At 45.6% G+C, this 60,948-nt stretch overlaps 3 protein-coding genes across 4 annotated transcripts in view; 1 reads left to right on the forward strand and 2 right to left on the reverse strand.

Moving 5' to 3' along the window:
- The window catches only part of C20H6orf47 (chromosome 20 C6orf47 homolog), a 3,545-nt gene extending 1,534 nt beyond the window's left edge, over positions 1-2,011 (reverse strand). Inside the window, exon 1 of the mRNA XM_078603461.1 lies at positions 1,349-2,011. Within this exon, the coding sequence (XP_078459587.1) occupies positions 1,349-1,478 (130 nt within the window). The 5' untranslated portion in view covers positions 1,479-2,011. The remainder of the gene's footprint in view (positions 1-1,348) is intronic.
- A 6,531-nt stretch (positions 2,012-8,542) lies between these two features.
- TMCO1 (transmembrane and coiled-coil domains 1) lies at positions 8,543-29,060 on the reverse strand. The gene is made up of 7 exons (XM_078603463.1): positions 28,508-29,060; positions 16,689-16,766; positions 15,703-15,762; positions 14,828-14,874; positions 13,924-13,991; positions 11,644-11,788; positions 8,543-9,379 (listed from the first exon to the last, which is right to left on the reverse strand). Exons 1-7 carry the CDS (start codon positions 28,575-28,577, stop codon positions 9,281-9,283), a joined length of 567 nt encoding a protein of 188 aa, XP_078459589.1. The 5' UTR covers positions 28,578-29,060; the 3' UTR covers positions 8,543-9,280.
- Positions 29,061-29,950: 890 nt separating this feature from the next.
- UCK2 (uridine-cytidine kinase 2) lies at positions 29,951-59,312 on the forward strand. 2 transcript variants are annotated; one of them, XM_078603464.1, is made up of 8 exons: positions 29,951-30,103; positions 36,636-36,795; positions 43,211-43,307; positions 44,790-44,813; positions 46,707-46,846; positions 47,703-47,800; positions 49,726-49,774; positions 56,408-59,312. In XM_078603464.1, exons 1-8 carry the CDS (start codon positions 29,966-29,968, stop codon positions 56,542-56,544), a joined length of 843 nt encoding a protein of 280 aa, XP_078459590.1. In that variant the 5' UTR covers positions 29,951-29,965; the 3' UTR covers positions 56,545-59,312. The 2 variants fall into 2 exon arrangements, with proteins under 2 accessions (XP_078459590.1, XP_078459591.1); XM_078603465.1 differs by lacking the exon at positions 44,790-44,813.
- Positions 59,313-60,948: the final 1,636 nt, after the last annotated feature.

A 60,948-nucleotide genomic window follows, 5' to 3' on the forward strand; every position in this document is an offset into this window, starting at 1 on the left:
CCTCCACCAGCAGCGGAAATAGCACCAGCAAGAGCTGGGTGACCTCCTCCACCACCACCACCACTTGTAACACCTCGTCCACCACCAGCTGCAAGACTACTAGCAAAAGCTGGATGACCTCCTCCAACACCACCACCACCACTTGTAACACCACCACCAGCTGCAACAGCACTAGCAAGAGTGGGGCGACCACCACCACTTGTAACACCTCCTCCACCCCCAGCAGAAACAACACGTGCGTTAGGGAGAATAAGGCGACCTCCACCACCAAGTGCTCCACCACCACCAGGAGAAACAGCACGAGCGAGAGAAAGAGTTGGTCGACCTCCACCACCAGGTGCTCCACCAACAGGAGAAACAGCACCAGCAAGAGAAAGAGTTGATCGACCTCCACCACCAAGTGCTCCACCAACAGGAGAAACAGCACCAGCAAGAGAAAGAGTTGGTCGACCTCCACCACCAAGTGCTCCACCAACAGGAGAAACAGCACCAGCAAGAGAAAGAGTTGGTCGACTTCCACCACCAAGTGCTCCACCAACAGGAGAAACAGCACCAGCAAGAGAAAGAGTTGATCGACCTCCACCACCAAGTGCTCCACCAACAGGAGAAACAGCACCAGCAAGAGAAAGAGTTGATCGACCTCCACCACCAAGTGCTCCACCAACAGGAGAAACAGCACCAGCAAGAGAAAGAATTGATCGACCTCCACCACCAAGTGCTCCACCACCAGGAGAAACAGCACCAGCAAGAGAAAGAGTTGATCGACCTCCACCACCAAGGGCTCCACCAACAGGAGAAACAGCACCAGCAAGAGAAAGAGTTGATCGACCTCCACCACCAGGTGCTCCACCACCAGGAGAAACAGCACCAGCAAGAGAAAGAGTTGGTCGACTTCCACCACCAAGTGCTCCACCACCAGGAGAAACAGCACGAGCAAGAGAAAGAGTTGATCGACCTCCACCACCAAGTGCTCCACCACCAGGAGAAACAGCACGAGCAAGAGAAAGAGTTGGTCGACTTCCACCACCAAGGGCTCCACCAGGAGAAACAGCACCAGCAAGAGAAAGAGTTGGTCGACTTCCACCACCAAGTGCTCCACCACCAGGAGAAACAGCACCAGCAAGAGAAAGAGTTGGTCGACTTCCACCACCAAGGGCTCCACCAGGAGATCCAGCAGCAAGAGGAACAACACCAACACGAACAAGGGCTGGGAGACCTCCACCACCACCACCACCACTTGTTACAGCTCCTCCACTTCCACCGACAACACCAACAGCAGCACTGGCACGAGAAGGGCGACCTCCACCACCAAGTTCTCTGCTCGCAGCACTCGCTCCAGGACCATTACCGGCATCAGTAGCAGATAGACGATGACTGCCATCGCCACTTGCTCCTCCAGCACCAGCAGTAGTAGCAGCAGCAGCAGAAGAAGCAGCAGCAGCACCGCCTTGAGCCGCAGCTGCCGTCTTGATGTCCATCCTCGGGTGTTAGGGCGCAAGGCGTGCAGCAGGTAGGCTGGGCAGGTGACTTCGGGCACCGGATTAAAGTCCAAACCTCTCCGGCTCAGCCGATCCGCATAAAAACAACGCGGTCACGGAGAGAAATCACGAACGACCACATCGACCGAGCAATCCGTGAGAAACGTCGCCGTTGTCTTTCACAGCAACCTTGCCCGCCTCTCGTCACGCGTCCACGTCCGTGCCACGCTGGGTTCCCAGGACAGCCTGGGGCTGGCGAGCGCCTGATTTTCTCTCGCCCCTTTTGTTGTGACGCTGCCTTAGACAGAGGAGAAAAGAGCCCGGCCACCACCACCACCACCACTCCCACCTTCCTCCCGGCGTGCGAGGCTACCGAAAGCTCGTAAAAATGGGCTCGATTTTACAAGCAACGACAAACAAAAAGTCTCCTCTGCGGGTGATGCTGCTGCTGATGCTGCTGATGCTGCCACGCACATGGGTCGCCCCGAACACGGCTGTGCATCCGAGCCCTTCTCAGACAAGCGACCTCTCTCTATATAGCCTGACGTCAACCACACGGGCTCAAGAATAACACGCCCAACGCGTTTGATCTTCATCTTCCAGGCCACACAAACTGGGTTTTTTTTTTACACGCCAGCCAATGCGTTAATTGTTTTCTTGGATCATACTGCCACCACGCGGTGAAGGAGAGAAACTCTGGATTCATTCTTCTTCTTTGGTTCTTTCGGTTAAGTCACGTCTAAAGATAAAATAATAAATTAAATAATTGCATATTACGACGTTTCGATTGCAACACAAGCAATCATCATCAGGTATAAAAGAAAGAGCAACAAAAATCTAACTAGAAAACTATAGACAGACATACAAGCAGACAGACATCACAAGGACACACAGAGAGAGGACACATATCGGCGTGTGTGTGTGCACCTGGACAGATCGACAGATTCCGTGGCTCGATCTCCATCCATCCCAAGCAGTCTCGTGTCTGAACCTCATCATCGCGACACTGCAACTCGGTGCTGGGTGGCCCATTGCCATGAAAAGTTGTCGGTCGGATTTGCGCAAATCGCATCGTGGTAGGATTTGCGGTGTCTCATTCCGACTGTGTTACCGTAACATCTGAATTATTGACTGCACTCATATTTAATTTGTAGAGGCGTATAGACGATATAGCATGTGATACTACACTGTAAATACACGTGGAGGGTTTGCACTGTATATTAAAGCTTTGGCAGAGTGAGCAACTCTGGTGACTAATGGCACACAGGCTCTTCTTGAGTGTCCCTTCACAGCAGATGGCCTCACATGAGTGAGAAGATTCAGTAGCGTGTTGTTGTCGTAGGGCAGGGGTCGGCAACCAAAATAACAAGAAGAGCCATTTCTTTACAATTCGGTACAAAATTCAGTATTTCAAGAGCCGCAATGCATCTATGTGCATACGCACATATCGTCAAGAAGCAGCCCGTAAAGAGCCGCATGCGGCTCCGGAGCCGTAGGTTGCCGACCCCTGTCGTAGGGCATGTACATGCAGGACTCGTGTGGCTATCTGCTGCTGGCTGAGGGTCTCCCCACGCCTTGCAGGACCGTGAGGGATAGCTGAAGATGAGATTTAAATTATTTCGCCTGGTGTACAGGAGGCCGTGGTTCGATCCCGTCCCTGACGCCTGCTGTATATTTGGAGTTTGCGTGTCTTTCTCCGTGGTCGCGTGGATTTTTCTCCGGGTCCTCCGGTTTTTCTCTCCACATTTAGAGTATTTGGTTGCTTTATATTTCCACGTGATAAGCCACTTCGTTGGGCTTTCATTTGTGGCCAGGTCGCTTCTGAAAACGCGCTGGTTAGCTCAGTGGGCCTTACCTGATAAAAAAAAAAGTTTATAATTGTAATAATATCGTAAAATACATGAAAAAAAGGTATACAGTATTCCAATTAGCTTTGTGCCTGTCTGGCCCTCATTTTGCCACCCACTTCATTGTTCAACATTTTTCATTTTTAAAACCTTTATATTAAGTTCGCTTGCTTGCTTACGACCGTGCAAATCTTTCGGTCGTTTTTTAACCCCCTTCCCGTGATCCAATCGAGCTGACATTTTGCACACAGACTCGTTGTGCGTGACAATTAATGTTCGTGAAACAATTTTTCCAAAATGTTACACTTTTTAGGACAAAAATATTATATTTAATTACCAATTGCTTAATGGTGCAATGCAATTATCTGATCCATAGGTGGCAGCCATCTCAAGCCAGCGGACGAGAGGACTCTAGCCGCCACGCATATAAAGGATTTATAGTGAAAAACTTTGTTTTTACGGGTTATACTTGTTTATGCATGGCCTACTACGTGCACATTATTATTAGTTGAACGCAAAAGGTATACGCAAAACATAACACAACATAATCGTGTGCATCCTTGTGGAGAGTGAGATCTGAGAGTCATCACTGCGGAATGAAGGCCTCCTCATGGTGCCCCATCCCTTGTCAAAATATCTATACTGGAGGATTCCGATGAGCTATAAATCTCTTTTTAACAGATGTCCAGTAGGGGCAGGTCAGAACGTTACAACAACAATAGAGTTACACGACAGGAGTGCAAAGTATAGTAAAGGTAAAAAAATCACGTACAAATATATACTAATAAAACTAAACTTTTTATCTTAATAATAGGGGTTTTCCCCTTTTTTCTGGCAACAAAACTGAAACCTTTTTACAAGGATCCATGTCTGCATTAACCACAATGCTTGCAGTCAAAATGCAAACAAAAAACACACTATCTATATATATAAAATCGCAAATCTGTCTGTCTGTCTGTGTGTGTGTCTGTGTGTCGCCGGACCATACGCAGTTTCATTGGACGGCGGTTGCCCCTGGCAACGGGTAGCGACGCATTCGCTGCCGGGTGGACGCCATTTTTAATTCCCGTTAAAAATATGCGCACGCATTAACACGCGACTCTGAGGTAAATTCATCAAAGTTTCACGTCCTCTTCACTCCCCTCCCACCCCAATGTGTGCAATTACTATTATAGGGTCGGTAGATAATAAAATTATAGCGATTACACAGTATTATTGTAGCGCGGGGGGGGGGGGGAACGGCACCCGTACCCAGCCTCAGCCGGTTGGGCAATTTAGGCGAGGCCGGAGGCTCTGCACGGCACTAGGCCTCGACACCCACCACGCGACTCTGAGGTAAATTCATCAAAGTTTCACGTCCTCTTCACTCCCCCCCCCACCACAATGTGTGCAATTACTATTATAGGGTCGGTAGATAATAAAATTATAGCGATTACACAGTATTATTGTAGCACGGGGGGGGGGGGGGGGGGTAACGGCCCCGGTACCCAGCCTCAGCTGGGTGGGCAATCTAGGCGAGGCCGGAGGCTCTGCACGGTACTCGGCCTCGACACCCCACCCGTGTCAAGCGACGACTTTGTGGTATAAACTCGATATACCCAGCGTTGCCCGGGGGGAAAATACATTTAAAATCTTATGAAAACTTTCAAACATTACATACCAATGAAAAAACAACTGTCTAATTACTTTTAAACCCGACGCGCCAAGAATCGATTCTTTAAATGTTGACTGTACAAATAGTCATTATGCTGGGTGAGCGTACTGCCAGTCTATAATGTAAACTGTAGCCTGCTTATTAAATTGGGTGAGTGTACTGCCAGTCTATAATGTAGACTGTAGCCTGGTTATTAAGCTGGGTGAGCGTACTGCCAGTATATAATGTAGACTGTAGCCTGGTTATTAAGCTGGGTGGGTGTACTGGCAGTCTATAATGTAGACTGTAGCCTGGTTATTAAGTAAAGTTAGTCAATTTGTAACACGTAGGCTTTCGCGACCATTATTCATAAGCAACGTTATTGGGTTTAGATCGCCTTATTTATTAATGTGTTGTAACCCTCCACCACCCATCACGGCCAATCAGTAAAAAAGTGTCCCGTTGATAAAAGACTAATAGTTGGTAGTGAGGGGAACATTTTATTTTGCGTTAAAAATGCTTTAAAAATACACTAAACGCTCAGGTAAATTCTTCACTGCGTGATGTACCCCCCACCCCGATGCGTGCAGTGATTACTACTATACATTTGCTAGATGCTACCACTATAGGCCGTAGATATTACTGCACAGCGGCCGAGGAGATCGTGGCTGGAGGGGGGGGGCAGGGGTAGCAGGCCATCTGTGTATATATGTTAGGTTATTAAGAAATATATTTTTCACCCGGGCAACGCCGGGTACTTCTGCTAGTCTATATATATAAAATCGCAAATCTGTCTGTCTGTCTGTGTGTGTGTCTGTGTGTCGCCGGACCATACGCAGTTTCATTGGACGGCGGTTGCCCCTGGCAACGGGTAGCGACGCATTCGCTGCCGGGTGGACGCCATTTTTAATTCCCGTTAAAAATATGCGCACGCATTAACACGCGACTCTGAGGTAAATTCATCAAAGTTTCACGTCCTCTTCACTCCCCCCCCACCACAATGTGTGCAATTACTATTATAGGGTCGGTAGATAATACAATTATAGCGATTAGACAGTATTATTGTAGCGCGGGGGGGGGGGGGTAACGGCCCCGGTACCCAGCCTCAGCCGGGTGGGCAATCTAGGCGAGGCCGGAGGCTCTGCACGGTACTAGGCCTCGACACCCCACCCGTGTCAAGCGACGACTTTGTGGTATAAACTCGATATACCCAGCGTTGCCCGGGGGGGAAAATACATTTAAAATCTTATGAAAACTTTCAAACATTACATACCAATGAAAAAACAACTGTGTAATTACTTTTAAACCCGACGCGCCAAGAATCGATTCTCTGAATCGCGCAAAGGAATCAAAGGTTCTAGATTCCTTTAGATTCGGACGATTCCCGTTTACTATAAGTTGGTTAAAGTCGATATAAACTGCTACGAACGGGAAATATCCGGCGTTTACCGGGGCAAAAATGTAATTAAAAACTCCTGAAAAAATTACAAAAAAAAAGAACAATGAAAATGAAACTCTATCATTCAAAATGTAAACCCACAACATGCCAGGAATCGATTCTTTGAATCGCACAAAGGACTAATCGAAGGTTGTAAATTACTTTAGGATCGCGCTTCCTGTTTAATATAAGTTGCTTATAGAGTTGATATAAACTGCTACGAATGGGAAATATCCGGCGTTGACTGGGGCAAAAATATAATGGTGAGGGCGGTTGTGAGTGGCGATTGTGAGTAGTGATTAGTGAGTGGTGAGGGGAGGTTGAGTGGTGAGGGTGAGTGGTGAGGGTGAGTGTTGAGGGTGAGTGGTGAGTGGTGATTGGTGAGGGTGTGATTGGTGAGGATGAGTGGTGAGGGAGAGTGGTTAGGGAGAGTGGTGAGGGAGAGTGGTGAGGGTGAATGGTGAGGGTGAGGGTGTGTATATATGTAAGGTTATTAAGAAATATATTTTTCACCCGGGCAACGCCGGGTACTACTGCTAGTGATAAAATATTGGCATTGTCCTTTAAACTGATTGGTCCACACCAGGGACGGCTTTCTTTTGAGCCTCGACCCAATTGGTGCTCGGCCAGAGGACGCCAAAAGGCGCGTCTTTTTATCTTACCAGCTAAGGCTCACTGAGCTATGAGCGTCTTACGGTCCTGTGATTCCATCGTTCTGTGCCTACAGTGGTCATTCTGCGACTGGTGACCCCTATTGACGTGTCCTGCCCAAGCCTCTTTGCTTCACGGTCGATGTCTCCGATGAGCGGTTGTCGCAGGAGTTGACGGGGTGGCTGTGGTGGCTTTGATATGGCGCCGCGGTGGGCCGGCTGCTAAATTGGTCGTGGGTTCGATCCCGACCCTTACACGCCTGCTGTATATTTGGAGTTTGCATGTTCTGCCAGTGGGCGTGTGGCTTTTTCTCCGGGGTTTCCCTCCACATTTGTTGAGAGTATTTGGCTGCTATCAATTTCCACATAAGCCACTTCATTTGGACTATCATTTTGGCCAGGGTGCTTCTGGAAAAGAGCTACATAGCTGTGGGCCTTACTTGGTAAAATGCTTTCTTAGATGTCTCGGTTGGACTGGGATCAAACAGGCTCCATGCTGTGCGTGCTGCCTGCAGAACGTTAACATTTTCTTGGTTCTTTCGGTAAAGTCACGTAGAAGGGAAGTAATAAAATAATAAAATAATTCTCACGACGTTTCGGCCACAACGCAAGCAGCTTGTTTTATTTTTATTATTTTATTACTTCCCTTCTACGTGACTTTACCGAAAGAACCAAGAAAAATAATTCTCACGACGTTTTGGCCACAACGCAAGCAGCTTGCGTTGTGGCCGAAACGTCGTGATAATTATTTTATTATTATTATATTACTTCCCTTCTACGTGACTTTACCGAAAGAACCAAGAAGATGAATCCCTGCAGTCACGAAAGCTTTAAATCGGAACGTTTACATTATTGCATAAATGTCCTAGAGCTCTAACACCTCCTGTTAAAAACAAGATACCTGTGAGTCCACTACTGAAAGCCTCATGATTCCATGTCAGGAATGGGGTTGTTTGACCATACCGATTCATACTGGATGAAGGGAAGGGGAGGATCGGTACAGATATTACCGATGTTAGCCATGACCGGGAATCAAACTCCGAAGTTCTTTCCGCAGTGCGTTAACCACTACGGCACTGATCCACCCCTGTCCACAGCAAAGACAAAAATCCCACCTCTAAGTTTGGCACGGCGCATGACGGGTGGGTGTGGCCAGTTGCACGCTCTCGGTCGGCCGCCTTTGTCTTCCTCGTGGCGATTTTTACACATGGCACCAGGTAATGGTTCAGATAATCGTCAGTTTTTGGTGGCCATGAGAGGAAATGGAATTCGGGTCGTCGAACAGTGCATCGCGGTAACGACTACATTACCACTTCCCACACTACACTGTCTCGACTCTTCACAAAAAAAGACAAGCAACAACCACGTTTTTTTTTTACGTCAAATCACATTTTTAAAGGTTTAGTGTTTCGAGAAGCTCGTTTTTAACCTCTAGACAACCGTTGTGTTTATAAAAAAGCACGCTTGTATTAAACATTGCAAAATTCACTATAGAGTAAAAATGTAAGATGTTTATTTTGCGGTCTGCCATACATAACAATTATTCGGATGTGACGAACGTTACGAACTTTATAAAGTACAAAATTACATAATGCAGCATTTAAGGGAAACCCCCATTGTTTCAGAGGTTTGGGAAAACAAATCAGAAATGTTAATGAACTAATTTCACATTTAAATAGAATTCAATGTACTTATCTATTTTTTCAGAAAGGGGAAACATTTTAAGTTTGGTTTGAGTACATCCACTTTTTTGCTCGAAATATCTAAATCTGGTCATGTTCGTGAATTATTCAATCGTGTATATAAATCGTGTAATTGGGGATCAGTCTAAGAGAGCATTATGTATAGTTGTGTAAGTTAGAGATACCTGGGCATATGATGTTGATTTCAAGGTGCTCAAGATTTTATTTAAACTTCACAATGCAGCATACAAACCCAGCAATTAAGTGACTTCCAAAGAGCCAGCATCTGGTGTATCGAACAGCAATATTGTTTATACAATTACGACCTATCAATACATTTATTATTTTACACAACTGTCTAGATCCTTCTGATACATCTCTGTAGTGGCTAACTTTCACCCTACAATTTAGGATGGACGTCACGTGCAGGTGACTTTCCCAGTTGCGTGATGTCAAGTTTCCACTGCTGTACACGTGTCTTGAAGAGTTTGTATTTTCCTTCACAACACCATTAGGAAGCTCTTGCAGTCCTCGTAAATGCAGGCATGACTTTCACGAAAATTTCCCAGCCTGAGGAGGTGGTCCCAGGAATCCTCCAGCTTGCTTGGTGGCAGCACGCGAAGGAGCCAGTCCCAACAGCTTCTGGATGTTCTGGCGGTGAGAAGTGCAAGCATTACCCCCCCCCCCCCATCATCATCATCATTATTAGCCAAAACTCTTTCAAATTAACAATACAGTAAAACCTTGGATTGCGAGTAACTTGGTCTGCGAGTGTTTTGCAAGACGAGCAAATTTTTAAAATAAATATTAATTTGAATAACGAGCGAGGTATTGCAGTACGAGGAGTACGTATACGCTTTGTCTGCCGAGCGTCACGTGATCACAACTGATATACGAGTGCTTTGATATACGAGTGCTTTGGATTACAAACACGTTTCTGGTACGAATTATGCTCTCAATCCAAGGTTTTACTGTACTGGCAAATGAAATAGAAAGGCGCATATTCATTATCTGAATATCCATGCAATACTGCCACCTTGTGTATACAAGTAGAGTGCACACAAACACAGTGGATGAACCAAACAGAAACAGGCAATGTCTTTGCATGATAAATAATTGAGCCCTTAGTCAATCCACTACTGAATGAAGACCTTCCAATGCTTTTTAACCATTTCGGGCGTTTCACTAAACTTCACCCGGCTGGTCAATGTGAACAGTTGAGCACTACTTCACTGGTCAACCACTGTCCACCAACACCAACGAACGGGCTGTCAAGGAGAACCGGTCCGTTTCGGGAAACAGGAAGGGACTCGAATTACATGGCAAGTGTGGCAACTTTTATTTTAATACACCAAAAAAACTTCCCCGTACGAATGTTTCATTCTGATGCCATTTGCATGGGGGACTGCGTTCAACAAATGTTTAGAGCCACGAGTGTCATGCTGCGATACCATTCCCTAATCGTGCATGGGGCCGTCTATAAATGACGTCACGCACCGGGGGAGGGGTCAGACATTTGTGTCTGGGGGGGGGGGTTGAGAAATGTGACGTCACGTAAAAATGCGCAGCTTTAAATAAAAATAGAATTGTTATAACAACACTAATTGTTATAACAACACTCCTACAACATCAGAGTGCAGCGCCACATTAGATATGCACTACAATGACAATAGTTTAAAGCGATTTGAAGCATGTTTTATTTTCAAAATGGAAATATGGTTTTGGGGGTGGGGGGCAGAGCTTTGTGACATCATATTTGAGGGGGGGTCTGACTTTGTGATGCCGTGTGATGAGGGGGGGGGGGTCAAAAATCGTCCAAAATTGCGTGACGTCATTTATGGACGGCCCCCAATGGCAAAACGAATGTCTTTTATATTGTTGCAAACGGAGCTACAGGTGACCAATTCCACCTGCAGCTGTTGTGGAGACGCCGAGGTGAAAGCAGCGCATGAGTCAAGGTCCACGAATTGCTTCTCATCAAAATTAATTGCTTCTTATAAAAACGAGAAACAATTAAATTTGGAAAAGTATAAGTTACTCAACTTACACGAAGAAAAAAGTACCCCGAGCTGAGGAACGTCTCAAACATCATCATGTAAACACAGCGTAGGTGTAATATGATGCAACGTTATTTTAAATGGAAGGCCTCCCCTCCAGTAATAAGCCAGAATGAAGTGAATATGACGTAGCGCATTACCAGATTCTAATAACGGCAAAGAGGATAATGTGGGGTCTGTCCCAGTGACTCGTTAGGAGAGTGGTGCTGCTCTCTCCTTCCCACACGACCGCAGTCCACATTGAAAAAAATGAGAGCGCTTTGAGGGCTGAAGCTCTGGTTGGGGGGGTCACTACACAATTTAATTCAACCAAGAGGCACATTTGGGCTAAGGAATACAATGTACAGGTAACAGGTACGAGTAACTGGTAAACTTTGTCCGCTTTCTCGTGTCTCCATTTGATTTTGGTGACTCCCTTCCGAAAATATCTGAAAAATATAATTCTTGAAAATGTGATGTGTTTGAATTGTGCGCCAACTTCTATACACACTTAAGTTTCAAAATAATAATAATGGGTGGGGGGGGCTTGTAAAAAATTGCGGGTTAATATCGTTTTTTAAAATCTGACGCCACACGTGGATTCAGCACCCTTGAAAGCCTCAAAGTGCAAACTTTCACGGGGTATCAGTTAAAGTCCAAAATATTTACTCCTATAATTTTGGAGGACTCAAAAAGATGCAATTTTAGTTTTCAGATCTTGTAATCTCATCCTTCAAAACCTCCAAATATACAACTTACATCAGCCTGATTTAAAAAAATAATAGTTTTAAAACCTTCAAAGGTGTGAACAGATACACGAAAAGTGGAGAGGCATTCACACCAACACGTGCAGGGTGAGGGTGGGTACATTATATGAACCTGGCGGATGGACATGGTGCAGAGGATGTAGAGGAAGATGAAAGAGCAGTCCGTGTAGTCCTCTCCCAAGAGGTTTCGGTGGGAGAGTCCCTGTAGCCACGAGAATGGCACGAACGGGAGCTTGGCCACGACGCGGCCCTCAAAGCTGCGCTCAAACAAAGACAAAGATCCCCCCTTTAGACTGTAACAGACTGCTGGGGCAAGCGCTGTTAAAGCGAGTACCTATGGGGGCCAGCACGGCACATGAGGGGGTGGTTGGCCAGCACCACACCCGGCCGGCCACCTTTGTCCCCCAAGTAGCAATGTTTACACATTGCACCAGGTACTCATTTGAGGCTGAGTCGATCTAGGGGAGGCCCAGGACCGGTTCAGAAAATCGTCACTGGTGTTGGCCGTGAGCAGGAATCGAATTTGTGTTGCTGGGCTCGTAACGCTGCACGCTAACCAGTACACTACCGCTCTCCACAAAGCTGCGGTCACACACACGCACATGTGAAAGACACAAAGGGCCTCCAACCACCATAGCTGCAATTGAAATACATGTCAATTTTCTACGAAACTAAAAACGAGCTCTCATACTCTGATGGTGCATTGTCTTTGAGTTGTGTGCCTTTTGGCGTCATCTGGTCCAACCCATGTGAGACTAGGCTCTAAGGAAAGCTGTCTCGGGTGTGGACCAATCAACTTCAAGGACAGTGCACATTATCAGTTATGTTTTTTGTTTGCATTATGACTGCAGGTATTGTGGTCTATGCAAAAATGACTCCTCGTAAAAAAGGTGTCAGTTTTGTTGCCAGATAAAAGGGTAAAAAACCAATTATCATAAAAACGACAGGGCAAAACTGCTAAGGCCTGTAGGTGAGAATAGCATGGTTGGCTACGTACGGTGCGAAAGAAGTTCAACACACATACAGATTCACACTTTGGTGAGGAGCCCTATAAGCCTGGCAGACCGCTCCTTCTCAGTATAGCCAACAAGTGAAACACACCCTTACCTTTTTTAGTATACAGACCTTCATATCTCAGTGCCCTGATATGTATTTACAACTTTTGAATAGGAAAGCCTCGCCTCTCTACCCCATACTCCTTGATGTCAGCAAGTGTTAATTTAATGAAGAGTTCCACTCAGCCATTTCTTTGAGCATGGAAACTTATGATGCAATCTTTGGGATTATCCCATGTTCAATTACAAATAAAAGTAAGTTAAAAGATGAAATAATAAATAATACAAGGGTATCCGATGCCATAAAATACAAAAAAATAGTTCCATCTGCGTTTTTGGCATCTGGACCAAAGTTTTTTAGCAGCATTTTGTTTTAAATGCCTGTGGCCAAATCAGCCAAAATGCACATAATCTTGAAAATTATAATAAGCTAAGCAGAGTTGAGCCTGCATTGTGCGTGGATGAGAGACCACCTGAAACAAAAAGGTTTTGGTTATAGGGCGGCAGAGCTACGTAGTGGGCAGCAGTGCAGCAAAAATTCGTTAATGCTCCGACGTCTTTGTTATTTTCCTCCCCCAACCTTCACTGACCGGAGTGGTGAAGTGTGGTCAAACAGCCCTCACGACCCGCACGGCACGCAGTGGATTGATGAAAGTGCCGTGCATGTGCATTTGTTTAAACTGGTGTAGGGGTGTGACGGGAGGGAAACTGACAAACACAGGGGTGTCCACATCCACGTCCGCAAACGGTTAACATCCTGGGGGGCTGTGGGGGGATGCTGGGATCCCACACAGCCCCACCCCTCGGTGGCAAATTGGTATAAAAGGCAGGGAAGCGAGAGGGCTCGTGGTTCAGTGTTGGGAAGCTAACCAATGAAGACTGAAGACCGGCATATAGGCCCTGGAACTCCTCTGACTCGCCGTCCTTCTCAGGACCGAGCAGGGCAAGCCAGTGGCGCGGCCCCAGAGCCTCAGAGTCGATGTTCTTCTGAGAGCCGGCTCTGTCTGTCTGGCTGGGTGTCGTGACCTGTGCCGGGTCAGATAGCCTCCCCTAGCACCCTTCGCGGAGGACCTGGGAGCAGACCAGTTGGGCAGATAGCTCTAGGGGTGTATCCCAGTCCAGTACGGCTGAAGGGGCCGTTACCCCTTCACGTGTTGTATACGTTGCCCTGTGCCGAGTGTAAAGTTATAATAAATAGTGTGCCTCGACTACACCGTCTCTGTCGCCTGTGAACCCACGACACTGGCAAGCTTTGGGACCGATTTCAACTTTGAGTCTCATTGGCAGGGTGGGCCTGCTGATATTTATAGAAGCTTGAGTAACTCAAAACCACTTACATGGAGTTGAACATGCCCATGAGCGCTGTGAAGCAGAATCCAATGGCGAGCATGGACTTCATGCGAACCTGCAGGGGGGGGCAAACGCCTTCACGTTACGCCAGCTTTGAGCCGCTTTGCAGTGTTCATCACAGCCGCTAAAAATATTCTCACCGCTTGAATTTAAAATCGTCGATTTCTAGAACCTTTTTGCGCTCACAGTTGCGACGTTTAATCGATTAAAAAATGTGTCTTTGCGAACTTTTAAAATGTTTATGCGAGTATCAAGACATTAAGCTTAAAATGTACTGAAGCCACCGCAGCGGCATTTCCCTTAAGTAAGCACCTTAGGCCTGTTTGATAGTCTGCAGTGTGGCAGCTAGTAATGATGCGCTAAAAATAGAGTCTGTTCTCCTATAACGCGTGTTTTCATAACACGAATTGGACATAACGTGATGAATGTATTCGAAAGCACTTTTATGAGGATGCAAATTGGATATAATACGATCGAGTGAACAGAACTATGCCGCGCAAGTAGGAATAAGCGGTTCTACGGATGCCTCGGCGTAGCGTCACACAAGGCGGGATTGCTGTTGGATGCTGCACACGCACCTCAGTCTTTGTTCAGCCTGCGTATGCACCTCAAGTGTTATTGCGGATTGTGCTTTACCCTATGTTATATATGATTTATTATTCCGCGGTGTTCTTCAGAAACGCGTTATAGGAGAACAGACTGCACTATGTTTTGTATTTACAATATACCAAACAAGGCCCGAGCCAGCTTTCACACGAGTTGCATTCTGTGTGGACACTTGCACGCTTACGTTTTCCCTTGGACGCCCTAAAAAATGTCAACTTCACGGTTTCAAAAAGAGAAATGAACATCGTGCAATGCGGCCGGAGATTAATCGGGCCAATGGATTACCATGGAAAGATCCCGATTGTTGTTCTTGAGTTTCTCTTCTTCTCTTTCTGTACAACGCACCCAGGGTGAATGAACAGCTGTTTATAGAGCAGCATTCAGATGTTCTTGGAAGTACTGACCAGTGTCGCGTTTATATGGGTCACATGTTAGCACACACAGAGAGACAACTACGTGTGCATGGATGTGAAAAAGGAACCCACAGACAAAAAGCACTGGACCGACATTTTAAAATACAGATTAGGCTTGGCATGTACAGAGGGAAATGTTTATTGTAGCTCATTTGGTTTGTCTATTGTTTTCAAAGCCAAATGTTAGGCACTTTGTGTAAGAAAAGTGCCCGCCCCGTTTTTAGCCACCTCCAATTTAAGTAAAATTAAAATTGACTTCACTTAAGGCAAACATTAGTGAATAAATACATGGCTATGCTAACATGAGATGGTACTCCTCCAGAGATTAGATAAATTACATTTGGTGTACTGCATCTCCATGCCGCTTTTATAACAAATATCCAGGAACCTAGTAGGTCAAAAAAACCCAACTCAGCCACATTGTTCAAGTGTAGAAAAATCTAATTAAATTTTAACAAAAGCTACTTTTCCTTACTCAATCAGTAAATTTTATGTCGACATGGATCTTTGTTAAAATAAAAAAATGACAATTTTGGAAAATAAATGTTAGGTCAAACAACCGCCATGACCTCCAAGAATGGCGTGAAAAGGTCTTCCAACCAGCAGTGGCCTGACAAAGGGCCTAAGTACTTCGCACTGTGCGAGTGGTTTATAATAATTATCTAATCAGTAACCCTCGTGAGTGGCTGCCAGGCCGCCCAGTGGAGCTCTCCGATTGGTGCTCGAGACGCAAGTTGTCATACGCACCAATTTTCTTCTTCTGCTGTTTTCCCGCTGACTCCGTTATCGTCTCTTTCCGCTTCTCCACTGACAAAAAAAAATGGAACAAAGTACAATCGTTGTCATGGGGTGGCGGGGTGCAGATAATTAATCAAAACTCACAGGCATTTAAACAAATAACCATCACCACCACAATGTGATGCTTACAATAGCGATTTATTCAGTACTAAAAATGTTATTCTCCCACCTACTTTTCCCTCACTAACTTTTAGTCTCTGCATTAAAATAACATTTCCCTTCTTGCCTACGATCTCCTAATGCACATGCCTTACTTCATGTACAGCATCTTGGGATGTGGTCACATCTCAATTTAAATTGTATTGTAACAGTGTTGGCTTAAAAATACCTCCAGCTCTATATACTGGGGTGCACAACTTTGCCAAATGAATATTTAACGGTAGACAGTCATTTTATATTCATCATCATCATTATTATTATGCCTGTTAATCCAGAAAAGCCTCACAAAGTTTCATGACTCGCTTTCAGTAAGCTCCTGCCAAGTTTTTGCAGTCAGGGCGTTACGATTGCAATGCATAATCATAGCCAACTTGTGGCCAATTCTCTAATGTTATGAAGACACTAACACTATAATGTCCTACTTTAAACATGTTCTTTAGAATTATGTTGAACTTATTTCGCCCTATACGTAGCAAACCACACTAATCAGAGATGCAGGGAAGGACAACAAACTAAACACAAAAAGCAGTTATAAAGAAATTAGTTTTCAATCTAGATTTAAAAGATCATAGCTCCAGTGGCTTCCTAACATCGGTAGGAAAAGCAATCCAGACAGCCGCAAAAGTGCATCTGATGGCTCGTCAAAATCCATTACATGGATTACCAGAGTTTGCGCGATCGTTTATGCTCCTTGTAGTGTAATTGTCATTACACCACAATGCCCCCAGTGTGTAAACTGATGCATGGCTGCCAGTGTACGTATGGTCGTTACTCACATTTTTTACTTTGTTTCTCCACCTCTGCTTTTAGCTTCTTGTACTTCTCTGTCCTGTACACGAGGGCCCAGGTGATTCCTGCGTGGAAGAAACCATGGCGAGTCGTGTGAGCGGGTGACATCCGAGGTGTTGGTGGCGCAGCTCCGTCAGGCAATGGAATTTTTATTAATTTGACTTTGCAGAGGATTAAGCAACAACTGGCGACATTCACACACGCAATCAGACTCGAATAAAAGTTAGAATATGATATGTAATCAGTGCTACAGATACCTTCAATCTTATTGGACAGAACGTTGGCCATTTCTATAATTTTTCAACAAATCCCGTGTTAATAAATTGTCATTCCTATTATGTTTAAAAATCTTTCCCATTAAAAACAAAGCTTATACTACGTGGGGTTATAATAAACAGGGCTTGATGGACCACTTACGATGAAACCACCAGCATGCAACAAAATGATCATTGATCAAACATTCTACGCAAATATTTTCACATTTGTGGGAAATGTCTGAGAAAATCTAAGTGGTTCAACAAGCCACGGTACACTGTTATTATTTGTTTGGATTTATTATTGTTTTGTACGATTACTATTTATTTTGTGCAGCATAAGAGATAGAATGGATGTGAGTACTGTGTATTTCGGGTGAAAAAAAACACAATCTGGAAACAAAAACATTCCACAGCGTGAGAGCAAAAAAACTGAATGTAGGCCACCATCACCACGTTAACTCCATTTCTATTTCATCGCGAGACATTTTTCTGTTCATAACACTGTGCAAAAATGTATGTACTGTACTTGGACAAAAGGGCACCAGACGCATGAAGCAAATCGATGATGAAAGTCTCCACACATCACTGTCTCTGAAACTAAATAAAAACTAAATCACCCTTGATAATTGGTTCTTTACCCTTCTATCTGGCAACAAAACTGACACCTTTTTTTACAAGGAGTCATGTTTGCATAGACCGCAATACCTGCAGTCATAATACAAACAAAAGAACATAACTCTGATAATGTGCACTGTCCTTAAAGTTGATTGATCCACACCCGAGACAGCTTTCCTTAGAGCCTAGTCTCATATGGGTTGGACCAGATGACGCCAAAAGGCGCACAACTCAAAGACAATGCACCATCAGAGTATGAGAGCTCGGGGCAAGCATCTACACTATGGGAACCTCATTTGCCAGTAAAAATATGATAATTGGTTCTTTACCCTTCTATCTGGCAACAAAACTGACACCTTTTTTTTACAAGGAGTCATGTTTGCTTAGACCGCAATACCTGCAGTCATAATACAAAACAAAAGAACATAACTCTGATAATGTGCACTGTCCTTAAAGTTGATTGATCCACACCCGAGACAGCTTTCCTTAGAGCCTAGTCTCATATGGGTTGGACCAGATGACGCCAAAAGGCGCACAACTCAAAGACAATGCACCATCAGAGTATGAGAGCTCGGGGCAAGCATCTACACTATGGGGAACCTCATTTGCCAGTAAAAATATGATAATTGGTGTTTTACCCTTCTATCTGGCAACAAAACTGACACCTTTTTTTTACAAGGAGTTATGTTTGCATAGACCGCAATACCTGCAGTCATAATACAAAACAAAAGAACATAACTCTGATAATGTGCACTGTCCTTAAAGTTGATTGATCCACACCCGAGACAGCTTTCCTTAGAGCCTAGTCTCATATGGGTTGGACCAGATGACGCCAAAAGGCGCACAACTCAAAGACAATGCACCATCAGAGTATGAGAGCTCGGGGCAAGCATCTACACTATGGGAACCTCATTTGCCAGTAAAAATATGATAATTGGTTCTTTACCCTTCTATCTGGCAACAAAACTGACACCTTTTTACAAGGAGTTATGTTTGCATAGACCGCAATACCTGCAGTCATAATACAAACAATGTGCATACAGTGCACATTATCAGAGTTATGTTCTTTTGTTTGTATTATGACTGCAGGTATTGCGGTCTATGCAAACATGACTCCTTGTAAAAAGGTGTCAGTTTTGTTGCCAGATAGAAGGGTAAAGAACCAATTATCATATTTTTACTGGCAAATGAGGTTCCCATAGTGTAGATGCTTGCCCCGAGCTCTCATACTCTGATGGTGCATTGTCTTTGAGTTGTGCGCCTTTTGGCGTCATCTGGTCCAACCCATATGAGACTAGGCTCTAAGGAAAGCTGTCTCGGGTGTGGATCAATCAACTTTAAGGACAGTGCACATTATCAGAGTTATGTTCTTTTGTTTGTATTATGACTGCAGGTATTGCGGTCTATGCAAACATGACTCCTTGTAAAAAAAGGTGTCAGTTTTGTTGCCAGATAGAAGGGTAAAGAACCAATTATCATATTTTTACTGGCAAATGAGGTTCCCATAGTGTAAATCACCCTTGTTAGCTGTAAAATAGCATCTCCATTGGATAAATCGATATCCGACAGGCCCCCGTGTGCTGGTCCTGGCGTGACTTACAAGGTCACAGCAATAGTAATTTAATTAATTAATTATTGTATACTCATGAGAATAGGTTTTCCCATTTTTTTTTCTGGCAACAAAATAGGTGTTAAGATGTTAAAACAGCAAACCAAAACCTTTTACAAGGAATCATGCCTGCATTAACCACAAAATTGTGGTCAAAATGCAAACAAAAAACACTATGAATATATGCATTTATTTGAAACCGATTGGTCCACACCAGAGACAGCTTTCTTTTGAGCCTAGTCTCAAATGGTGTTAGACCAGAGGACGCCAAAAGGCATTTGAGACCAGGCTCAAAAGAAAGCTGTCTCTGGTGTGGACCAACCAATTTCAAAGACAATGCATAAATTATCAGAGTATGTTTTTTGTTTGCATTCTGACCACAAGTATCTGTGGTTAATGCAGACATGATTCCTTGCAAAAGGCTTCAGTTTGGTGTTTTAACATCTTAACACCTGTTTTGTTGCCAGAAAAAAGGGGAAAACCTATTCTCATATTATGATACTGGCAAAGGAGGTCCCATGATATTGTATACTTAATGCAGAAAAAAACCCTTCCCAAGCCAACCTACTTTGCATACATTTTTATAATTAACACCTTTTTCTGTTGGTAAAACAAAAGCACTCAGGCACCAAAGCTCTGGATGCTTCATTAGGCCTGTTTGGTTTTCTGAATGGTAAAGCCAAGTGATTTACGCTTTGAGACAATGCCATTCTTTTAGCTGGGAATTTATAGTGCAGTACTGACTGTAGAGACTTTAAGAGACAAAGGGAGAATTGTGTTTTTTTTAAATCAAAACGCTTGTCCATTACTTTCACAGCGCATGACAAATTCAAATTCCTCGGCACCAAATGACCAGTGGCCTCATTTGGTCATTCAACTTTAAAACTGTGGAATTGCTCAACTTGTGAATCGCGGGCTTCATGCAGTATATTTTAAAAGCACCGCGGTATGCAAGTCCCATAATACGATACGTTTATGAAATATGTGCATTGGGTGCATGTAAATTAAGCTCAGGGAAACTAACTTAGATTGATTAAGCGATATAAAAAACCCTAGTTGGCATGAATGGCCTTTTTTCTCCATTTTTATTTTCATACTTCCGATTTGTGGGCTACTTAAAAAAAAAGCAAGCTATTAACTCGATGCCTAAATACACCTACATTAAACTACAGCATCTGCATATGCTCCATATACACAGATCAAAAGGCATTAGATATTTTTTTTAATTGACTGCAAATTTACGTAGTAATTTTTTAATCCCCTGTAGGTTGTTGCGCATCATTAACCGAGGCGGCGGCGGGCGTGGCCCAGCGGTGTCCGCTAATCGCCACTTGTTGCAGAGGGGGTTTCATGAATTCGAATCCGGCAAGGCCACCCCGGTTATTACTGTAGGGTATAATGTAAGGGTGCCCAGGTGGCGAGATGTTAACTACCTTGCCTGGTATCCAGGAGGTCGTGGGTTTTGATTCAGACCCTGACGCTGTATTTATGGAGTTTGGATGTTTCTCTCCCCGAGGTTGCGTGGATTTTTTTTCTCCAGGTCCTCTGTCTTTCCCTCTACATTCATAAACATGTGTTTAAGGGTATTTGGCTCCTATAAATTTCTGCATAATAAGCCACTTCATTGGGTTATCATTTGTGGCCAGGTCGCTTTTGAAAAAATAGCTATATAGCTCAGTGGGCCTTACCTTATCTGGTAAAATAAAAATAGGCTATTGTTTAAAATATACACTCTCCGTCTACTTCACAGTGGACATTAAAGATCCCCGGACGCCATTCGAAATGAGTAGGCCATTGTGTGCTGGTTTCATGGTCCTCATTTTCCGAATTCGAAAATTATACCAAAACTATGCATGTAATTACGCATAGAAATCATCAGACTAATGCCCGCTTCCAGTGCAGGTGCCTTGTGCCACACAGGGGGGCACCTACAACCTGGGGCGGCCTTTTCAAAGTTTGAGATGAAATGCGATGAGAACATCTGACTGACGTCCTGCCGTACAACGTGCTATATCAAAAACAAATAATTGTTTATATAACTGTTGACATACATGAAGAAGCAGGGTATTGTATTCACACCGCATAAGCAGGTTAAGAGATCTCTCCTACATGCAGCAAATGCACTATCCCTTTCTCATGGGCTTGCCTGGGCGAGTCCACCACTGTCAGTGAGATGCATCCTCCGGCAAACTCACGTCCTGTTGCTGCTTGGCTTCTCTTAGCCTTGAATGACCTAAATACACACCCAAGAAACCTGACACTCCCCTAGGGGTGTTTACGTCTCTGCACAGGTTCCAACGATGGGTAAAAATTGAACACTTTCACTCAGCAGTCGGGAAATAGGTCAAAGCTGTCAAACACACCTAACCGAGAAATAAATATTTAATTACAAGGTCCCATGGACTGCATCGGAATTATGAAGCATTACTAATGACTCATTCCTAACACGAAAGCCCGAAAAATGCTTTCCTGCATCTATAAACGATCTACTTCCTTTAAAGTTTTACTTGTATGCACATCCTTGTTGCAACGTTACTATGTGCAACTTCTGCTGTCAATTCTTACACTTGTTTACCCACGGAAGCCTCGCTGAGTCTCAAGATTCTTTATCAGGAGGGTCCTGCCAAGTTTTCACAATAGGGAGGGGGGCAATATTTCTTTGTCTAATCCCAATTCAGTAATTAGCAAGTATCGATTTAAAGCTTTCGTGACTGCAGGGATTCATCTTCTTGGTTCTTTCGGTAAAGTCACGTGACTTTACCGAAAGAACCAAGATGAATTAGCAAGTAATTTTTAAGCACTGGGATGTTAGTCCAATACCAGTTACATGGTTTATTTTCAAAATTGGAGACCCATGTAGACCAGGAGAAAGAACATAAAACTCCACACAGAAAGGTGGCAGTCAGGAATCGAACCCAGGGCCCTTAATGCTGTGGAGCAAAAGTGTTACCGCTATGCCACCCTGTTGCCCTACATGTCATATGCTGCTGGTAAACTTCATGACAATAAAAACACTTTGGGTAAAAATAAAACTAGTTCTATTCATTTATCAGAAAGACCAACTTATCTTCAACTATTTATTCTCTACCAAATGGAAAAGCTCCACTTGGCAAATACGCTAAATACGCTTGACAACAAACCGTGCCTGCCGATTGGCTGAATGAGTGTCACAGTTTTGTTTGATGGCAGAAAAACTACAGTGAAACTATCGATTATAATCAATATTAACTTTGTCAATCCCTTGTGCCAAAGGCATCCCCACACCATGCGAGTTGTAGAGGTTGTTTAACCATACTTCACCACAATGGTATTGGCTGGTAAAGGGGGTGGAGAGGATACACTAGGGCCCGTATGTTTATGTATATCACTCACCACTGATACTTACTCCATGCTGGAATTGAACTCAGGTCCCTGGGTCCGTAGCAGAGTGCGCTAACCGCCGCTACGTTGCTCTTATCTGCTCTGATATGGCGGTGCTATTTGCAGATACAATGATATACGTTATGCACGGATTGTACTCCTCTAATCCGTGCGGAGGTGTGCGGATGACAGGGTATGTCTGCCATCGCCTCTGGGTCCCTTCCTCTTATCTGTGCTTGGGCATCTCCAAGAGGACCAACGACATTCTTGGGGTAGGCCACTTCCGGGTCAAGTAAAATCCGCATTAGAAGCCGGATATGTGCCAAGACTACCAGGTTACTTGCTGGAAGTGTACTCCTCTTATCCCCCACACAGGGGGGAGAATGGAAGTGTGGGGACAATAGGAAGGTCTACAGAGTGATCTGTGGCCATGGTATTAGGAAGAGCGGATAAAGAGGAATTAAACTGTATAACACCTGGATAAATGTAGTTAGTCAAAAGTAAAAAAACCTGAACCAGCAATAAAACCATAACACTAGCCCCCAAAAGCTAAGTAACAAAATAAATATGCAGACAATATGCCTTCTTCAAATGTGTGGTCGCCACATAAAAAAATATATATACTTGTTTCACATCTCATCAGCCACAAGGCCTTTCAGCAGTATTGGTTCAACACAAGCAAGCTCATGTAATTGCTGCATCAATTGCAACATTTGCATATTTACTTCGAGCCAAAAACATTTATAGCTAGCCAATCTTGCAAGTGAATTGCCAATGACAAAGTGACTTCACTGCTTTGTCCAAGCTTTTTTTTTTACCATTTTCCTGTGAAAGCAGATTCACCGGTTATATTATTAAAATATTACTTTTAAACAGTGACAAGGGGCATTCACTGCTGCAGATGTAATATACAGTATTATCATTTTTTAATGTGACAATCTCAGACGATGGGGGCACGGTAATCACTCCGAAGCTTAAGATGGATCCAGCCAGGAATGTTAATTAAGCGACCGTCAGCAGCTATGATTATTCGCATTATCACCGTAACACTGCAATTACCACTGTATCGGTGACACTTTGCTTTTCAGCTGGTGCCGTGGGAGCGCTCTGCAAGAAAACGCACCGCCCATCCCTTCCATCACTGGCGGGCTCCCAATGTCACCGACCGTGTCCGTATCTGCCAGAACAGCAGCTGTGCTGCCAGCTGGAGCCGAGCCATCGAGTGTTCTCAACATACTATTGAGCGTCAAATATTCACGTCCGTGTGCAAGTTTGTGTCATGCACGTGCGAACAAACGGCCGGTGAAATTAAGGAAAACAGGATTTACAGTGTCTTCTTGGTTCTTTCGGTAAAGTCACGTAGAAGGGAAATAATAAAATAATAAAAATGAAACATAATAAAATATTTTATTATGTTTAATTTTTATATAAAGTCACGTAGAAGGGAAATAATAAAATAATAAAAATGAAACATAATAAAATATTTTATTATGTTTTATTTTTTTATTTCCCTTCTACGTGACTTTACCGAAAGAACCAAGAAGATGAATCCCTGCAGTCACGAAAGCCTTAAATCGAGGATTTACAGTGGTTAGATTTTTTATAAGACTTTATTTGAATCGTAGTCAATGCGATTTCCTGCGGCAATAAGCTTTAAGGCATTGCTCATCTCCTGTTTATAACCCGGAGCCAGTGACAGAAACTCCCCATTCCTGACAGGGGTGAGTAAATATCCACACGACAACCAATGTTGATATCCCCCAAAGTGGCACTCATTTTATTGACCCAGATTAGATGATGGGCTGAGTTAATAACCCCTAACCAGGAATTTAACTTACTACAACTTTCAGACGTGTAAGCTGGTCACTCTACTGCCGAGCCACATGGCCAGCTATGAACATGCTCTTACCAGGATACTGCCGAGTGATTTTCTTCTGGGAAGTGTCAAGCGCACAAGAATATTGGCATTCGTAACATCAAATGCTCACGTGGCAGCAGTTGAATGCACATGCCACAAATGACCATATCCATTGGTCTCAACACATCCCTTGGATACCAGATTGTCCAAATTCATGACATTCCCTAAAATGCAGGAACTTCTTTGCAAAAGTCCCTCTAAATGTTGTTACAAACTTCACAAAGTAAAGTCAGCAAGCTCTCTCAATTAACACTGGAGTCCAACCTGAACACGTTTTTTTATGTTCTATGGACTGTACACGTGCCATGTAGAGATAAAAGGAAACACACATTGAGTTCTCTGTGACGTGGCCAAGAGTTTAACGCAGCCTGATCTTCTCAGGCTGTTAAAACTGTAACCAGTCATTCACCACCAGCGATGAATAATAAGTAACCTTCTGTAAAAGCCAAAATTAATGCAAATGAAAACACCACGTTGTGATGGAATGGTTTCTAAAATAAATACATGAGCGGCAATGTAACTTAGACTTGAAATAAAATGCAGTTTGAACTCAAGGACATGAAGGCAAGATTGAGCGTTGTTAATGAAACTATGTATGTTGAACTTATTTCGCACCGTACGTAGGCAACCGTGCTAATCGGAGGTGCAGGGGAAGGTCAACAAACTAACCACAAAAAGCAGTTCTAAAAACTCATAGTAACTGGCTTGTCAAGAACTTTGTTGAAGTCCCGACAAAGGACCTGCCTTTGTTTCCCTCCACTCTGACAGTGGACCACTCGCTAAGCGTGTCCAAACAACACATGGAAGACGCTGCGGATATTTCCTTCATCAATGGAAGATCAAGGAATTCGCCAAATTGAAAATGACGCGAGGTGGTAAACCACCAAGAATATCACCGACACAACACATCACCCAACGCAACACGGATATTCTGGTGGAATGAGCAGACTGAGGCCACTCGGTTACCGTGGATGCCGTGGAACGGCTTACAAAATAAAAAAAATACAATTGAAGCCTTTTTTTTCTCAAACGCCATACGACAGAAGCATAGTTTGTGAAAATGTTGACTCTCTGAACGAAGTTTAAATATCACCATCACGTGTCCAAAAAGCTGCACACGGTAGCCTAACTTTACGTGTTAAAGTTTTGTGTTAAAAGTTATTGTTGCGAATGGCATTTGAAAATTAACTGGTAGCTTATCCGATGGCATCAGTTTTCTTGATGTATAGTATCAGTAACTCCTGTGTAAGTGGTTGGTTATGTGATAAACAGAGCTCTAAATGTGGAAACACTGCGTAAATCTAAGCTAGAAATAATTTGTGTATTCGTAGTGAGTTCGCAGACACGGACTGTACAACTGCACGTGCGACTGTGTACATGTATTTGTACGCGTAGTTTGATTGTGTATGTATATTTGTAAGTGCAGTGTTTGTGGGTATTTGTAGGTGCCATGTCTTTGTGTATTTGCATATGTATTATGTGTGTGTAGTGCGGCCTCTCACACTATAAACAGTTCAACATGCGTCATGAACTGTCAATTGCAACACTATTGGACCTCAGGGCTCAGTGGCTCTTTAAAACGTGGCAAGTTCACGGCCAGGGAGCGCGCACACACACGCACACACAAATATTCGGCAAGTAATTTTTTTTTCATCGTGTAATCTTTATTCTAACGTTTCCTGTCCGGGAAATTTACCAAACACATTACGTTTAAAGGATGATGACGGAAGAAGAAAAAATCATCTTGGCATGGATTTTGTAACGCCTTCCAATATGCTATAGTCATTGAGAGTGTTTAATCAAGTGATACGTCAGGAGGCTGTGATGAGGGCTGCCGATTTTTGGATCGTGGCTGCCAGAGAGCCCATCTCGGCTGGCAGGGCCGGGACACGGAGGGTTTTGTCTCCAGTTTTTGGGTAAAAATGTGATAAATGTATCCGGTTTTGTAAAGCTTAAGTCCCTAATCGATACACAACTGTATACTGTACTCAAATTTAGTTCTTATTGGATCTTTATGGACGGTGCATAAACGCTGGAAATTGTTAAAATGAGCCACGGCTCTTTCTCCACGAGTTACATTCATGCACCGCGTGTCTTTGGGGAGTCGGAAACAACATCGAAGCACCTTAAACGAGACAGAGAAAACCTAAAGATACCGTCAGACGACCCATAATAGCTCTCTCGCGACGTTACTAAATTGCAACATTCAAATGCGTGGGGGGCTAAGTCGCAGTGACACCAATGGGGGGGCTCTAAATATAAGGCCCTGACTGTAAATGCATTTCAAGCCAAGAATATTCGAGGTAATAATGAGCTGGAGTTGTCGATCGCCGCTGCTGACATGCTGGAAATGAACCCGAGTGTCTGGAAATCACTAATGTAATCCGCATTTGTACAATCGCAGTTCACACTTTCGTTCAAATAGAGCTTCCTTGAGTTTCAGTTGACATAACATATTAAGGAACGCCATTTCTTAAGGTTTTGTGTAGTGTAGAAGTGGTTCAATCTTAATTTTAGAAACTTTCGTGACTGCAGGAATTATTATTTGGTTCTTTCGGTTAAGTCACTTCTACGGGGAAGTTTTAAGCCTTATCCTTTTTCTCTCTCTCTCTTCTCTCTGCCTGTGTCCTCTCTTTGGAATGTTCACACTTAAATTCTAACTTAGCAATCTTTGAAATACGTAATCAACCAGGCTATGCGTTAATTGTGTGTTGACCGACCCTCTGTGTTGTATTACATTACATTTCGATATTTTACTAGGTTATTGAATTTTAGTTTGTCCTTCTGATTTTCAGGCTTGCTTGCCGTGTCATCGCACTTGCAGCACCTTGTTTTGTTGTCCACTCATTGATATGCAAATGTTTTCTCTAACCCCCTCCCTCTCTCTGCCTCCTCCCCCCTCTTGTCTATTTAAGGCCACCCCACAGAGATGATCACCCCTCTCTGTTACCTGTGTTGCTCTCTCTATGTATCTTGGTGATATCTGTCTGCTAATATGTCTGTCTATAGTTTTCTGGTTAGATTTTATGTCGCTATTTCATTATACCTGATGATGATTGCTTGTGTTGCAATCGAAACGTCGTATGCTATTATTTAATTTAATTTATTATTTTATATTTAGGGTAAAACCTATAATTGTTTCACAGGTTACCTTTTGTTAGAGGCTTAGTCCAGGCGTGGGATCCGGGTGACGGGGTGGTTAATGTTGACAGCTGCATCTAAAACTGATGTTCTTACAACCAATCTGTCTGGACAGTACCATCCTCGGCCTGGTTATCTCCATGAGAATGAACTCTTGAAGCGTGAGTTTATTTTGTTGACACCAGGTGTGGAATCCACACGAGAAATCGCCGAGGCATAACGTGGTATCGTTCGCAAAGAGTAATAACCCCCTGGGGTCACCAACATGGCACAACACAATAAAGGCCCTCTCATACTCGCGAATTATTACTTCGTCAAGGAAGCCGCGAACATTTAGGGGTCGCGTTGTCTCACATGCACGGGGGGGGGGGGGGTGCCGACTTTTAAAACATGGACAGTGAAGATAAAGAAGATAGTGAAGATGGCAAGACGATAGTGAAGACAGCGAGCGACTTTCTATGACCGAGGCCTAACTGGGCCTGGCGGTCTCGTTGAAGATCAGGTTACGTCAGCGCCATCTCACACAACAACCACAACAACAACCACAACAAAAAGCCACAAAACAATCCAGGACGCTATAAAAGCAATACCCCCCCCCTACCCACCCAGCATTAACTAACTCTTGTGTAAGATAAGTTGACAAATTAGCGACGAAGAACGTGATGTGAGAGTCATAGAGGGCATTGCAAAGCGAGTCCATGTTGCTCGACTCTTCCCAACCCTCGTCTCTTTGCCCACCCCACACGAACCATCGAGGTTGAAGTCTGACGGAATTGACCTCCACAAACCCCACAAGCTGAGACTCATCCAGCAGTGGATCGATCAAAGCTCGAGGAAGATTTGAGTGTGGAGATGATGGAGGTGAAGGGGCCTAAACGCAATTGTTGTGTTCGTCTCGTCGCTCACCTTCGGCCAGCAAGGCAGTGCAGACAGAGATGAACACGATGAGTATTGTGTCGGCGAACATGGTGGACATGATTTCGCTTCTTCTTATTATTGTTGTTGTTTGTCGTCAATTAAACGACGAGGAGGTCGAGAGGCAATAGATGGAGCCTCGCCTCGGCCGGCACCCACGCAACCCCTCAGCGAACGGGGAAAAGGGGAAATCGTGGCCGGTCCCTTGAATATGAAGCCGCGGACGAAGGTGTCCTCGGTGCCCGCCTGCTCCTTCGTCCGCTCGTTGTTTTCCTCCTCGATTTAGTGGCAATAACGAGGAGGAGGCAGCGATGTCAAAGCGCCCCCAGCCGTCTTAATGCCGAGAGATCGCTGGCCTCGGCAAAAAAAAAAACCCCAATTCGGTGCGAGGATGTCGCAGAGATCTTGGGGCTACTACGACGCCGGGTCCCACCGGGCCCCGCGGGGTCTCTGCGCGAGTTCGTGCGAGCGAGAGTCGCGGAGGGAGAGCGAAGCTGACGCCGCAGGAGCGACCATCTTGGTGAGGGGAAACTACCCGGCTGAGTGGACGGAGCGCGCGACCCCCCCTCATACACCCCCCCCCCACTTCATACCCCCCCCCCCACTTCATACCCCCCCCCCCCACTTCATACCCCCCCCCCCCTTCATACCCCCCCCTTCATACCCCCCCCCCTCTTCATACACCCCCCCCCCTACACCCCCCCCCCTTCATACACCCCCCCCCCTTCATACCCCCCCCTTCATACACCCCCCCTCATACACCCCCCTTCATACACCCCCCCCCTTCATACCCCTCCCCCCTCATACGCCCCCCCCCTCATACACCCCCCCCCCCTTCATACACCCCCCCCTTCATACCCCTCCCCCCTCATACACCCCCCCCCCTCATACACCCCCCCATTCATACACCCCCCCCCTCATACACCCCCCCCCCCCTCATGCACCTCCCCTTCATACCCCTCCCCCCCTCATACACCCCCCCCCTTCATACACCCCCCCCCCCTTCATACCCCCCCCTTCACACCCCCCCCCCCTTCATACACCACCCCCCTCTTCATACACCCCCCCTCATACACCTCCCCCCTTCATACACTCCCCCCCCCTTCATACACCCCCCCCTTCATACACCCCCCTTCATACACACGTCCACCCCAGGGGTCAACCGCCACCACCAACCCAAGGGGTTAACCGCCACCCCCCAACCCAAGGGGTCAACCGCCACCCCCCAACCCAAGGGGTCAACCGCCACCACCAACCACCCCAGGGGTCAACCGCCACCACCACCACCACCAACCCAACCAACGGAGGCTTCCTCGCGCAACATGGCGACGGCGCTCGCTGCGACGAAGCCCTCGACAGCCGCGGCTCGCGAGCGCGGCTCTCGGGGCTCTAGGGGCGGCGCTCGGCATCGCTCTATAAAAGGCGAGGCCCGCCCGCTGCCGCCCCAGTATGGAGGAGGTGATGGCGGGAGACGCTCCTCTCGGTAGCCCCAGCGGCAGCTGCAGCTCCTCCTCCTCCTCGCAGCATCACCACCACCACCCGCGGCCCTTCCTCATCGGCGTGAGCGGCGGCACGGCCAGCGGAAAAGTATGTGGGACCCGGTCTCGCGTGGAGTTTTGTTCTATATATTAACAACAAAAAATTTGGAGGGAATTTTTTTTTGTTGTAGCGGGGACTGCACTTGACCACCCATTGTCTCGGAGTTGGCGGCGGGGGGGTCACAGCCGAGCGGGGGGGAAAGTTGGACCTTTATTGATAATCGAATGTAAAAAAAAATTATTTCGTCGACATGGGTTGTCAGTTGTACAACGATCGTTTAACAAAATTTTTTTTTTTAATATATTGTTTCTAGTATTGAATTCTACTACTACGGTGATAGGCGCCATGTGTCGTGACGGCGAAATTAGCCGACGTGCGAGATCCCCCCCCCACACACCCCCTCGAGTCACCCCATTTACATTTCCCACAAGGGATGCGCGCACACCGCCCTCTGATTGGTCGACTCGGCGCCGACCGGGAACGGCTCGACCAATGAGCGCTCGTGTAGCGCATGTGGGCTACAAATTCTAAAGCCGCTCCGCGAGCACGTGTTCCCCAACGCTCCACATCCACGCGCCTCGTGTCCCCGCTCGCAACTTGGTGACGACTTGTTAACTAATTACCACTAACGAGTAAGCCAGGCAGCGCCAAACCTTGCGTAATGTGCTTGTGATACGTTGCCATTGGGCCGATTTAGCAGGTGTTTTATAAATGCTAGGCCTCCTAGCGACGTACTGTACAAAAGCTACCAGTGCCAAACAACGCTGTTAAATGTACAAAAGGTGAGCGTTGATCCGTTTGAATTGACGAACGTAAGCACTCGAGAAAGGCGGCGACGGAAGGGCATTCCAAAGTCGAGCAGTGCGGGGGAAGAAGCCGTGTTGTGACCTGCGGGTGTGGTTGAACACTCTGGGTCTGGTAGACCGAGATCGTAGGTTGAGTGCTTGGAGGTGGAATAACACATCAAAGACTTTCCATTTTCATTCAGTGTGGTGATTATGATTGTCATCTCCCAATTCGCCCGTCACATCGCTCCGCCCCTACAATCGTGCCACTTTTTTCCCCCCATTACCCGTGTCACGTTGCAAACCCCCGTGGGCAGAGTGACTCTCGCTTATCCTCGTATGCACTCGCATTGTGAAACTCCCGCCTACTGCCCCGCACACAGTCACTGTGACCGAGATAATTCATAATTGTGTTCTAGTAGGGCTAGGGAGCCGATTTATTCTGCGTCTACCAGTGGCGGAGCTGGGGGACTGCGTGCTCTACAAACCTCTGCCCGGCTTAAGTTAAATTCCCTGTCACGGATAACATCTGTGGGCATTGATATCTGAACGGGTCCTGGGCGCCATCCTTCAATCCGCACTGACCAGCGTGGTTAAATATGGTCAAACAACCCCCACGGCTGCAACTGCATGGGGGATGCCTATCCTGCATGGAATTGAAATGCACTACGTAAAAAGGACGGGTTTGTAATTGTATAACTATCAACGCTCATAACCAGAAAACAATTGAATCCATTTATTTTGGGGGCAAAGGTGATTAACACAGCCACGAAAGTTAATAGAAAGTGGATGAAGCCTTCCAATGGAAAGCCAGTTGACATTTGTGAAAAATAGCTCATCGGATTTCTCCAGGCTAAATAAAGATTCTGATACTAAGTTTCTCGTAACTATTACCTGCATTTTGTAGTCTTAAGGCCAAATGTGTCTCCTTGGTTGAATGCGAATTGTGTAGTGACCTCCACAACCAGAGCTTCAGACCTCTCTTCTCATTTTACAATGTGGACTGAGTCATGTGGGGGGAGGAGAGAGTCCCACGTCCCTCATGAGTCGCTGGGACAGACCTCACATTGTCCTCTCTGCCGTTATTAAAACCTGGTGACGGTCTGCGGGAATTTGACTTAAAAGTCTCTGGCTTTTTCCTGGAGGAGGTATCATTATACCGAAGCAATGTTTACATTAATGTGTTTTTAGAAGTTCAACTCGGCCAATCATATGTGTAAGTTGAGAAACGTCCACTTTACGAAACCAAATCAGACTCCTGGTCTAGGTTGAGTTCTCACCTGGTTAAACATAATCAACTTGATGGTGTATTTGTGGTTAATGCGTCACTTTCACCTTCGTGTCTCCACAAAAAATGTGGGTGCTATTAGTCACCTAGAGCTCATTCAGAATGTCACATTAACCTAAACGCACTCTAAACAGTATAAAAGGCATTCGTTTTGCCATTCCATTGTAAGGGAGTGGTACCATATTGTTAACACTCGTGGTCCTAAAATGTATTGAATGCAATACCTCATGCAAATGGCATCAGACTGAAACGGCACTCACTGGGTTTACATTAAGATGGGGAAGTTGCTCGGCATTTAACCAATAAAAGTTTCCATATTTCACTGGAAAATTTCACTTCCGTTTTTCCCAAAATGGAGCGAGGTTCCTCGACATGGACCCACTCGCTGGTGTTTTTGGCAGCAATAGCATCGGTTTCGTAGCGTTTTCACAAAAATGGCTTGCTGCTATGCATGTATTTTATTTATTTTGCACCGTACGTAGCCAACCGTGCTAATCGGAGGTGCGCGGCTATAAACTAAAACATTTTTTTAAATTTTACCAGGTAAGTTATTTAGTTATTTTTCTCAGAAACGACCTGGTCACAAATGATGGCTCAACGAAGTGGCTTATGCGGACATTTATTGCAGCCAAATGCTTTCAAATTCACGTTTAAAAATGTGGAGAGAAAACCCGGAGGACCCGGAGAAAAATCCACCCGACTACCAACCAGGACAGCATGCAAACTCCGCGTCTGTAGGCGTCAAGGGTCAGGATTGAATCCACGGAGATAACATCTCGCCGCCGTGGCCGCTATTGGAATCGAGGGGGTGCTGCTATTTCCTGTTTACAGCCGTGGTGAGCCAATAGTGGGAATTCCACATTCTTGTGAGCAAAAAGCACTGTCTGCAAGTAGAATTAATCCAGTTTGTTTATTTTATTTTCACATTCATCTCCATCCTAAAAGTATAGATGTGTACATTTTGATATCCTGGTTGTGACTAATAAAAGTGTGTTTTTAAATATCCGTACATGTTTAGTAATACCACGGATCATCCCAAAATTTTTTGGGAAGACTATCTCATTCTTATTGCCATTACATATTTAGTCATTTCAGCAGCACCGATTTAAGCAAAAACGCATGGGCACAATATTAAAGCTAGGGTGTGTGTGATGCTCTTTAATCCTCTTGCCATTTCCAATTAACAATGAATTGCGACCCAAACTAAAACATCATTTTGGCCACATAAAACTGAATGGAAATCCCAGCAAGTGATTGGCAGGTGTCGTTTGCGTGCGAGCAGCCGCGCGGGCCCACGTGGCCGACATGCACCGCGCTCCACTGCGCCCTCTAAAGGTTGCCACGTGGCACAGTGCTGCCCGTGCAGGCGCCAACGAATGGGGGGGGGGGGTGGAAGAACGGGGGCGGGGGGGTGCCACCCAAGAAGAGCCATCTGCCCAGGCATCACGCATGATCTATATTTCACACGTTGTTTGCTGTCCTGTACAGCGTCAGCACCCACGGTGCTTGTGGAGGAGGGTGGGGGGGAGAGGGCTTTTCTTTGCAAATGACACTAGCCAGCAGAGCCGCAGCACGTGTTTTTATCAGGCCACACATTGCTGATAAGAATCATAAAAACGGTGAAACTGGTTCAGAGGTTTGCTGAAAACACATGTGGAAATTCGGTGGGCCGTCGATGACTCTGGTGTTTAATTGCTTCTGTGGCGAGGCAGCTGCACGTTCACACATGGCGCTGGTCTCCAAGTGTGCGCACGTGACCGCGGTGGTGTGTTTTTACTCCAGAGGCAACGAGCCGTCGCAACAGTTTCCCCTGCAAGTTTTATGCCCTGGAAAAGTAAAATTATATTTTCCACCTTCCTGAGGTGGCCCCCCTAGGTGACTCACAGATATGTCAGAGAGCTGAAATCCTTGGTTTGAATGTGGGCCTTTGCATGTGAGATTAGACCTTCTTAAGTGTAATGATTCTTTTCGATTTAAAGCCTTCGTGACTGCAGGGATTCATATTCTTTGTTCTTTCGGTAAAGTCGCGTAGAAGGGAAATAATAAAACAATAAAATTCTCACGACGTTTCGATTGCAACACAAGCAATCATCATCACACCTGATGATTGCCTGTGTTGTAATCGTAACGTCATGATAATTTAATTGTTTAATTTGTATTATTATTTCCCTTCTACGTGACTTTACCGAAAGAACCAATAATATGCAATGATTTTGATGGCCCCCTAGCACAAGTCGGTCACCAATGGCTTGAGTGATCAATCTATTTGCAGGGCTGCACCTTTACCTTTTTATATAAACTAGAAACTCAACTACTTTAGCAGGTAAGGCCCACTGAGCTATATGGCTCTTTTTCAGAAGTGACCTGGTCACAGATGAAAGCTCAATGAAGTGGCTTGTCATGTGGAAAGTTATCATAGCCAAATACTCTAAACGCATGTTTTTGAAGGTGGAGGAAAAAACCGGAGGACCTGGAGAAAATTTACACCGCCAGGGGGAGAACTTGCTAACTATAAATATACAGGCATCAGGGTTGGGATTCAACCCCACGACCTCCTCTATACCAGGCGAGGCAGTTAACATCTCGCCACCACAGTGCCCAAATGTTGCTATCTACCATAGAAGGGGAGCTAGCACAGAGATATAGTACAGGTAGGAACAACAGTTCCACACTGCCCACCAGGGATTATTTGTCTGTCTGTCGTGCACGAATGCGCTGTCCAACCAAGTTCCTACCTGCCCACTCTGAAGGAACGTGTGTTAAAGGAAGGGATGAGTTTCTGATGTTGTATTTTTGGGGTTTCTCCATCAAATTTCTGAATTTTTGTTAATTTTCAAGTTAAAATTTCAGACTTAAAATAATTGCCAGTGCACTAAATGTAGTAGTTTTAATTATTGAACTTAGAAATGGTTGATGTGAAATATTGAACAGTTCAAGCTTAAAAAAAAAATTTGTTGCGAGAAAATATATATTGTAACAATTCCAGTAAAGGTGGCCTTGTGCGTCCATCAATATTGTGACGGGATTTGTTATAGACCAGGCACGAAGTGCCGTCGTTTCGTATGACGCTACCATTTCAGATCCGTACGAAACAGCGTAGCCTTGTTTTTTTTTTACTTTTGGGATTAATCCGAAAATGAGGAACGCATCTCCCTTCCTGTGAAGCTTGCAAGTTCTGGCCTCCATCCATTTTGAAACGTGCATAAACCCCACCAAATATCGTCTCTTAGTAGGGGCCCTCTCCACACATTCCCCTCTTTCAACGTATGCCTAGACGAATAAGAAGACCTTTAGTTCAGATTTGAATAATATGATGGAGTTTGTTTGTCAGGTTACATTCATAGTGATCGAAGAGTGATTGTTAATCTTGTGTTGGTGGGTATAGGGAGCCAATGGTGGCAATGAATTAGAGCACCTGAACCATCTGAAATGTTGCAGATACCGATGAGGATGATACCAATGAGGATGATCCATTGCAATGGAATTTATCTTGCGATTCCTTGGCTTTTTTTGCAACCATTTCCCATAAATGTTGGCCTTTAAAACACAGGAAGCACTTAACCCACTTTAGCAGAGTGTTTAAATTGGAACTAGGTTGTGAAGTGAAATAAACTTTACTTTAAATGCATCGTCTGATATTAGTTCACCGTTATTCATTTCTCTTGCGATGCCCAGTTACTGTAAAAAAGCACACTCGCGTACACAACACTCCACTGTACATACGCCACTTGTGTTAACATCCGTATTATTTCAAGCACACATTTCATGACCCCCATATGAAAAGAAATGTAAACTTTTTCATATTGGTTTTTCATGACCTTAGGATTTTTTTTTGTTGTTAAAAGTTCACCTTTTACCGAATTATTAAAAATGTGTCCGAACTTGTTAGGTCACGAAAGCCAAGCATTATTTGAGCCTGCAGATTGCTTAGATGGGCGAAGTGGTGAGCAGCTGAGGGTAATACAACAAAATACATTGTAATGTACTCTAATTGTCCCATGTCTGAGCTCCCAGCCTTCACCAATTCACACTGACCGGCATGGTGATGTAAGTCGAACCCCCAATGAATCCTAGTGTGAGGAGGTCCTCATCCAGTTGTCGATTTGAAAAAAGGGCTGTACGTGTCATCATATCATCATTGATCGGTGCTGCCAAGAATTTCACTTGGCCTTCATTTTTAACATCTGCTTGGGAGCCTCCTGGGGGAAGTTCGGTAACTGTGGTTGCCCAGTGGATTTAATCTCTCCCGCCGTGAAAATATTTCCACAATCGCCCGGCTTGCGGCTTAAGCACCTTCCCATGCTCACTGCAGTGGGCAACTGCTGTGATGTTTTTTTTTCGTTCAAATGCTTTAACATTCTTCTCTCTACAGACCCTAACATAAGAGTGAGGGTTCCTTCTGTGTTTGCTATAGAAGGAAAAGCATCGCTGTGCTTGACTTGGCTTTTGTGCGTGCTTGTGCACTTGCTTGTGCATGCGTGTGTGCTTGTGTGCGTGCGGGCCACAGTCGACCGTGTGCGCCAAGATCATGGAGTTGCTGGGACAGCACGAGGTGGACCAGAGACAGAGGCAGGTGGTGATCCTCAGCCAAGACAGCTTCTACCGCGAGCTCTCCCCTGAGCAGAGCGCCCGTGCTGCCAAAGGCCAGTTCAACTTCGACCATCCTGGTACGTTCGTATGTATGTTGAACTTCTTTCGCACCGTACATGGCCAACCGTGTCTGCCCCCTCGCTTGTATGCGAGAAGCTTGGGGCAGAACAACCCAGCTGAGTGATGGGATGGTGATGTTCGAATTTGGTGATGACACGGGAACTTTGACTCTTGTTTCTTAACGAACCACCGTTTTCCGAGTCTGTGTACTTTTGGCGCCGTGTTGCTGCGCTAAAACTGACTTGGCTGTAAGATGGCTCTCTATCGTTACACCAGGCAACCGCGCAAGCATTTTTTTTAACAAGCAAAGGACTGTTGATGAGCCGAGTAGAAGTTGAAACCTGGTCAATTAAAGATTTTATTGCCTCAAACTAAATTGGTGCTGTAAAATATTGGTCAGGAAAGTCCAATTGGCCGATGGATTTAATTTATTTTTTGGCAATGAAACGTTCGCGTTTATAGATTGTCACTGAAAGCACGCAATCCTTGGAAGGCACTGCTGTACAAATCTCACTTGTGCTCTCGTATGATGTGAAGTGTGCGGTGTTTGTGTTGGCACTGTGTAAATACAATATTATACCAGTCTTATGGCCTAAAGCTGTCGGGGCAGACTGACTTGGGTGGTCAATGAATGTGTACATGGAGTCGGACATCCGACATCTGCCATGAAGAATTTACGGAGGTGGCCGTGTGGTTCATCGGTCCCGAGTGGCGTGCTGATAGTGCCGAGGTTCTGGTTTAGAATCCAGGCAACCGCCTGTCATATAAAAAACATATCAAGTGTAGCGGTCAAAGCCCAGTGACTTATGACGGCGCAAAAAAATCGCATTGAATTTAGTTCGGCACATGCTTCATTTGGCTAAATTCCAGTTCTGAGAATTCAAATACAGTGGTACCTCGGTATACGTCGTTTATTCGTTCCAGAAGGTAGGATTTATACCGAAAATGACGTATACCAAACGCATTTTTCCCATAAGAAATAAAGGGAAAGGAAAGAATCCGTTCCAGAGGAAAATAAATGATATTTTATATGGCATATTATTCATTAATTGGGTTGTATAAAATAATTTAGACACTACTTATTACTAAAATGCATACATAAATTAAAATAAATTGAAATAAAATAATAATTAACATCACTTTACCTTGCTGAGAGGAGTTGATAGCCTATGAGGAAGGGGAGGAGTCGTGAGTGGGGTACACGCGGGTACACGCGGGTACGCGGTGACTCATCCCGACCCATACAAGTTCTAGCAAGCACGTCGTATCCCAAGACATTTTTCTCTCGTCAAAACACGACGTATACCAAATTCGACGTATTCCAAAGCGGTCGTATACCGAGGTATGACTATCAGTTTCACGGTCATGTGGCAAGCCTCTCCCTCGTGCAGAGCGAGTGAGGTCACTAGAACGGGATCGTGGCAGTAGATCTGTGAAATCTACTTCTGTGGGCTGTTTTCCAGTACGTAGACTTGCACTCCCCCCACCCGTATTGCGTTTATAAAAGGATTCTTTGTTGCGAAAAGTGCGAGAGAAAAAAAAAATCGATTGCCAAAGCACACTTTACTAGTAAGTTCAAATGAAAGACATCGTGTCATAGATTACAAGTGTTTTGCATAGGTGTGTAAACCTAATATGCCCAATTAATGATTTTGTACCCAATTAAAATAATAAGTCAATTGCACTGTTGATGGCTATCCCTCCATTCTAGTTTTGCTAGTTTCCTTTGTGAAAGGGCAGAAAAAGTAAATCTCATTGGGGGTTTTAACTGCTTAAATTAAGAAATCGATCATCGTCATCTTGTAAATTGGGGGGAACTCCTCGCAGCTGGATTGCGGCATTGGGACGCCCAACAGCAGTGCGGTAACTCAGACTTCTGCATTTTCAGCTGTGCTGCCAAGAATGGTTCGCTGCCTCAATGTTGTGAAAAGTGCACTCGAATTTGAAGACTGGGGGAGGGGGGGGGGAAAGTCTTGTTGTTCATTTTCTGCACGTCAAGCTTCATGTTTAATGTTTAATCCATGACTGATCGAACCTTTACTCATGTAAAAGCTGAAGTAAACCACGTCTTTGAGTTTATGCTCGTACGAATTTGCCGCCGAAAAAATTCAATGAAAAAACTGTTTTAGCTGGTCGGGGAAAAAAGGGGGATGGCAATTTACGGCCCAAATCGAATCGAGTTTCCATACAACATTTTTTTCCACGCCACATTCTTTGGCGTGCCAGAAAAGTCAATAAGGATATTATTTCCACGCGGTTTATTTATAACACTTGCACTCGCTTGACTCTCAAAGGGTGACGTGTAAATAAAGACCTTCATAGTACGTTCAACAATTTTTGGTTGATGTTAACCAGTGAACGTCCACACAGCTCCCAACTGTGGTGCACGTTCATTTGAATGTTTTTTTTTTGTGTATCCACTTGTGAGTTGCGCTTTGCCAAGTTTGACCGATTTCAGGAAACTAACATCTGCGCTTTGCTACATCTTTGTATGCTTTGGACGCAGCTGTTCCAGTTCCGCCATTTATCGCGTAACGAATGGGCGGACCCAGGAATGCAGTGGCTGAAAATTGCAACGATTGTAATGCATGATGATTTGTGGCCAGATGTGCAGTTATTTTTTCTGTAAAACGATATTTTTTTTAAAGTACTTTTTTGCTTCTTTAGTGGGCAATTTCCTTGTACCACTACGCCAGAATACATCGAATTAGAGCGCATATGCAGCTGAAATACTTCATTTTGCACTGGTCGTCAAAACGAGTGGGGATTCGGAAAGGACGAATCGCTGGAAGGGTGGGGGGTGAAAATAACTCCAGTCGGAGCCAACAGAGGGCACGTGCCTGAGAGAATGTTTAGCCAAGAAGATGAAGTCCGCGTGTACGCCGGTGCTGAGCGCGCATCGTTGCATCACGCGATTGTGAGAAATGACGGTGGCTAATGGGGGGGGGAGGCCTTAATCCAGCAGTGGATGAATCGTGTGCTGATTATGATGATTCTGAAGAGTGAAAGGAACCAATTTTGGAGTGTCATGTTCACACTTTCTAACCAAGACTGTGGCTGGTTAATGCAGCCCCCCCCCACCCTTAAAATGTGCAATTAACGATCATGGAATTTCCATCTGTACTCATGACTAAGCGTTGGAGAAAGTGGGTTGCCGTTCGTTCACTAGTCTTCGTGTTAAACCCATATTTTGGGCAGTAGAGAAGCAATGCGGCGCTGCTGTTCTGCGATAATAATGATCTGTCTAAAACACTGCTGCCTTTTGCGGATGTCTGTGCGGATTTTCGAGCTTAAATACATAAGCCACGTGGGCAATGTTTGCGTAGAATTTTTAAACAATGCCGCTTGCTTTATTTGGACCACGGCGCTAGATCCTGTCGAGGCTACGTACCTGGTAATGTAAAAGAGAAACAATCACGAAGATAACTCTGCATTTTAATCCACTTAACTATGAACAAGGCATCCTACGTGTAGAAATGTATATTTAGCAAGTGCTTGGCATTGAGTTTTATTCTAACTAACCTAATAACGTGTTGTGTCGTGAAGGAACGAACACAAGGTTCTGCGATTTTTATTTTCGTAGTCTGAATTGGAGAGATTACTTGTAAGGGCGGGTGCATCGAGTGGGCGAAGCCTCTGGTAAGCGCGATTGACTTGTTCCAATGTTTGGAACATTTTATACCCTCCTATCCGTCTATTTATTCATCAGAGGAGACCACATGTTTTCACGAAAACCTTTTATGCATGTGGATGTTGAACGTCTTTCGCACCGTACGTAGCCAACCGCGCTAAGCGGAGGTGTGGGGAAGGACGACAAACTAAAGACAAAAAATACCCACGTCCAAATTCTACAGACTTTTGGTGACGATACTGGCAATGGAATATGTTAAAAATGCTTTTTTTTCTCCCTTTAAAACAAAAAGTAAGGAAGCTCAATGTTTCCCTCAACGCAAACTAAAATGGATTCTTGTTTTGTGGCCTCCGGAGTGAGATTGCAGCTCTGGATGGTTGATTTCTGTGGTTGTTCTCAAGAAACGGTTATTGCGTCTAATCCCATGTCTTCTGTCGAAAACGATGATACTTCCCTGTGAAACCCCTCGCATAGCTGCGCTGCGACTGTGTACGCAGCTGTGCCGGGGGGGACTGTACCTTGACATTTGAAGTGTTTAGGAAAAAAAGGCAGCTGGGCCACACCCAGTTGGCATTTCTTTAACACTCGTACATATAAAGCCATCAAAGTCGGAGAGCAATGCTGAGGTTACAGCTTGTGATGAATGCGTTATGTTTTCAATGTGTTTTTAATATGATATCATTACTAAATGCTTCAGTGTATAAGCACTGATGAGGCCAAGGTGTATTGAACAAAAAAAATGCATACGTCAAACAGAATTGAGCAAAAACATCAGACGCAAAAACCTTTTTCAAAGTTTGAAGTCTTATTTGAGAATTTCCCCGGTTTAAACAAGTCGGCGATTGCCTGCTCATATGAGCATAGAAGTAGTGCTAATCGTATTTAAATCCCTGAGCCAGTGTGAGACATTCCACGATGCTATAGCAGGAGGGAGTTCATAGGACAACCACCGTTGATATCCTGGCGAAGTGGGTCGCGTTAAATGACCCTGAACTAGGATTTGAATTTGCAGCTGCTCCGACCGCGAGCAGCTCCCTCTTACGCTAAGCCACCTGACCAAACTCTTGATATGAAACGTTCAGAAATCTTCGTTGCAGTGGTTATGCACACACATACTTTTTTCGGTGTATTAGGGCACCGCGGTGGAAAAAGATCTGATAATTCATAATCAACTTTTTGGGTTTAGATCGCGTTAATTATAAATGTGTCGTAACCCTCCACCACCCGACACGGCCAATCAGTAAAAAAGTGTCACGTTGACAAAAGACAAATAGTTCACTGCTTTAGCCCACCGGTGTGTTGAAGAGTGAAATCACAACATTTACAATTTGAGTACGACGTTTCGCTGGTAATTGCATTCAGCATCATCGGGCAATTCGCTAGATTTGCCCGTGACACTTTTTTACTGATTGGCCGTGTCGGGTGGTGGAGGGTTACGACACATTTATAAATAACGTGATCTAAACCCAAAAACGTTGATTATGAATAATATTGGTCGCGAAAGCCTACGTGTTAAACAGATCTGATAATGTACGTCAGTCTTCCTGCTCTTGGACATTGTCAGATCAGCACTGGAGGGTAGTGAGGGTCTGGTGGATCGCACGGATGCTGTGAAACTCCTTTCCCCCCGTGGGTTTTGAGGTGCCATTCGCCAGCTCGCCTAGAGAATGTGGCCCAGCAAAGTGTGGCCTCGTATCGCTCGTTCCTTCCGTTTGAGACGGTGTTCCCGCTTCGCACGCGTGGGCTTTCTCTGGGTGCTCTGGTTTCTTCCCACATGCATATAAACACTGAATCATTGGCTGAAAATAACTTGAAATAGAGGAGTGCAAAGCTTGGGCAATTGTTTATCGCCAGCTCACCACCTGGAAGCCTTCCAGCTTGTCCGTGGTTTTTCAGCGATTCTGAGATGCAACTTGCATGAACGACACTGTATAGAACTCAACCTTATTATTATTAATACATTTTTGGTTACAGCCGTGTTTTTTTAAAGTAACGAGCCACGCAAACCACAACCACGCACATTTCTTGCCCCATGTTTCTGGTGCATTTGGTGTCGCGACAGTCCAGATTATAACGGCCTGCCACGTGGTGGCCACAATTATGTGTGCATGTTGAACAAACCGTGCGAATCGAAGGAGCGTGGGAAGGACGATAAAACTAAACACAAAGTGAAGTTTTGATTTTAAAGCTTTCGTGACTGCAAGGATTCATATTCTTGGTTCTTTCGGTAAAGTCACGTAGAAGGAAAATAATAAAATAATACAAATATAAAACAATCAAAATTCTCACGGCGTTTCGACTGCAACACAAGCAATCATCATCAGGTGTGAAATCCACAGCAAGAAAATTTGAAAAAATCGCTGTCTGTGGTGCTGATGTTAGGACAAACCGCCACTTTTTTCAAAAATGTTCTAGCTGTGGATTTCACACCTGATGATGATTGCTTGTGTTGCAGTCGAAACATCGTGAGAATTTTTATTGTTTTATTTTTGTATTAATTCTAGATTTGAAGCTTTCGTGACTGCAAGGATTCATACTCTTAGTTCTTTCGGTAAAGTCACGTAGGTAAAAAACTTGATGCAGCAAATCTGGCTGTGACGGTCCCACCTGATGACGGAGACTTGTGTTGCCTCCAAAACGTCGTGATTTTATTATTTTATTTTTTATTAATTTTAATTTCATTTTTTACCTACGTAACTTTACCGAAAGAACCAATAATACAAAGTGAAGTGTTCAAGGATCTGTCACCAAGTGCCCCCCCCCACCCCCCCCCTCCCCCTCCCGCCTGTGCCGACATTCAGAGGCCTTCGACAACGAGCTCATCATGAGGACGCTGCAGGACCTGGTGGCTGGGCGTGCGGCCCAAGTGCCCGTCTATGACTTCGTCACGAGCTCCAGGTGTGGAAGGGTGGGAATCTGCTTCGTCGTCCTCTGGTTAGCGGTTGTCGATCCTCACCTGCTCCTGTTGATGTCCACTCCGGGACACGGCCTGCCAGCAGCTGTGCCTCCCCCCCTCACCCCCCCCCCCCCCCTTTGTCAGGTTGAAACCACTTCAACGATCCACTACCATTTAAGCCCTTTGTTACTTCGCCATTGATTTAAACAACCTTTGTCTCGATTGCAATTCCCCCTCTCTCCTGTTTCGTTGCGGATGCCCATGACAGCAGGCCAACACTTGTTAAAATCGTGGCGTTTTAAAGTTTCCCATTGTGGTGGTTTAGTGCCGTTGTTAATGAGCAGGATATCAATTCCTGTGCTTGCTCCGTTTTACACGTCGCAGACAATTGGATTGCTAATTCACGATTGTAAGTCTTAGAAGAAGGTGCTCAAAATAACACTCGGCAGTTATAATTGGCAGTTATAACCTGGCACGTGTTATAGAGGCCCTTTGTCACAACTGAATCCCAAAATATATGTATTTTAAAAAAGCTATCGCAGGCTGGGTTCCACACAACAACAAGTCCTCGCATCTGCATCCTTTAACTCAATGCGGCCACGGGATCACGTGACCAAATGGAATTCCCCCAGCCTTCCACAGCAGCGGGCGAGTTCGTCGATCGATAGCAAGGTCTCTCTTTCTCTCTCTCTCTCCGTCTGCGTGTGTGTGCTTCATTGATTGTGGCGCGACGTGTCGAGCCCCATCGCACTCCCCCCCCCTCCATCTCCATTCCATGCATCCGGTTGGGATGGCATTGTCCAGCCTTGGGCCGAGGTGTGCCGGCGACTGGGTGGGTGTGTGGGTGTGGGCTGGGCGTGTTCCTACCTGTCAAGTTGGCCCTGGTCCAGCAGGAAGCGCTAAACCCCGTCCGTCCGGCCTTTGTGCTGCCCAAACTCGCGGGTGCCTGTCCGCGACCGTCATCGGCGTCTCTTTGTTTTGTTTTTTTCCCCTCCTCCACCGCGTCACGGAGAGGGGCACTGGGTTTTTCTCGCGCAGTTACACAAAAAATGAAGAACGCACAGCACGGAGAGAGACGCACATTTATGGGTTCAAGGTTAATTCCCTGGGAGGGGAAACGAGGCGAATGGATTTAAAAGCCCTCTGGACTTCCATCCCCCTACTCTTGAGATTTTTTACCTCAGATTTAGGGGGAAGCAATTCTTGCGTCTCATGCCGTGCAGCTTGGGTGCGTGTTGACCTGCTTGATTGTAGGAAAGTTGGTGGTGTGAGCAGTGCATGCAGGACTTTGTTTATATTTGTAGCTTGCCACCAGGAAGCGCCATTTGCAGGGCTGCTTTTGGCAGGAAAGCCGCAAGATAACACCGGCCACGTTTAGCCGCGCCCCGTATCACAAGCCGCCACGCTCGCTCCGCACAATCGCCGCCGGACCCCGCTACGCGGAGATATTAAGGGTACCCTCCCCCCCCCCCCTTTTTCCGCAGCTCTGGCTCGTCTAGGAGAGCCCGGTGTGTAAACCAACTCCTACCACCGCCTCCCCCTCTTCCATATGCGTCTTGACACGTTGAGCATTGAGAACCGATTTGAATACGCTTGACTTCAGTAAGAAACCAGAGCCTTCCCCTGTTACAGCAGAGCCGTGCAGTAGCGACTGATGCCCGGGTGAATCGATTGGTCATTTGGTTACTGGTCTCCGCCATGTCCAGGCGTGTTTGATTTTTGGCCCAGGTGTGCACGCGCAATGATCAGGGGGAGGGGTTTGGGTGGTTCTACCGTCGTGAAGTTAATTTGGGGTTTTGACCACGGTAACTTAATTGTGGTTGACCGAATGATTGGGGGCAGTTTTAAGTGAGTAGTGTAACTAGCCATAAGTTTATCGACCGGTTTGGCAATCCCATATATTTATTTTAACTCTGCCGCCATCAATTCTCAATGGTTCTGACGATGTCTGAAAAAAATTATAGGCCATGAGCAGAAAGTATGCACAGCCATGCCAGGTGCAGTTTTACAACACTCCCAAAATCCTGAACACCTTGTGCCGATACGCGCACGTTAGGTGTGCGTGAGCTTGCACCAACAGACACGTCTTCTCTCGCTTTGTTACAGATGCTCTCAGTGCTCTTAAGGGACTGGTGGGAGGGGGTGGGGGTGGACAGTATCGCAGTTCCATCATCACATCACTATTCGGGGGTTGCTTCAATGTAAGGGTCACCCTCCAGGGCTTAATTTCAGCTGAGGTTTGTCCGTTCCTGCGACGTGGAAAAATAATTCCACGCCTAGACCACCGTGTCCATCGGACCTCTCGCTGTGGCTGTGACTAACATCTACCAGTGACCCGGAAAACATTCAGTGAGAAATTAAACCCTGGCCTCGCCTTTCAATTAAGCACCACGTGGTCTAGTGCTTCCGGGGCAGTGGATTCATAAAAGATAAACTCTTCCTGTCTCATGCTTTGCATCTCTTTATTACCTGGCTCGTATCACCTACTAATGGATAATGTAGTTGATTTATTTTTGCCTTTCTTGCCTGCCTTCGTAATGTGGTCCTTGAGTGAATCTTTTTTTTTATCGATAAGTAATGGGGAAGTTTCCACAAGTGTAGAGCAAGTCACAACTCTGTTTTCGTGCCGTATTATTCCAGCTTTCCGTGACCAGGAGTTGAAACGGGGTGGTTGCTGCGTGGCTCTGGTTACCCTTATGTATTCAAGGGTAGAGAGTTTGTCCTTGGCTCAATCATCAGTGAACTAAACAACCACTAGGAAAGTTAAATATTTCACTTAATTTGACCCGTTCCTGCGCTGAGGACTTTTTTTGTTGTTTGATTACCATGCGATGAAAATGCTTTACAGTACATGCATGCATGTGCCACCTAGTGTCGATAAGAGACCTACAAAAAGGGACTTTCTGGAGCCGGTCTCCCACAAGGTGGTACACTGCTCACTGTACGAGTTCCAAATGAAAATATATTTACAACATAATCATGCCAATGGCATAAAAATGTAACTGTCACTGAAGGATATCGACAACTATTTGTGGAAGCTTTCATCCGGCAGTAGCTTGATCATCGCTGATGACAAACGAATAATTCGATCGGATACATAAGGCCTGCCTGCCCACACTTCTCTTCTGTGGCAAAATATGGAAAGCTGGAAAAAAGTTTTCGAGCTATCACTTTGTCCCCCTCACTCAGAAGCCAAAGGTGATGGTGGTGGTAATAGCGAAGTGAGGCATGGGGCTTGGTCGTAGTTGGAGGGTGGTTGCACTCAGAAGCTGTGGTGATGGTGGTGGTGTTGGTAATGGTGGTAATAGCGTGGTGAGGCATGGGGCTTGGCCGTAGTGGGAGGGTGACGACGACGGTGGCGGCGGTGGTGGTGGTGTGCGGTGGCGTGCGGTGGCGTGCAGGACGGCCGAGTTGATGGTGTACCCGGCCGACGTGGTGCTCTTTGAGGGCATCCTTGTCTTCTACCTACAAGAGATCCGGGACATGTTCCACATGAAGCTCTTTGTGGACATGGATGCCGACACGAGGCTCTCCCGGAGAGGTGCGACTCCACGCAGACCGCGCGCGCCCTCGGTCTCTCACTTGTTCCTTCTCCGTGCGCCGCATGCGGCCTCGACCAATAAGAGGGTGAACAGTGTGTGAAAATCTGGTCCAAGTTTCTAAATGGTCTTTGAGCCGTTTGCCTGAAAAATAGCTGTCGGTACCATCTAAGGTGGAAAAATTCCAACGATTTTTTCGTAGCGTATTATCGCCGTCACAGATATTTATGATGGCAAGACCTTCGTGGTAGATGTGTATGTGAAACGTCATTTTAAAATGGTATCGTAGTATGTTTGATAGAACATTTCGTGAAAGGGAGAAAACATACAATTGCGATTTTATGAAACGTGCGTGTAATACGAAATAAGAACGTGAACCATCTGTAAAAACCCGTCGAACATGGTCGACACTGCCCTTGATGGATTCTGGCAGCAATTTTCCCACCCCCAGGTGGTACCGACCAAATCCCCCTTGGCTCATGGGCTAAATAGCACCTTGAGCCCCTTTGCTTTCGTAGCTGTCATTTGACCCTGCTCAATCGGTGCCCGTCACGTAACACTTGACGTTGCCGTGCTCCTCGCACGTTTCTTCTGCCCCCTACTTCCCGAACCCATTTATCTTCAATGTGTGTGTTTTTAAATGCTGATTAAATTAAATGTTATAATAAGAGGCTTTCCAGAGCCATGGTGGTTTATACGAGTGGCCCTTTTAACGCTGACTTGTGAGAGTTTGGTAAATATTCACAGCGTGGTTTTAGAGAAAATGCCATCGTTTGAGAGGCGTAGAATCCAGGACTGTGGTGACTTGGTCAAGGGTTCATAGTGGGGTGGACCGCGTGGTCTTTCTTCGCATTGCAGTGCTGCGCGACATTTCTGAGCGAGGCAGAGATCTGGAGCAAGTGCTGTCTCAGTACACCAAGTTCGTCAAGCCGGCCTTCGAGGAGTTCTGCCTGCCGGTACGCATCCTCGTCGTGGAGAAATTGTTGCAGCAGCAGTTGACCTTTTCCCATTGGGCTAATGTACATGTACGTCAACAGTTTGGTGCCGTGCGGGAGAGCGTGTGGCACAGTTTATCACCAGTTTTCATAGTGTGGTTGTGTCGCTACAGTTCTCTGTGTTGAGTACAATGTCTTTTATAAACAGCGGTGCTATGCCTCTAAAATAAAATCAACGCTCACCGCTTGGCTCGTTCCGAGATACGGCGGTGAACGGGACCCAGCCTGCAATTTGCAGAAGCCTCGGGAAGGGGTTAACAGGACCGTGCATCTGGACCTACCTGGAGGTCCCGTGTGGAATGCCGCGTGCGGCCCCCTTATTCATTGGCGACAAAAACCAGGCCTGCCTCTTGTGGAACCCTCTCTCTTGTGTGAGGTCCACCCCCCGCCAGCAGCACCCCTTTGGGACGTCCCGAGCGGAACTCCCACGGATGCAACGTGTGCACGATAGCGGCTATGTGATACCCACACAGGGATCATTCAATGGTTAAGATGAATTCTTAACGTTCAGGGATACGTGCATTTATTCGTTTTTATTTAAGAGGCGATTGCTTGCGATTCGGTCCAAATGAAGCGCAGAAATTCAGTTCCATCCTGAGGGAGCGAAAGGGATCGTACAAGTGACACAACAACAAGTAATGCAGCAAACAACCCGGACGTTATTATTTTTTATTATTATGTCGTGACGCTGAATCGTGACTGCCGATGAAATGGTTATGGTTGTGGTGGATTGTTACGTGATGGGATGCGATGAGACGGCTTCCACCCCCCCCCCCCAATGGAATGCGATACTGTATTTGGCTTATCTGCTGGCAATGATTACAGTGTCAGAATGCCGGTGTTGGGTTTCATGTCAACACGGTTTTAGTAGAAATATTTTAACGAATGTTGGTGCACTGAGATGCGAAACGTGCTCGCATACAATCGTGAGTATTTTAAATGCTTTCCGTGCCGTGCATACTTTTCATTTTTTTCATTGATGTCCACGTTTTCTTATCCATATGTCAAAGCTGGTAATATGCGTTTAACTAAAAAAATAGTCACGAGCATAAAAGTGGGTTTGAAAGCGTCACCAAATGATCCACGCATCATTTTTCTTCATAACAAAGGTTTTTGGGTTGGATCGCGTTATTATAAATGTGTCGCAACCCTCCCACCACTCGACACGGCCAATCGGTAAGAAATGTCACGTTAACAAAACGCCAATTAGTTACTTTTTCAGCCCATCGGTGTGTTTGAAGAGTGAATCCACAACATTTAGAATTTGAGTAGTACAACGTTTCGCTGGAAATTACATCCAGCATCTTTGGGCGATTTGCCAGAATAGTGAAGCCATTCACCTGCTTAAGGTCTTAAATAGTGCAGGATGACGTCATCATTGTTGAACTCCATCAGGTTTTGATATCAGAGGCGGAGGTGGGGGGGGGGGTATTGTAATTATATAATAGATTAGTAATCAGTTAATTGGTATGCGATTCCTCTATAAGGAATTGTATTATGTATTGTATATTACTTAATAATATGATTCCAGGCTGCGCTAAGTCTAGCTATCACTATTCTGGCAAATTGCCCGAAGCTGCTGTATGTAATTACCAGCGAAACGTCGTCCTACTCAAATTCTAAATGTTGTTAATTCACTCTTCAAACACACCGGTGGACTGTCGAAGTAACTAATTGGCGTTTTGTTAACATGATATTTTTTACTGATTGGCCGTGTCGGGTGATGGAGGGTTGTGACACATTTATAATAACGTGATCTAACCCAAAAACCTGTATTATGAATAATACTGGTCGCGAAAGCCGATGTGTATAATTTTTCTTGTTTGTTTTTTCAAATACACGGTTGCCGATAATGTGCAACACTGAGTTTGTGTTTCTTCGATCAGACAAAGAAGTACGCAGATGTCATCATTCCTAGAGGTGCCGAGAACATGGGTAAGCCGCGTCCTCTTTCCTTTACATCTGCAACGCACGCACTGCTCACTCGTACCTCGATCACAGGACACAAGAAGTCGAGGTGATTTTCCGCGGCTCTGAGCCAGTTTCGGAAATTCCACATTCTTATGGTGGGGACGAGTTTGTACACAGGATGACCGCTGTTGACTTCCCGTGAAGTGATGCTCGTTTTATTGACCCTGATGGGGATTATGGGGCCGAGTCGACACCCAACCAGGATTTTGAACATTTCAATGTCTGATTGCAAGCCCCCACTCTGTTTCTAGATTTGAAGTTTCGTGATTGCAAGAATTCATACTCTTTGGTTTTTTCAGTAAAGTCACGTAGGTAGCAAAAGCACACCGCTATGGGAACCTCATTTGCCACTAAAAATATGATAATTGTTTTTTTTACCCTTCTATCTGGCAACAAAACTGACACCTTTTTACAAGGAGTCATGTTTGTGTAGTAACGCTTACGACTCGTTGACACCGGAGTTGGAGGCACACTTGTTTATTTGAATACTAACTTTGTGACATACACAATTGAGGGGGTATCGGCCCCCTCACCCGTCTATCTGAGGACACACCTCTAGGCTAACCTTAGCCTGCCTCTGAGTCCTCCACTAATGGGCTAGGGGAGGCTATCTTGGCCCGACACTGGTCAGTCGGGCCCGGTACCCAGAGTCCAGACCAGCACTGGCTCTGGCTCTGGTACCACGCCACTGGCTCGAGCCTGCGCGGTCCTGATAAGGACGGCGTACCAGGGGGAGTCCAGGGCTCTATCTCAGACGTCTTCCTCCTCCTCTTCTTTAGCTAAACATCACTCCCGAGCCTCCCGATACATTCCCCTTTTATACACCCCCCTCCCTGAGGGGTGGGGCCCCGGGGGATCGTAACGTCCGAAGCGCGGACGTCGTAGAGGGCACCTGCCCGTGCACTGACGTAGCCCCGCCCACTGTGCTTGTTTACCATAGGCTGCCATGCATAACGGGCTCTCTGTAACAGCCCTACATCTGCATAGACCACAATACCTGCAGTCATAATGCAAACAAAAAACATAACTCTGATAATGTGCACTGTCCTTGAAGTTGATTGGTCCACACCCGAGACAGCTTTCCTTAGAGCCTAGTCTCACATGGGTTGGACCAGATGACGCCAAAAGGCGCACAACTCATAGACAATGCACGATCAGAGTATGAGAGCTCGGGGCAAGCATCTACACTATGGGAACCTCATTTGCCAGTAAAAATATGATAATTGGTTTTTTACCCTTCTATCTGGCAACAAAACTGACACCTTTTTACAAGGAGTCATGTTTGCATAGACCACAATACCTGCAGTCATAATGCAAACAAAAAACATAACTCTGATAATGTGCACTGTCCTTGAAGTTGATTGGTCCACACCCGAGACAGCTTTCCTTAGAGCCTAGTCTCACATGGGTTGGACCAGATGACGCCAAAAGGCGCACAACTCATAGACAATGCACGATCAGAGTATGAGAGCTCGGGGCAAGCATCTACACTATGGGAACCTCATTTGCCAGTAAAAATATGATAATTGGTTTTTTACCCTTCTATCTGGCAACAAAACTGACACCTTTTTACAAGGAGTCATGTTTGCATAGACCACAATACCTGCAGTCATAATGCAAACAAAAAACATAACTCTGATAATGTGCACTGTCCTTGAAGTTGATTGGTCCACACCCGAGACAGCTTTCCTTAGAGCCTAGTCTCACATGGGTTGGACCAGATGACGCCAAAAGGCGCACAACTCATAGACAATGCACGATCAGAGTATGAGAGCTCGGGGCAAGCATCTACACTATGGGAACCTCATTTGCCAGTAAAAATATGATAATTGGTTTTTTACCCTTCTATCTGGCAACAAAACTGACACCTTTTTACAAGGAGTCATGTTTGCATAGACCACTACCTGCAGTCATAATGCAAACAAAAAACATAACTCTGATAATGTGCACTGTCCTTGAAGTTGATTGGTCCACACCCGAGACAGCTTTCCTTAGAGCCTAGTCTCACATGGGTTGGACCAGATGACGCCAAAAGGCGCACAACTCAAAGACAATGCACCATCAGAGTATGAGAGCTCGGGGCAAGCATCTACACTATGGGAACCTCATTTGCCAGTAAAAATATGATAATTGGTTTTTTACCCTTCTATCTGGCAACAAAACTGACACCTTTTTACAAGGAGTCATGTTTGCATAGACCACAATACCTGCAGTCATAATGCAAACAAAAAACATAACTCTGATAATGTGCACTGTCCTTGAAGTTGATTGGTCCACACCCAAGACAGCTTTCCTTAGAGCCTAGTCTCACATGGGTTGGACCAGATGACGCCAAAAGGCGCACAACTCAAAGACAATGCACCATCAGAGTATGAGAGCTCGGGGCAAGCATCTACACTATGGGGACCTCATTTGCCAGTAAAAATATGATAATTGGTTTTTTACCCTTCTATCTGGCAACAAAACTGACACCTTTTTACAAGGAGTCATGTTTGCATAGACCACAATACCTGCAGTCATAATGCAAACAAAAAACATAACTCTGATAATGTGCACTGTCCTTGAAGTGCACATTATCAGAGTTATGTTTTTTGTAAAAAGGTGTCAGTTTTGTTGCCAGATAGAAGGGTAAAAAACCAATTATCATATTTGTACTGGCAAATGAGGTTCCCATAGTGTAGATGCTTGCCCCGAGCTCTCATACTCTGATCGTGCATTGTCTTTGAGTTGTGCGCCTTTTGGCGTCATTTGGTCCAACCCATATGAGACTAGGCTCTAAGGAAAGCTGTCTCGGGTGTGGACCAATCAACTTCAAGGACAGTGCACATTATCAGAGTTATGTTTTTTGTTTGCATTATGACTGCAGGTATTGTGGTCTATGCAAACATGACTCCTTGTAAAAAGGTGTCAGTTTTGTTGCCAGATAGAAGGGTAAAAAAACCAATTATCAAAAGCACACCGCTTAAGTGCAGTGTGCTTTCGCTAAGTTATCCCCACCTGAAGAAGGACACTTGTGTTGCGCCCGAAACGTCGTGATTTAATTTATTTCAATTTTTTTACCTACACTCTACTGTTGGTCCACTTGGCCGGTCCAGTGACAATAGACAACAGACTTGGCAGGCAGGAGTCGGCAGCATCGTGGCCTGGTAAACATACCACTCGGTTGCCTTGCCGATAGATCTCCCATCATCACCTTCAGGGCCCAATCATCGCAATACGCCGCAAAATTGTATAACAATCGGCGTACTCTGCCTTGGTGGATGTGTGGTTAAACAGACGAGGGTACGTTCCGCCGTGAAAGAATACAATGAAATTCTGTTCATATCTAGCAGCCTATTGGCGTTTCATGATTTACGGAGCAAAACTTTGAATCAATTTCAGTATGCCAGGCATGCCACCAGCAGCATTTAGGCCAATTAGGCTCCAGTAATTAAATTTATATTTATAATGTGTTGTGAAATGGACAAGTGTCTGTTCATCCATTTACTTGGGAAATAATTGTGTGAATTGCTTTACCCGCAGTCCACCAAGTTAGTGCAACTACCTCTTGCACACTATCATGTCTCGATTACAGTTGGTGTGTGTGTGTGTAATATATATGGGGAGTAGTAGTGTAGTGGTTGGCGCACCGCGTTACAAACCCAGCAACCCAAGTTAGATTCCCACTCATGGCCAATACTGGTCCTGGGCCTCCCCTAGGTTGACTCGGCCTCAAATGAGTACCTGGTGCGGTGTAAAAACATCACCACTGGGGAGACGAAGGCGGCCGGGCTTTGTGCTGGCCACCCACCCCCACGAGTGCCGTGCCGGCCTTCACAGGTGCTCGCTAACAGCACTTGCCCCTACAGTCTGTTAATGCGAAACGGGGTATCTTTGTCTTTATATTGAAGATATTTATGCCTTTAACCCAGCTTCTTGCCAGTTGCAGCGATGGTCAGAATTGCAAATGACACGCCGAACACGATGGTGTTATAGAAGCTATGCAGGGAAGGCGTCGTGTCCGATTTCCCGAGGCGGACTGTGCCTTCGTATTTTGCGAGCAACGCCCAGACCGCACGAGAGATGGGTTCACTCGTGCCGGAGGCTTGGGGTGCGTCCATGAGTGCTTAGCTCACTCGGTGTATAGCTGTTGGAGTACTTTGAACTCTGTCTTCAATTAGCGCACAGTGTGTGCAGCCAATGTATGTTTACATTTCAATCGTCATTGCCACACCTTGATCGGAAATTAATATATACATGTATGCGTCAATAACACTGCCTTAAAAATAAAAAGTATATATAATAGGTGACATAGGCAATAGCCCCTTGAATAACAACCGTTTACCTGTGCACACCCACACTCTGGTGGGCGTATCGCGGGCCGGTTGTCACAAACATGGAACACGTGCAGTATCGCGCTCTCAAGCGCTCGCACTCATTGACCTGAATGCACATTGAACTTCTTTCACACCGTACGTAGCCAACCGTGCTAATCGCAGGTGCGGGGGGGGGGGGCAACAAACCTAACACAAAAAGTAGTTCTCACGAACAAAAATGTTTTTCAATCTAATTAAAAGTGCATAGCTCCAGTGGCTCCCTAATATCGAAGGAAGCGTGTTCCAGACAGCTCCAGAAGTAAATCTGAACAAATACATCACAAACATTTTTAAAAAGCCTAAATTTGTGTGTTGTGCCAGAGCTGCCTGCAAACGTCTTCGCTGGATGTCCATCTTGATTGCTTCTTTAGGTCGGGGCGCAGGCATGTCACGTCACGCTCACGATCGTAGTGTGTCGGGGCACGAGCCAACGTTTTGTTTACGTTCGGTGCGACGATAATCTGTCCGTGCAGGGCCGAATCGTGCAATTTGACGGTCGTAGAGAACCACCAGTTCATTTGCCAATCTGTTTTAAATCGTTTGCTCGCGGGCACTGGCAAGAGATTTTGATGATGCACGAGAAGGGGGAGCCGGGGAGCCGGGGAGCCTTGATGGAAGTACTACAGGTTGCAGTTAGGAGCTGAAAGCTGAAGGCTCCTAACTGCACACGGGACTTAACAATGCAATCGTGTGGCTGGAATGGCCAATGGCCAGCATGCATCTCTCCCTTCGATGTCAGTTCACACTTGGCACTCGCAGTCGTGCACCTGCTAGATATTTGGGGAAGTTTGTATTTACGAGCCATCTGTTGTAAACTGAAGACCAAAGACTATCAAGAGTTGCAACTATAATCAAGGTCTGGCTTAGAAATAAATAATGATTCGTTATGGACTCGCACATTTCCCGATCTGCATTCGAAATAAAGTGTTTAGCAAAACCGACTGAGTGCAGACAGGCGTGACCAACTGAAGAAGTCCTTTTCAAAGTTTGTTTTTGTTTTGCGCGGGAAGCAGACTCGTGAGCCATGGTTACGCTTTTGGAAGCGTGTAAACGTTTCCCCCCCCCCCAACCTTTAGCCAAAAGGGCAATGTGTACGTGTAGGTGCGCACACGCGTGCAGGCGCCATGCGTGTAAATGGCGCCATGCGCAGCAGTTTTTTTTCTCGCTGATTTTTCTTGTCCACCTGGAAATGTTCAGTGCCTTCATGCGGCCGAGCTCGAACCGGTGCGGTGCCGTGAACACGTTGCGTGCGTTTACTTGTGCGCTTGCAAACGCTGTTACAGTACCTATAGCCCATGTGTGCAGCGTGCCGAAACATGCGCACGACACCAAAACACGTTGGTCCGGAAAAAAAAAATGTCCCCTCCCTCGCCGCTTTCATAGGGGCCTTGACCGATTTATAAAGGAAAGTGTACGGACAGTCGTGTGTAGTAAATGGCATGCAACATATAAACGCACCACACTACTAAAACTGATCTATGGCTCGAGTTTCCTGGGTGGCTGCTGACTGAGTGGCTGCTGCGTGCCGTCGCCACCGAAGCTAGCTGGGTAACTGGCTAAATGGGATTTTCTGTGCAACAAATACACATTGCATTGAAACGGCAGGGAGAGGTTTGGAAAATAATAATAGATTGCGATACTGAAGAGGTTGGAGTAACATACAGAAGAGACGCATGGTTAATTTAAAGGTACTCTTAATGTTAATGTAATTCAGGGAGGGGGGAGGATGTGATCTTGAGATCTCCTTTGATGACCGCCTAAACCTTGAGCCTTTGACCGTCGGACTCCCCACTTCGTGGAAATCGACCCCCGCGTGGATTGACTGACTCGACGAATCCGGCAATTTTATCCGTAGGTCAAACTTAAGCGGTCACTGCGTTCTGGCCCTGCGTCCCCAAGGCAAGAGAGTCCCTTCAACGGAGTGTTTCTGTAGCCTTTAAACGCTTTCATTGGCTGCAGTCCTGCAGGTGCGACACTCTTCATCCTGTCTGCTCTCGGTTAGAAGTGAAAGTTGCGCGAAAGTCAAACTGATGAAACGCGTTTATCCTAAAATGTAGAGTCTGTGGAGCATTTAGGAGCGACTTGCCCTTCCCATTAACCTGCAAAGCTGTTGCATACCCCCCCCCCCCCCTTGCTTCGTATACGAGACAAACGACGATGATGATGACTGATCAACGTGTGTGCCGTCTTGCGCGACCAAAGTGACACGCATCTTTGCTGCCCCGTGTTCTCTCGCAAACAGTGGCCATCAACCTCATCGTGCAGCATATTCAGGACATCCTCATGGGAGGGCTGATGAAGCGTCTCAACGGCCACTCCAATGGCTACAGCTCCCCCGTCGCGCGCATCGCTGCCGAGCCCAGCAGCCGACCCCACTGACCTGGCCGCCATCGTCCCCCCCCACCCTACCCCCTCCCTCCCACTCTCATCATATGCCCACCCCCCCCCCCCTCTTCGGCCGCGACCCCAAAGACCCTGGCTGGCCCAATTGGCCCGGCGGTTTTACCGGGCCTTGTTGCCAGATGCAAGAGTTCAATGTGCTGCAGGGAGGTGGGGGGGGGGGTCGTAGGGGAAGGTTTTGGCCGCACGTGAAACGGCGCGGCCAGTGCCGTAGCCCCCCCCCCTCACACCCCCAACCCCACCCCCCCCGGCAAGTCCTAGGGATTTTACAAGAGTTGTCAGGGTAGAGTTTATGTTGGTTTTTTTTTTTGCTGTGTGTATATACACGCACGTGTATGAATATATGCTGCGTACACATAAATTGGATGCAGTACCATACATGTACATACACGCACATGGCTACCTTTTACTGCGTGCGAATAGGGTAAAATTTAACCACGTGTATATACACACGGTGTTAATATAGTGTTGTTCATAATGCCGTCCTCCCCGAGTACTCTCTCTTACTGTGTTCAATGTGCTTTAACTCTGCCAATTTCACATTTGCCAAGCAGTTAACGAATTGATGTACATCGAGACTGGCCGGACGCGAGCCCGGGGTCGAACGGGTTCAGGTGGAGAGCGCCGGATGTTGGGCGTGCTCCAATGCGTGCGACGCTGGTGGAGTGGTGCTGTTTGTGAGAAGGCCGAAAAATTAAACACTACGGCGGCTGCCAAGGATTGACGTTTCGATCACGGCAGAGGTCACGAAGCTTCGGGGCGCTCGCACCCTTCCAGACCTGTGCACGTCCTCGCCTCACTCGAACTGCCAAAAATACGTTTTGAAATTATTTTTAGCCGCTCCTGGGTTCTAGACTGTGTTTTTGGGTGTTCCCCTTAGCAGTGCATGACCGGTGCTTGCTGTCCGATTTTCTATCAAACCTTTTTTTTTTTAACTGGAGGTTTAGAAGAAACAAATCAGTATTAGGTCGCATCAATTGGCGATGAACGCACGCGAATTTGATTTTGCCATTGCAGGGAGGTGAGGGGTGGAGATGGGGTGGAGGGGGCGGGAAGTGTTTGGAATCGCAGATGCTCGCACGCGGCAAACGGAACCCGAGTCCCGCAGCAAATGCGTGCGGTGTCCACCCGTGGCGCCCATCTGCTGTGGAGTGTGACTGTCGCTCGCGGGCGCTGCACGAACAGGCCCAACGTGGAGGGGTGAGGGAGGGGGGCTGTCTGCGCACGACGAGGCCGCGCGAGTACACAAAGCAGCGCACCGACTCGGCCGTTAGCCTGCAAGTCCATCCACATCCCTCGCCACGTGCTCGCCCACGATGATCTGGAATTCATTTTTTTAAATTGCATTTTGTGTTAGAGGATTATTGCCGCGCGCCCGCTCGCGCCCCGACGACTGCCTGCGCGCATGCCGAGTGGCATGATGCACTGGGGAGACGTTTTTAATATCGCGCGTCCTTTAAAATGCCCGCGGCAGTATTTGTCCATACCTTGTGCTCGGGTGCTGTTTGCGCATCTTCGTGAACGAACTCTCTTCGCTGCCCCCACTGCAAGAACGGCGCTCGCAAATTCCTGTACGCTTAACGCAGAGTGCACGGCCCGCGGTCCAGTTCGCGTATGATCATCGTCGTCGTAATAAATTAGCTTGTTTACCATTGCCAAATCTGCAACATCTCGGTTTAGGACCGGAGGATTATCTTTTTGGTTTGGGTTTTCTTACTGCGAGATGTACTTTTCTTTCCAATGAATGTCGGTGCTCGCGTTGAAGGAAGAAATCTTCGTAGATGTAAGTGGTAAGGTGGGCGATGGGGAGGTTCCTTTACGCATCTCAACCCTTAACCACCGGCTGTCGTTTTAACAACTCGTCGAAAGTGTGTCCACTGTCGCTGAGGACGACGGAGTAAGGGAGTTTATTTAGATCTTGACTTAAAGATTTCATGACCGCAGGAATTAAATTCATATTATTTGGGAAAGACCTAAAGAATATAGTTTATTTACAGTTAAGATGCAAAGGGTCAACAAATAAAAATACCACATTCGACATTTCTGACGACTTGGGACACACAATCTGCATACAAACCCTCGTGTTTGAACTCCGCATTTGTCACCCTTTCAAGCCAGTGAAATTGAATCTTTCTTTTTACTTGAATCTTTCGCATTGCCCTGTCCTGTCTGACAGTCTATAGCACAGGACACACGTAATTCCAAAAATGCCTTTTTGCTAAACAGACTGACTACTACCTGTTTGGGAATGGCTTTGTGGACCTTGTTTAGACGAGCCCTGCTTAAAAATACTTTTATTTTTCATGAACACATTTGACTTCTTACCATCAAGATGCACACGTCTGTTTATTACGTAGAGGGTGCTCGGCAGAGACTTGAAATGGGACCCTTTGGTCTTTTCTCACGGTGCATTTCCAATATTTGTTTTCTAGCGCACTTAAAAAGAAAAGAAAAAAACATAATGCCATGGTAACCTCAAGTGTCGATTTATTTTAATGGGTTCCGAATGATAGTTGGTATACAAAAACGTATGTAGTGCCATACGAGACCAGAATATGATGGAGGGGAATATTGATTTTGTTTTCCAGTTTTAAATTATTTATTTTTGACAACAAACATTGCCTTCTGCTGGGATGGGTTGCCTTGACGGTGAAGTTTTGCAGGTCGGTATTCCAGAACTGAAGTCTAATTGGTAACGCGGCTTTGTAAAGGGCATGCCTCGTTTCACATTAAACCTTGTTAAGGGACGGGTTTCATTTGTGTGGTTTTTTTTGTCCGCGCGTCGCTTGGAATGCAACGCCGCACGTTGACGAGGGTCACGTTTGGCGTGCTGCACCATGGACCAGATGTCACCACTGAATGGTGGCTTTGCCTGCCGAATGAAAGGGGCCGTCCATAAATGACGTCATGCACCTGGGGGGGGGGGTGAGATAAAGGTGACGTCACATCAAAATGCGCAACTTTAAATAAATATAGAATTGTTAAAACAACACTGATTTTGATTAACTATTTTATTATTTAAATTGACCAAGGTCACCTTTTATTTATTCGATGGAGCATTTTGCTTCTCCATGGGAGAATGGAGAAGCATACATTTGAACATTTTTCATTCTGTGGAATGTGATTGTTATAATTGTACTCTCCATTTTGCTTCGTTCTACTACAAAGTTTCAAGTATTTTTTTATAATTTTAATATTTTATAATTCTAATATAATTTCAATATAATCTTCTGAACATCTGCAGTTTTAGTTCGACGTTAAATATTTTCAAGAGAATTTTATGCTAAATTTAAGCTTTCCAAAGCCTTTTTAATACGTGCTTTCTCCTACAACATCGGAGTGCAGCGCCACATTAAATACGCACGACAATGACAATAGTTTAAAGCGATTTGAAGCATGTTTTATTTTAAAAATGGAAATATGGTTTTGGGTGGGGGGGGGCAGAGCTTTGTGACGTCATATTTTAGGGGGGTCCGACTTTGTGACGCTGTGCGAGGGGGGGGGTCAAAAATCGTCCAAAATCGCGTGACGTCATTTATAGACGGCCCCAAAGCACAATGTTTATACCACTACTGTGGCTCACCAGAACCCATATAATACCTGCGGAGTGGCATCTCCTGGTTTAAAGGCACTGGAGAAACTAGCGATCGGTGCAGTTGATGGAATGCGCGATTAATATATCCTATCTTGATTTGAAGCTTTCGTGACTGCAGGAATCCATACTCTTTGGTTCTTTCGGTAAATTCACGTAGGTATAAAATAAATCTCCACAGTCGCACTGTTGATGTTCTGATGGGGTTGATGGTACAGCAGTTTGTTTGAGCAATGTCAAAGCCAGGAGGTGGAATTGGCACCATAGTTTGGTGCAAGAGTTGTGTGAGAAAGTGAGCCTTTCACCAATGTTTCCAAGTGTGGTGTTGACGGCTCAAAATAACTCCCGGAGATCAGCTGCGAAATCAATCCGCCAGGTGGCTCGGCGGTAGAGCGAGCAAATGACTCGCAATCGGAAGATTTAACAGCCTCGTTGGGAGATTCATTTGTCTCATCACTTGGGGTCGATAAAATAGGTATCTCTGAGGAAGTCGATGGTGATTGTGCTATAGAGACTCATCCACGTCATAGGAATTTGACATTTTCAACACTGGCTCGGAGCTGGAAACAAGATAAGCACCGCTGCAACCCATTTGAGCAAGACATTTCTGGCTTTTTGTTGTACGAGTTGACGTTTGGACTTTTATTTCCGCCATGGTATAGTAATGCAGTTCATTCACAAAAGTGCAAAATGGGGCAATGTCCATGGAATTGAATGTTTGCGGAGACCGTTTGTGAGATCAACTACTTCCGACAGAAACGTGCTTCAATTTACACGACACGCAGCCGCTG

The sequence above is a fragment of the Lampetra planeri genome, chromosome 20 (assembly GCF_965212315.1).
Source record: "Lampetra planeri chromosome 20, kcLamPlan1.2.h2, whole genome shotgun sequence".
In the NCBI taxonomy this organism is placed as follows: Eukaryota; Metazoa; Chordata; class Hyperoartia; order Petromyzontiformes; family Petromyzontidae; genus Lampetra; species Lampetra planeri.

What these genes read in the sequence shown, in the direction of transcription:
- TMCO1 (XM_078603463.1), bottom strand. Translation starts at nt 28,577, where the DNA reads ATGTCCACCATGTTCGCCGACACAATACTCATCGTGTTCATCTCTGTC. An exon ending in CACTGCCTTGCTGGCCGAAG is followed by an intron (nt 16,767 to 28,507) that starts GTGAGCGACGAG and finishes TCTTCCACGCAG; the next exon opens with GAATCACCTGGGCCCTCGTG. An exon ending in ACAGCAGAAGAAGAAAATTG is followed by an intron (nt 14,875 to 15,702) that starts GTGCGTATGACA and finishes TGCGTTGTACAG; the next exon opens with AAAGAGAAGAAGAGAAACTC.
- UCK2 (XM_078603464.1), top strand. Translation starts at nt 29,966, where the DNA reads ATGGAGGAGGTGATGGCGGGAGACGCTCCTCTCGGTAGCCCCAGCGGC. An exon ending in GCGGCACGGCCAGCGGAAAA is followed by an intron (nt 30,104 to 36,635) that starts GTATGTGGGACC and finishes TGCGGGCCACAG; the next exon opens with TCGACCGTGTGCGCCAAGAT. An exon ending in TAGAGGTGCCGAGAACATGG is followed by an intron (nt 49,775 to 56,407) that starts GTAAGCCGCGTC and finishes TCTCGCAAACAG; the next exon opens with TGGCCATCAACCTCATCGTG.